Source organism: Patella vulgata, chromosome 9 (assembly GCF_932274485.2).
Source record: "Patella vulgata chromosome 9, xgPatVulg1.2, whole genome shotgun sequence".
NCBI classification, from domain to species: Eukaryota; Metazoa; Mollusca; class Gastropoda; family Patellidae; genus Patella; species Patella vulgata.
In genome coordinates this window covers 5,845,280-5,917,368 of record NC_065887.2, presented here as the reverse complement: position 1 = coordinate 5,917,368, position 72,089 = coordinate 5,845,280, and the positions used below count along the sequence as shown (strand labels likewise).

At 38.7% G+C, this 72,089-nt stretch overlaps 2 protein-coding genes and 2 long non-coding RNA genes across 5 annotated transcripts in view; 2 read left to right on the top strand and 2 right to left on the bottom strand.

The window, feature by feature from the left end:
- The window catches only part of LOC126832060 (uncharacterized), a 7,079-nt gene extending 5,009 nt beyond the window's left edge, over positions 1–2,070 (top strand). Inside the window, exons 3-4 of the long non-coding RNA XR_008789373.1 lie at positions 1,165–1,297; positions 1,987–2,070. This is a non-coding gene — a long non-coding RNA (uncharacterized LOC126832060). The remainder of the gene's footprint in view (positions 1–1,164; positions 1,298–1,986) is intronic.
- Positions 2,071–8,457: 6,387 nt separating this feature from the next.
- Positions 8,458–14,825, top strand: LOC126807970 (uncharacterized). Its single transcript, XR_008789295.1, has 3 exons — positions 8,458–8,526; positions 12,285–12,518; positions 14,356–14,825. It is a non-coding gene; the product is annotated as an uncharacterized LOC126807970 (long non-coding RNA).
- Positions 14,826–21,475: 6,650 nt separating this feature from the next.
- Positions 21,476–49,683, bottom strand: LOC130010447 (sodium- and chloride-dependent glycine transporter 1-like). Its single transcript, XM_056103236.1, has 13 exons — positions 49,595–49,683; positions 35,661–35,769; positions 30,551–30,685; positions 29,085–29,306; positions 28,184–28,229; positions 26,910–27,042; positions 26,128–26,262; positions 25,050–25,153; positions 23,857–23,981; positions 22,802–22,914; positions 22,056–22,193; positions 21,648–21,770; positions 21,476–21,511 (listed from the first exon to the last, which is right to left on the bottom strand). The coding sequence occupies exons 1-13, from the start codon at positions 49,604–49,606 to the stop codon at positions 21,476–21,478; spliced, it is 1,431 nt and encodes a 476-aa protein (XP_055959211.1). The 5' UTR covers positions 49,607–49,683.
- A 2,596-nt stretch (positions 49,684–52,279) lies between these two features.
- On the bottom strand, positions 52,280–67,349 carry LOC126807945 (sodium- and chloride-dependent glycine transporter 1). Of its 2 annotated transcripts, XM_050532880.2 has the most exons (15): positions 67,263–67,349; positions 66,180–66,291; positions 65,622–65,756; positions 64,826–65,038; positions 64,194–64,239; positions 63,416–63,548; positions 62,342–62,476; positions 61,323–61,426; positions 60,519–60,643; positions 59,361–59,473; positions 58,531–58,668; positions 57,158–57,257; positions 55,541–55,641; positions 54,700–54,855; positions 53,383–53,961 (listed from the first exon to the last, which is right to left on the bottom strand). In XM_050532880.2, exons 1-15 carry the CDS (start codon positions 67,272–67,274, stop codon positions 53,812–53,814), a joined length of 1,773 nt encoding a protein of 590 aa, XP_050388837.2. In that variant the 5' UTR covers positions 67,275–67,349; the 3' UTR covers positions 53,383–53,811. The 2 variants fall into 2 exon arrangements, with proteins under 2 accessions (XP_055959077.1, XP_050388837.2); XM_056103102.1 differs by lacking the exons at positions 64,194–64,239; positions 64,826–65,038; positions 65,622–65,756; positions 66,180–66,291; positions 67,263–67,349 and having other exon boundaries at positions 52,280–53,961; positions 63,436–63,548.
- Between the last annotated feature and the right edge of the window lie 4,740 nt (positions 67,350–72,089).

The following is a 72,089-nucleotide window of genomic DNA, read 5'->3' as shown; positions in this document are numbered from 1 at the left end:
AGGGAGGAAACCGGAGGACCCGGAGAAAACCCACACGGCTGGACAGGCGACCCTATTCCTAGTCACATTCAAGTGGGGAATCACATAATAATGGCCTATTTCAAATAAGATATTTGCATATAAAGAAAGTAGGCTTACAGCCTCTTTCAAATGTGATATTTGCATATAAAGAAAGTACAAACTTAAATCGTCAGTGCTGGATAAACTAGCCAAAGGATTTGGCTGAATCAATTGGCGCTAAACTTCACCTAGTTTATCCACTGACATACGCCCGAATCAAACATGTTTGATATATTTGGCCGAATTGTATTTGAGTGGTGTGTCCGCTTCGCCGAAGCATTCGTCTGATTTTAGAATTCATTAGCCAATCACCACTCATTCATATCGAGTGGGTATCGCAAACTAGCAGTCGAACTGTGACACGGGTGCTACAGCCAACAAATTCCAACTACCATACTATCGGCTTAAATGCACGCCAATGGGACCTCAGGTTTTGTGTTCCATTGAAACGACTAGAAATGAAATGAAATGGGGTTTAACGTCCTACTGTTTTGCTCCGAACTGGGCTAATGAAGACAGGCATACACCACACAGTGTGCTATGAGGGAAATTTTGCCCGGACAGCGGCACTGCGGTGTATCGAATTCCAACTGTCAAGGGATCTTTTACGTGCACGCCAACGTGTACACGGGACCTCGTTTTTTCATTTCATCCGAATGACTAGACAGCTGTCCTTGTCAGGCCCTCCGTCCTGCATCACTGACAAGGGGGAACCACGCCGGGAAATCTGGGTGAACTTTCTCGGCCAATGCAGGGATCGAACACCCGACCTCCAGGCTAGCGAGCCAGCGTCTTACCCACTTAGCCACCATGACGACTAGGCATGGAATCCATGCTGAAAAATTCAAATGAGCTTTCTCGGTCAACACTGGGAGCGAACCCGCAACCTCCCGGGTACCAAGCCAGTGCCTTACACACTAAGCCACATGGCTCTCTTTTTATTACTGTGACTCTCCAGTCACATGACAAACAAGGGTTATTAAAACAGATTTTCACGGTTTAGGTAAGATCTGCGGGATTAAAATGGTTTTAGATATCACACAGTTTGTATATGGTAAGGTATCTTAAACAGTTAATTACATGTCACATATTCATATTTTTCAGTTTCCATATTAGATGCCATAGCAAATCAAAGATCATATAATAAAATAAGTCAAAAAACCCAAATATGGGAAAAGAAAGAGCTGAAGAAATGGTGATTTGAGCACCTATGATTTCTCATAGGTGTTTTTGGGGGGTGAGTGTTCAATTCTAATAGAAAAGATTGTTGTTGTGGTATTTTAGAATCTCACCATAATGTGTTTGGCACAATATAGCCCGGTTGGAGCTGATGTGACATAAACCTCGATTTCATTTTAATATTTTGAAATTTAAAATTCAGTTTAGTATAGTAAAACTGTACACGTACATGTATGTGCACAGACAGAATCTTACTTATGTCCAGATACATGTAGATATGACTATCTCATCTGTGGGGACCCATGGTGACCAAGTGGGTTAGACACTGGTTTGCATATTTTAAGGTCGCGGGTTTGCAGTTAGACGATGCAGTACGGGGGGCCTTACAAGGACAGCTGTCTAGTCGTTCAGATTGAACAAAAAAACGTGGTCCCGTGTACACATTGGTGTGCATGTAAAAGAGCCCCTGGCAGTTAGAATTTGATACAAGAGTAGGCCTTAGGGTCACGGTACCCGGCAAAATTTCTCTCGTGGCACACTGTATGGCATATGCCCAACCTCATTAGCCCAGTCGAAGCTGAACAGTAGGACGCCAAACCCTATTTCATTTCATTTTTTTCATTTTGTCTCATCTGTGACAAAGCAAACCAACACATTACAATACAATTTAATTAAATTAAAACTTTCGTCTATTTAAATATTGAATCGATTTAAGTCAACTAAAACATAGTATGTTTTTTTTCTCAGTTAACTACATCAGAAAGATCAAGACAGTTGGAAATGGCTATTCATATTATGGAAACTTTTTCTCACAGAGCTTGATAATCAGGTAAAATGTACTTTGAATGACATTTAGAAGTAGAGGTATAATATTCATAATAACACAACTTTATGGATTTACTACTTCTTGGTTTATTACATGCAACGTTTCAATACTCTTACAGGTATCTTTATCAAGCAATGATCAATAATGAATAACAACTCTACATTTATAGTACATCCATGAGTAAGAACCATTTAACAATAAAAACATAACATTAATTAAGACTATAACAACAAACATTTCCCTTTGAGTATGGCTTTACCATTTTTCTTCAATTTAAGGTGTTAAAAGTGGGGATTGAAGCCACCGCCTAAGCTAAAATGCAATCAAAACCCATTAACCACACCATCAAATATTTAATATGACTAATTTCAATACATTATGCATAATTAGTTAGGTTAAACCCACCCCCTCTTGCTCATACATTTACGATATTATTATATAGAAAATGTTTTAATTATTGTTCCAATAGAACAAATAAATAAGTTATAGTAGCCCTTATAAATAATAGTTCCACTGATAAATAAAATTTTTAATTTCCACTCCACTGATACGAATAATAACTTATAGATCCACTCCACTGATAAAAATTATTTTAATTTTACTTCACTGATAATTGATACTTATGGTATCCTATTGCATAATACTTATAAATAGTTCCAATAATAGATAATAACTTGCTTAACAAAATAATTCATTCCATACATTAGAAATGGCTCTTCCATTGTCTTTATTCATTTTTGGTTTTTGTCTTCGGATTTCTAATGCTTCCCACAAAACTCTTTTCTTCCATACTTTAATATTTTTGGTAAGCACATTGGTGTTGTCCCATTCTATGTTATGGGTAGGATTGTTTATAATATGTTCGGCTACTGCAGATTTGTTTGGTTCCATACGTCTAGTTGCTGCTTTGTGTTCTTTGAGTCTCACTGATAATGGTCGGCATGTTTCGCCTATGTAAATGGATTTGCAATCGCATTGGATCTGGTAAACTATACCCTTTGGGTCCACTGTTGGTATTTTTGTTCTCCCATGGGCGTTGATAAGTGATTTTAATGATATCCCCCCACTAAATGTTACATCTATTTGCAATCTAGTTAGTAATCTTTTAATTTTGTAACTTGTTGGGCCTATAAATGGAATGTTGATATGAATTGGAGCCTTTTCTTTACCTGTCACGTTTGGGGCTTTGTTCAGTTTTTCTGTGGTACTATGAATAACTTTTTTGACAAATTCTAATGGGTAGTTGTTGTTTTTGGTTAGAGATTCAGTAATATGTTCAATTTCTTCTTCAATTTTGTCATCAGTGCAAATATTGTGAGCTCTTCTGGTAAGTATCGAAACTATTCCTGCCTTGGTTGTTGTTGGGTGGGCTGAAGTGAAATTAATGTATTGATCTGTGTGAGTCGGTTTTCTATACACTTTTGTAGTTAATTTATCATCATTTCTATCAATTAGGATGTCCAAAAAGGGTAGTTGTTTATTATTTTCTTCTTCAACTGTAAATTGTATTCGGGGATGGATTGAGTTGAGGTGGTGGAGTAGTAGTTGGTGATCTTCCTCTTCCTTCATAACAACAAACACATCGTCCACTTTCCTAAGCCAAATACTAGGTTGGAATGGGGATACTATCAGGGCATTTTGCTCAAAGGCTGTCATAAATATTTCGGTGATAACTGGACTTATTGGTGATCCCATTGGTAACCCATGGATTTGTTCAAACACTTCATCTTTCCAAGTAAAATATGTAGATGTAATACATAATTGTAATAATTTCATTATACTATCCGGACTTATGCTGGTATTGAGGTTTGTTGTTTGACTTTGGATTTTCGATCTCACACAGTTTAAGGCTTCATCGATTGGTATGCTGGTAAATAGGTCCACTACATCATAACTGATCAGTTTTCCTAGTTGTGATTGTCTCTCTATTTTACCTCGAAGTTCTTTGCTGTCTTTAATGTATGATTCTGCTGACTTTCCTAATTCTGATAGTGCGTTTGACAGGTATCTGGCTGTGTTGTAGAATACAGTTCCTCTAGAGCAAATCAGTAATCTAACTTTGACCGGGTTCTTATGTATTTTGACCTGAGCTTTGGCATATGGTGTTGATGGGTGCGGGATATTGAGCTTTTCATATGTTTCAGGATCGATCTCACCTGATTCTTTAAGTATCTTTAAGGTGGCTTTTAGTTTCCGATCTAGTTTTTGGGTTGGATCTTTAGGTAACTTTTTATAGGTTGTTGTATCTGACAGGGTTTGGGACACCATTATTTCTAATTGATCTGTATCCATAATCACTGTTGCTTTCCCTTTATCTGCTGGTACAATAGATATTTCTTTATTGTCTTTTAATTCTTTGATGGCCTTCATTTCCAACTGTCTTGATCTTTCTGATGTAGTTAACTGAGAAAAAAAACATACTATGTTTTAGTTGACTTAAATCGATTCAATATTTAAATAGACGAAAGTTTTAATTTAATTAAATTGTATTGTAATGTGTTGGTTTGCTTTGTCACAGATGAGACAAAATGAAAAAAATGAAATGAAATGGGGTTTGGCGTCCTACTGTTCAGCTTCGACTGGGCTAATGAGGTTGGGCATATGCCATACAGTGTGCCACGAGAGAAATTTTGCCGGGTACCGTGACCCTAAGGCCTACTCTTGTATCAAATTCTAACTGCCAGGGGCTCTTTTACATGCACACCAATGTGTACACGGGACCACGTTTTTTTGTTCAATCTGAACGACTAGACAGCTGTCCTTGTAAGGCCCCCCGTACTGCATCGTCTAACTGCAAACCCGCGACCTTAAAATATGCAAACCAGTGTCTAACCCACTTGGTCACCATGGGTCCCCACAGATGAGATAGTCATATCTACATGTATCTGGACATAAGTAAGATTCTGTCTGTGCACATACATGTACGTGTACAGTTTTACTATACTAAACTGAATTTTAAATTTCAAAATATTAAAATGAAATCGAGGTTTATGTCACATCAGCTCCAACCGGGCTATATTGTGCCAAACACATTATGGTGAGATTCTAAAATACCACAACAACAATCTTTTCTATTAGAATTGAACACTCACCCCCCAAAAACACCTATGAGAAATCATAGGTGCTCAAATCACCATTTCTTCAGCTCTTTCTTTTCCCATATTTGGGTTTTTTGACTTATTTTATTATATGATCTTTGATTTGCTATGGCATCTAATATGGAAACTGAAAAATATGAATATGTGACATGTAATTAACTGTTTAAGATACCTTACCATATACAAACTGTGTGATATCTAAAACCATTTTAATCCCGCAGATCTTACCTAAACCGTGAAAATCTGTTTTAATAACCCTTGTTTGTCATGTGACTGGAGAGTCACAGTAATAAAAAGAGAGCCATGTGGCTTAGTGTGTAAGGCACTGGCTTGGTACCCGGGAGGTTGCGGGTTCGCTCCCAGTGTTGACCGAGAAAGCTCATTTGAATTTTTCAGCATGGATTCCATGCCTAGTCGTCATGGTGGCTAAGTGGGTAAGACGCTGGCTCGCTAGCCTGGAGGTCGGGTGTTCGATCCCTGCATTGGCCGAGAAAGTTCACCCAGATTTCCCGGCGTGGTTCCCCCTTGTCAGTGATGCAGGACGGAGGGCCTGACAAGGACAGCTGTCTAGTCATTCGGATGAAATGAAAAAACGAGGTCCCGTGTACACGTTGGCGTGCACGTAAAAGATCCCTTGACAGTTGGAATTCGATACACCGCAGTGCCGCTGTCCGGGCAAAATTTCCCTCATAGCACACTGTGTGGTGTATGCCTGTCTTCATTAGCCCAGTTCGGAGCAAAACAGTAGGACGTTAAACCCCATTTCATTTCATTTCTAGTCGTTTCAATGGAACACAAAACCTGAGGTCCCATTGGCGTGCATTTAAGCCGATAGTATGGTAGTTGGAATTTGTTGGCTGTAGCACCCGTGTCACAGTTCGACTGCTAGTTTGCGATACCCACTCGATATGAATGAGTGGTGATTGGCTAATGAATTCTAAAATCAGACGAATGCTTCGGCGAAGCGGACACACCACTCAAATACAATTCGGCCAAATATATCAAACATGTTTGATTCGGGCGTATGTCAGTGGATAAACTAGGTGAAGTTTAGCGCCAATTGATTCAGCCAAATCCTTTGGCTAGTTTATCCAGCACTGACGATTTAAGTTTGTACTTTCTTTATATGCAAATATCACATTTGAAAGAGGCTGTAAGCCTACTTTCTTTATATGCAAATATCTTATTTGAAATAGGCCATTATTATGTGAACCCCCCATTTGAATGTGACTAGGAATAGGGTCGCCTGTCCAGCCGTGTGGGTTTTCTCCGGGTCCTCCGGTTTCCTCCCTTTGCTAAATACCCCTAGGGTGTATTCGAAACAGTGTTCCGGTGCAGAGAACGGACGAAGAATGGGTTCTTGTCGGACTTGAGCAGTCTGGAATGCGTTCACGAACTACCTTCACGAACTACCTCATAGCTGGTGTGAAGGAGAACAAACATGGTCGACGTATCGATAACTGCTGAGAAAACAGCATCATGGGTGCATTTATTAATTTAAAAGTTTAATACCGTTCGAAAATTGGATGTAGTATGTGGCCAGTATAACATCAAGTACTTTCCTAACATCGCAACCACGCAGTGGCCACATGGATCATTAAACATAACTGTCTCATTTTTCTTGCTTTTGTTTAATTTTACCAATTGCGTCATAAACCTTCGATCTACTTGTTGTTAGGTATGGTTTCTTTATTTGTTGCATAACTGGTCCTCCGTGACCATGGACTATCCACTTAGTTAACTCCCTCATCGGCTCATTGTACATTTTAATTGGCGTGTCGCAGGATTTTGATCTTGTTGTTGGCATGTATGTTTTCATTCAAAATTCAAATGCGAAATTCCAAATTCATGTCTTACCAATCAAATAGCAAATTGGCAGGCCCCCTCAATTAAACAAATTAGAATTGAAATAAATTGTAACTTTACACAACTAAATAGTGCTAGATTCGAAATTGCAAATTCCAAATGCGAAATTGCAAATTCGACATAATCACGTGACATCACAATCATCATGGCTGCTGCAGGGAAGATAATACGCCCACGGCAGCTAAATCGTCCGGGCAGTCAACAAGAGTTGTCGCATATTTTTACTTTTTTCGGTAATGAAACATTTATAATACACTAAAATCTGATTAAGAGTAACAACTCATTAAGTAATTATCAGAAAATCATTAGAATTTGTTTGGTTTTTATTAAAGTTCTGCCCTATGCTCACGTTTAGTGTACGAAACATTTAATATGGATTTAGCTGTTCAGTGAAAATCAATATACTTGTTCGATCGTCTCAAGACCTTAAACTCTGTGTATCAATCTGGAGTCAAGCGGATCATACGTTTAGCCTCTAGGTCGAAACAAAATTTTTCTAAGTGATCAAGGACCATAACTTTGGCAGTAATTATTGGAAATGGTTGAAAATCAATAGGCTTATTTGTGTATAAAACTAAAGTCAATCGGATATGTACTTTATCATCCAGAGCGTCCACAAGATTTTCTGAAGTGATCAAGGGCCATAACTCGCTGATAATCAATAGGCTTCCTCGTCTCATGAATTTAAACACTGTATATAAATTTAAAATCAATCGGATATTATCTTTAGCTTCTAGAGAATCCACAAGATATTTTGAAGTGACCAAGGGCCACAACTCTGGCAGTAATTTTCGGAAATCGCTGAAAATCTATAGCCTTCTTCATTTCATGACCTTAAACACTGTGTATAAATTTAAAGTCAATCGGATATTAACTTTAATCTCTAGAGCGTAAAAAAGATTTTTTGAAGTGATCAAGGGCCATAACTCTGGCAGTAATTATCGGAAATAGACTTCTTCGACTTATGACCTTAAACACTGTGTGTAAATTTCAAGTCAATCGGATATTAACTTTAGCCTTTAGAGCGGCCATAAGATTTTTTGAAGTGATCAAGGGCCATAACTATTCGAAATCGCTGAAATTCAATAGGCTTGTTCGCCTCATGACCTTAAACACTGTATATAAATTTAAAGTCAATCATATATTAACTTTAGCCTCTAGAGTGCCCACAAGCAATTGTGGACGCCGGACTGGCGGACGGATGGGGGCGACGACAGTATACGATCGCATTTGGAATTTGGAATTTCGCATTTGGAATTTAGAATGGACCTTCTGGGCTTTTGTAGGCCCAGGCATCAGATAGGTAAACTAGCACTTATTAGTTGTATAAAATTAAAATTTATTTAAATTCGCATTTGTTTAATTGAGGGGGGGGGGGGCTACGATATATCATAATTACTACATGTATGTTACAGTAAAGATCGTTATATCTTTCAGTTAATGAGTTCTCGTACCAGCAGAACACGAGTAATGGAAACGGTTGTAAACGATTTCCAAGTAAGTTATGAAACTATATCACCAATTTTAACCATATGTTAATTTCGTGAAACTGTCGGTTTCGTTTGTTAAGTAATGACAATGCTCATAAATTTAGACGATCGTGTTGATCATACCCCCCCCCCCCCCTCGCCTTTCCAATAAAGCAGGGGACTATAAAAAACGGGTCTGTCTGTCTGTCCGTCACACGTCCCTTCTAATTCAGCTAGAATGTTCAAACTTGGCGTAGGTGTTCATTATGTGAATACCTTGATAGGGTTCGAAGATGAGCATTTTCTACTTAGGGTAAGCAGCGATAAGCAATTTGATTGGTTGATGCTTTGGGACACGATAACTTTGGTTCTGATTAAGTGAGAGTGATTAAACTTCATCAATACCTTGACTAATTTCGACAACGAGCACTTTTTGCTGTGGTTAAGTGGTGCGACAAGCAATTTGATTGGTCTAGAATTGAGGTGGAATGTTCAAACTAAGTTAATTACGTAAATGGCTTGATTGAGGCTAAGCATTAGTTGATGCTTGGGACACGATAAGTTTAGTTTTAATTAAGTGAGAATGATGAAACTTGGTGTATAGTTTCATCACATCAATACCTTGACTAAGTGTGATACTGAGCATATTCGACCCAAGGTAAGCAGAGCGATAAGCTATTAGATTGGTCGAGACGTTGACGCTTGACAACTTTATTTCTAATTGAGTGATAGTTTTATTACATCAATACTTTAACAATTTTCGATGCTGAGCATGTTCTGCTTAGGCATAGAAGAGACCTCAATCTGATTTATCGAGACATTATAACACAATAACTCTCCATGCGCTAAGGCTAAACACAGATAATCCATGTGATTGGTTAAGATTTGTGAACATGATAACTTTGGTTCTAACTGGGTGAGAGAGATGACACTCCGAGTATAGATTCATTATATCAATCACCTTGACTAAGTGCGGTGATGATAATATTCTGTTTTGCCTAAGTAGCGATAAGCAATTGGATTGAAGACTTTGGAACATAACAATTCTGCTTTGATTGAAGACTTTGGAACATAACAACTCTGCTTTTGATTGAGGTATATATGTTCATTAGGCGAGTATTTTGGCATAGTTCAATGGTTAATAATTTCCGCTAAAGGTAAACACAGCTTAGCAATTTTATTCGTCGATGCTTTGGGACAAGATAACTTTGATTCTAACTGGTGGAGAGTGATGAAACCCAGTGTAGAGTTTCGATCACTACCAGGTACTTCAAAACGTGAATGGATTTAGCCGTGAACATTTTATGCTTAGACAAGGCACGGATAATCAGTTTGATTACTCGACACTATCGAAAAAAAATGTGTTTCATCTATTTATTTTGGGATTTCGTCGGGGGGACATCGGCCTTATTGTTTGCTTGTTAACTATCAGTTTTTATCAATCTTAGTGATCCACGCAACACTTCACAAAACAGCTTTCACTATGGGCAACTTTTATTACAGCTCGAGCCGTCTACAAAACATTGCGCCGTAGAGTAGTGATGACACCTACTTAGTCGTAGAAGAATACACATAGTGAATTCCAAACAAAAGACCAATATATAGTCCCATACTAAATACGTCAAATACACTTAAAAAGCGGACGAAAACCCACTTCTTAATTTATTCCATTACAATTAGGTAGACAAGACAAATATAAAGGCAATTGATACATCAAAGATCTGACTGACACTTTAAGAAGCTTCGTACTTTACTCCCCGCCATGCAATACCCAGCCCTACATGAACACATTATGATATAAATATACTGAGCGCCATGGAAAACGCGTCACTTTTTTTCCCAAATATTTTATTACTAGGTGGTTTTGTATGTATAATATTATGCAATACTATGAACTATTGTTTCGCACAATGCTCCCAAACGCAAAAAATATCGGCCCGTGTGCACCAAAAAAAATTGCACGAGATGCACATGAAAAACCCAATATTCACGTGCAGCATTGTGTGTGAGCCCTTTAAAAGCATGTTTTCAACTTAATGTGCATTGCATGAACTGTGAAATGTCAATCTGTCGTACTTTGTTGTTGGACGTGTGAAGGAATCGAGCTAGAGATGCCGAGACTTACTACTGAAAATCAACGGAATGAAGCCATGGGAATGTCTAGGGCTGGCATGTCTACACGTGCTATTGCCAGACACTTCAATTGTCATCAGTCCACTATTGTAAGGTTGGTGGAACGTGTTCGAGTTACTGGATCAACACGTGACCGTCAACGTCCTGGTCCACAACGCGTTACAACCCAGGCTCAAGACCGCTACATCCGGGTCACTCATCTGCGTGACAGATTCCGCCCAGCGACTCGAACAGGTGCAGAAGTCGTCGGAAGACAAGGACCAGTAAGTGCCAACATCGTAAGACGTCGCCTAAGAGAAGTAGGACTCCGTGCACGACGACCTTATGTTGGAGCTATCCTCATGGATCATCACCGTCAGCGGCGTTTGATATGGGCTCAAGGACACCAGACATGGAGAAGAGTAGACTGGCAAATTGTGCTCTTCAGTGATGAGAGTCGCTTTCATCTTTATCACGCTGTTTGCCGTCAACGTGTGGAGACGTCTTGGGGAACGTCTTGCAGACTGTTGCGTCTTCGAAACGAATCGATGGGGTGGGGGAAGTGTAATGGTGTGGGGAGGCTTCACAGCGTTAATGCTGTAGCCTACCATGATGATGTCTTGCAACCAATTGTTGTTCCGATGTTTCGAGCGCACCCACAACTTCAGCACTTCCAACAGTTTTAGTATGGACTACCTGGCTGCTAACAACATCAATGTCTTGGACTGGCCAGCCATGTCTCCGGACATGGCACAGATAGAAAATGTCTGGGATGAGATTGGATTGTAGCGGAGGAAACGGATGCACACCACTGCTGCTTTAGAAGCTGCTCTTGTCCAAGAATGGAACAATTCGCCCCAGGCCTTCTTTCAAACATTGGTAAATTCCATGCGACGTCGCTGCACAGCGTGCCTAAGAGCACATGGAGGACACACGCGCTACTGACATCTGTGTCGTACTTTTAGTTTTGACCCCTCTGACTTTGTACCGTTGATTACAGATTAAACATCCATAAGTGTACAATTGTGTTCTTATTGATGTGTTCCCATTTGAATATCGTTCACAATAAGAAGCAAAATAAATAAGATATGTTTACAGGATCATTTTGTTATACGAAAAACTAAGTGATGCGTTTTCCAATGCACTCAGTATATATTAGTACTAAAGTCCCAAACCGGCGAGCACACACCTCCCTAAAACTATTTAACTCTCCTTGATTCGCCCATTTAACACCTAAAAACCACTGAATTATTTCCGCAACATCAATAAAGGCACGAGAAACAGAATGTTTCCTCTACAAAAACATATTGTTCAATTGCTTACAACATTATGCCTTTGTGTGAAACCAGATCAAACTAAATATACTCAGATAATTAAAGAGGTTCTTACAAATTTAGGAATGTGTATGTATGTATTTAATATAATCAGATAAATAAATAAAGAGGTTCTTACAAATTTAGGAATGAGGAGAATATTATAATCAGATAAATAATTAAAGAGGTTGTTACACATTTGGGAATGAGGACTATGTGTATTATATATGTCGATCCGTCTTACTCCCTGGTTCATAACTGTCACTGTTATCTTATTTAAATACAAAGGTACAAGATATAAAAACACCCTGGTTCTGTCTGATAATGTTTTTATTCAAACTACGAGTGTCGATAATTTCAGATGGACCGAACATTGCCTTGGGTAAACCTACTGAACAAAGCTCAACTGCCCCACATCATGTACCCTTGTCATCATCACTGGCTGTCGACGGGAATAGAAATGGTAATTCATATGAAGGGTTAAGCTGCAGTCATACTAGCTCTGGTGATTATGCTCCATGGTTACAAGTTGATCTTGAATTTACTTTTAACATTACCAGTGTTACCATAGTCAATCGCCACGATTATCGGGACAGTAAGTTAATCTTTAATAAAAAAAAACAATCTAATAATAGTGCACGGACCCTAAAACCGCTATTGAAAGGTGTAAGCCTAAAATCCAGGGGGCCGTCCAGAGTCTGTTTTTTGTACCACTAATTTAAGTGAAAGTTAATCTTAAAAGTGGAGTGACCCCAACCAAATTGCAAAATAAACCAATGTTGCTATTGTGTTTAATCATACATCTATTAAACAGCATCATACTTAAATTCGGCCGAAATCGGCCACTGCGATATGAAGTAATTAACATAAGTCTATATGGCCGCCTCCGGGAAGTTCCTGAGAGTGAGATTACGTAACCAGTGCGTTTCAGTGGTGGCACAATAAATAGATTTTTTAAAAAAAAATTACAAAACAAAGTGGTTATAGAAGCGAAAAAAAAAACGATAGTGACCAAAACAATTTTTTTTTAAAAATGTATGGTTTTTACATGGTACCGGCCATTTCTCTCAAAATGGCTTCCAAACTTGAGAATAAAATGGCATCGTCCCCATGTATTTCCGGGTCACTGATTCGTGTAGGGTTTATGATGTCTCTGAATTTAAAAATGGGTTGCGAAAATCCAACATGGCAGAAACTTAAAATGGCACATTTAATCATCAATTTTACCTGATGGATATGACCTGTAACATTTTTTTCAAATGGTTTTGTTTAGCATTTGGTTGCCATTTTTTCTCAAAAATCATTTCCGAAAGTAAATATGGCATCCAAAGTGAAGACCAAATGGCAGATTTTTAATTATCCGTCAGTGGCTTCTGTTGGACAAAGTTTGTACTTTGTGAAGTAACAGAGTTCAAATCCGACACACAAAAAAGTAATTTTGAATAGCCCAGATGGTGCAAATAAAAATATAACCCACAATGGCGATTGTTCTCTGTGGATATGGCTCGTAAAAAATATCTTATAAGTTTTCAGGATTATTGACTTATATTTTGGGTTCATGTGGTTTCGATATTCCAGTTGTTAAAGGCCAATATTGGTGTCAGTCATTATAAAATATGTGAGAGAGCTCGTTAAATACATCCCAAATATAATTTTAACACAGAGATCATTGCTACGATCGCTGAGAAACAAGCACGTGAAGAAACGGGAAGTGACGTCAAACATGACAAACACGAGTTGTCTTTCTATGTAACAGACAGAATTAACGAGCGGTAACAGACATACGATCTGGTGAAACTGACCAGAGAGAGATAGAATGGGGTTTGACGTCCACTCGACACAAACTAGGTCATTTCGGGACTAACATATGGTTTTAATTTTATTTCAAGAATTCGCTTGCGCATAGGGGTCTTTAGCAGTGGGAGGAGACGGGAGGACCCGGAGAAAACCCACGAGGTTGGACAGGCGACCCTACTCCTTGTAACGTACAACCGGGGATTCGAAACCACGCCAGTAGACTCAATGACAGTGAAACTGACCAGATTGGTTTCTGATGAAATAGCAAGTTGGTCATTAATCTATGTCACATTTGTAGAGGTATGTTACTATGATCAGGGGCCTGTTTCACGAAATTTTAACTAAGATAAAATCCAAATTTTAGTAATTTGATTTGATAATATTAGATTGATTTTAGTGCTTAGCCAATCAAAATTGAAGTATCTACTAAAATGTGGATTGTATAGTTTAGATTCCGAGAAACAGGACCCTGATTGTTTGAATTGAAATGCTCTTGTTTCCAAAAGAGGAGCATAAGGTAAAACGGGGGATATTTAAGGATATTGCATCATATCGATTGGAGATACAAGTAATGCATCGACAGAAGTTTTAAATCAATAAATTAACTGTTTTGTATCTAATATATATTTTTTCAGGGGTTTATGAAAGAATGACAAATGCAAGTATATTGGTTTATGAGTCTGATCCAACTACTACAACAACCACACCCATCATTTGTAAATTTATACCAGGGATTTTCGGTTTGACTTCTCGCACATTTGAATGTGATGACGTCACTATCGGACGTTACGTCAGAATAATCAAAGATTCTGATGAGTTAGATGTGTGTGAATTGGAAGTGACATGCAATTTGATGTAGATAAAGTACTCTTGGTGGGTGTTGCTCGAAGATGGTAAATGAAATTAAATATTCTCCGGTTTAATACACCTTGCTTTTAAGGAAATTGGCATACTTATTCTGTACACCCTAAGGACGGCAAATATTGATTTTGGTGCATGCCCCGACCCATTTTTTTTTTAACATTTTGTCCGCAAATACTCTACAGGTTGCAATAATTGTTAACATATTTTCTTCTAATTCGGCATGATCAATCATTTCAATAACTGGATTAAAACATAACCTTATAATAAGTGTACTGTATTAAAACTTTACTTCTACTAATTGTATTGTATTAAAACCTTACAATAATTGTATTGCATTTAAAAACTATACCTTCTAGTAATTGTATTTGAAAACCATACCTCCTAGTAATTGGACTGTATTTGTAAAGCACAACTTCTAGTTATTGTACTGTATTAAAATCATATCTTATATTACGTTCCATATTTATTTATAGCAAGTGTATTGTCTTGATAACGTACATTATAATTTTTAAGGGGCGGGGGTCTTATAGTTTAACACACAACTGAATTATTGAAATAATATGTTAGTCCTGAAATGACTAGTTTGTGTCGAGTGGACGTTGAGACCCATTTCTCTCTTTCTCCCTTTTTATGCTTCCACATTTACATGTGGACGCAGATTGTCGTCGCTCTTGTCCGTCCGGACATCCGTCTGCATTTTGTTTGTAGACACTCTACAGGTCACAATGTTTCTCCGTTTGTGACGCCACTTGAAAGATATCGGTTCATTACGGAATTGGCATGTATTGGACGGTAACGTCGTGGATTATGGCACCCTATTGTACAAAAATTGCTTTTTGAACTTGTTCTCTGTCCTAGTGCAAAATGAGGACGCATCTTGCATGACAAGCGTTTGTTATATCCAAACTTTAGAAATGGAAGTTGAAACAGTATTGAGTTGTTTCAGAAATATTAGTAAACAAACCAAAGTCATCTTTTGAAACAGGAATTGTGATGTCATCATTGAACCTAATTCAACATTTTATTTTGACATACATCAAAAACAAGGCATGTTATGTCTTGAATATTAGTATCACTACATGTACATTTTGATGACACTGTGCAAGACATTTGGACTAAGACTAGTATTTCCCCTTTTTCATTATGGACGAATGTAGTGCGAGTTGTAAATGGACAATGTTTCCCTTAATTGTTTTCACCACTCTTCCTGTATTTTCGTCGTTGACTTTTTGGTCTAGAATAGGAGAAAAGCAATCAAATTTGCAATTTCATAGAAGTTTTGGGTAATACTGATGATATTACAGTGGAGGGATAGGGGATGTAAAGTGTCTTTCTGCAGAGTAATCATTGTGTCGGATGTGAGATTTTGACCCCAGTCAACATCAAATCCCCGCAGCAAAAAAATGTAAACAGTCAAACCCCTTAAAAATTATGATGAGGAGATTGCCAAATGTGGTCCCCATTGTGCCCATAAATATTGGAACCAATGGAATGTTGGGCCAACAAAAAGCTACAGCCTGTGATGTTACAGCCATTTAACATTGAAGTCAATGGGCAAATAATTGCTAGTCCATATGTACACTGGAGTTGTTGCATGAAGACTAATTGTCGTGCATCGTTCACTGACGAGTGGGATGCCGTTGGGTTGTTTACTAATGTTCCTGGAACAACTCAATACTCTTTCAATTTCCGTTTCTACAGCTTGAGCATTGCAGATTTTAATGTCATTATTGGCTTTCTGTGGCTTCAACTGAACGCACGATCTGTTACATAGCAACAATGGCTTTATCTATGTTTTCAAATGAACGAACGACCAGATACGTAGGAACGCTTTATCTAAATTAGAGGCGGAGGGAAAATGAAGCTAAGTGGTCGATAACGGAGGTATGTACAGCGGATGATTACATATTTACTATTACATGTATGCTACATCAAATTCTCAAGGGGGGGGGGGGTGGATGGCTGAATGGTTAGCGTGCGCGCGCGCGCTGTATCATAAAGTCTGTCATTGAGTCGACTGGCGTGGTTTCGAATCCCCGGTTGTACGTGACAAGAAGTAGGGTCGCCTGTCCAACCTCGTGGGTTTTCTCCGGGTCCTCCGGTTTCCTCCCACTGCTAAAGACCCCTACGCGCAAGCGAATTATTGAAATAAAATTGAACCATACGTTAGTCCCGAAATGACCTAGTTTGTGTCGAGTGGACGTTAAACCCCATTTCACTCTCTCTCTCTCTCTCAAATTCTCAAAGTTTCAATAGCGGTTAAAAGGTCCTACTTTTTGGCGGAAGAGATTCATAACCGTTTCCGGGGACTGCGGGATTTTCCTCTTCAAAAAAGGACTATTTACCCTTCATTTTGACAGATTTGTTTTTGCTTGTTTAAGTATAAGAGAGTGACAGAGATGGGCGCGGGGTGTTTAACGGCCACTCGACACAAACTAGATCATTTTGGGACTAACATATGGTACAGTTTTATTTCAAAAATTCGAGGTTGGACCTGCGATGCTACACCTTGTCACGTACAACCGGAGAATCGAAACCACGCCAGTTGACTTAGTGACAGACCTTATGATACAAGTGTTAACCATTAGGCCATACAACAACCCGTTTAAATTATAACACAAGGGAACGAGAAAGGGGAACGTAAATTATTTGTCGATGGGGAGTGACTCCTTAATCCGACCAAATTCACATGCTTTTGTTGGTAGTTATATAAACAACACAAAAAACTCAAAAGTTCAAATATATATACAGCTTACGGGGGGGGGGGGGGGAAGAGAGAATGGAGACTTTATATTTTGAACCCAAATCAAGGAGGTCTAGTTATTTTAAATAACCACACACGATACGTAAAAATGCATTATGTAAGAGCTAAATCCGCTTATTGCAGGTTTTTATGTCGGATTTAAATGTTATATAAATTGTCATATTGATATTTAGTCACATGATAAGCCTATAATCAACTCTCTAGATCATCGGATGGAGGAGATTTAAACGGATTGAAACACGGTTTCCAATTAATAATTTAATTCAAAAAATGATGAATTGAGGTTTAGTCTCGAATAATATGTATTGTTGTTACGATAACAAACAATCTATGCCACATCTTGTCAAAACAGTGATAACATCTTTTTTTTAGTAAATTGACACACGTAATAAACACAAAAACATAACCTGGAACACAATTATAATTTTAATTAAAGCGACGTTTCGTTGGGAGTTCTCTAAACGTTATCAAACAAATGGTGCTGAAAATAATATACAGTTAGAAGGTTTATATAAAAAAAAACCTCAGCGAAATGTCGCTTTATTTAAGATAGTCTTTTTGTTCCATATTAATTGTTTGTGTTTATTAGTGATAACATCGTTCAGAATAAAGTAATTTAAATGCTATTTTCAGTATATTCATTTTGCATTATCTTTTTTGGAACAATTATAACAAGAACGACCAGCTCTGTATCTGAAAATTACATAATGCATCTTGAAAGGACATTCCATATTTATCAACAGGGCTGGTGCTAAAACTTTGTGGAACAATTATAACAAGAACGGCCAGGTCTGTATCTAAAAATTACATAATGCATCTTTAAAAGACATTCCATAGTTATCAACTGAGCTGGCGCTAAAATTTTGTCAGTTCGTCATTATCTGATTTAAAGGCAAAGTTTGTTTGTGACGTGTAGTGTTCTTGTGTGTAGTCTCCATTTTTGATCTGAATTTTGTCAACATCGTCCAGTTCTTCCTGTTGATAGTTCGGATCACCAAGACGCCTTCTGGCAAACCATTCTGGTGTCGCCTGAAACATTCAATGAAAATTAACAATGAATATTGATTTTTTGTGAGTGTTGATTGTTTTGTGTATGAGAAACAGGATCCCGTGGGCGGGCACCACAACCCAATATTTATATGGTTTCTGTTACCCAGACTATTATTTGCATATATAATCTATACGTAGCGTATCGGAGCCACATTATGTTTGACACTGGTTGACCAATATGACCAGGGGCGTATCCCGGAATTTGATTAGCTGGAAATTAGGTCGGGGAGAAGGTCGGGGAAATTATCCCGCGAATTTGATCAAATCAGAAACTTTGAGACAATATTTCTGCTCGATTAGGTGCATACATGTATAGGATTACATTGGAGTGAGTCAAACCGCAAACCGACTGCATACTCCGTGCGTTTTGTTTTGGTTTATTTTTCAAAGCTATTTCCATGAATGTAGGAGTGAAAAAATATGCCTGTCCGGTGAGGGGGGCGGGGAGAGGGCCGGGCCCCACGGACCTTGGACCTCTGCCCTGGTGACTATGAAGTAATGGATATTGCAATCTGCTAATAGCGTGGAAAACTGATTTGAAACCACGCGAATTTGTACTTTTGAGAGAAGGTGCAAAACATTTACGGGGACTGGGAATCCTCGAGTAGATTTATACCGCCATATTAGATCAAAACGAGGCACAACTCACCTTTAACATACCCTTCCTCCAGGAATAATAAACAAACCATAATGGAATACACACAATCGGTCCCAGAGCAATAAACCAGCCGAGAGATTCTGCCCATTGAGGTTTACCCTGCTGGGTCAACGGTTCGTACTGATAGGCTTTAAATCCTATCACAGCCTGTATTTATGAAAAGGGAAACAACTCTTAATTAAAGGGTGACAATTTTAATTCAAGTGGATGGAATAACTGTTACATAACTACGTAACTGAACCCACTTCGCTCAAATAGATTTTTAACTTCATTTCGTGCAACTCTATTTCCGCCACATACACTAAGAAACCGACCTTTGATCTACGACCGTATCGCGTGATGCCGATGAAATCTTAGACTGGCAGGTCGACCATATCTGCTAGTAAAAATTAAAATTTCAATGAGTGAATATGTTAGTAGGTCTAGATCTGTTTCAAACAGGGTTCAACATCGAATTATGAATTTGAAAAAATTGTTCAGTATGAAATAAATATATATATAGCAAATAGTGTCAGCTATGCGCGTGCGTTATGTGGCAAAAACAAACCCAACATTCCCCGCATGGTTGAATACGTCTGGGAGAAGGATATTATATTGTCTGCCTTAACGACTGGGTGATGCTCGATTGCCAATCTGGAACGTCCCGAATTGATAGTATTGCAATCTGTGTGAACCGAACCGACACGTAACACAACTAACGGTGTTTCAGCTGTCATGGTTGGTTAATTATTTGCGCATGCGTTGTAGCCCTACTTCCTAAATTTCACTCGTCCAATGGAGTATCTCCTTCATCAATGAAGCCTCACCCTGTCTAACTTCCGGGTTATATTTCCTAATCCACGATCACGCTAAAAGACGTACAAAAAAAACACAGGATAAAACTTTCCCATGAAATTAGTACATCATTGGACCAGATCTGATCCACCCTTAAAAAATATTACGTTATTAGACAACATCTCATAAAACTATGAAACAGTTAACCTACATCATTATGGAGTCGAATCGTTGTCATATTAAGAGAAAATATTATGGTTCAAATTGCAAAATTGTCATCGTCAAAATGGTAAAAACGAGAAATGGGTTTTAACGTCCACTCGGGACAAACACGTGGTTCATTTTTAATTCAATAATTCGCTTGCGCGTAAGGGTCTTTAGCAATGGGAGGAAACCGGAGGATCCGGAGAAAACCAACGAGGTTAGACAGGCGATCCTACTCCTTGTCACGTCGACCGGACAATGGAAACCACACTAGTTGACTCGATGATAGACCTTATTATACAGCGCGCAAGTCCCAACCATTCAGCCACCCCCCCCCCCCCCCCCAAGATCTGATCAAACAATGATGTAAAATAGTTTACCACAAGTAAAAGGGGCGTAATTCCAACCCATGTTACGATGAAATATAAATAAGGCTTCCGTCCAACCATGGCTCTTATATCCTCAGAGAAATTCTTGTAACCTGAAAATGATAGACCAATCAGTCAACAAATAAAATTAAATGAAATGGAATTTTATGGCATGTCAGATCCAACCGGGCTATACGGTGCCAAACATGAGTATAGAAATTGGTTATCTACGGGAAGTGGTATCATGTATTCTAAAAACGTATCTGGCTGTTATTGAAAATCAAATGAGGTTGAACGTCCTACTGTTCTGCTCCGACTGGGCTAATGAGGACAGGCATAGTTATCGAATGTGCTATGAGGGAAATTTTTTCCCGGACAGAGACACTACGGTGTCTTTTGACTATACATGTACCGTATATATCGTCTGCAGAGAAGGGGAGGGGAAATGGGGTTTATCGTCCACTCAACTTAAACTAGGTTATTTCGGGACTGACACATGGTTCAATGTGATTTCAATAATTCGCATGCGAATACGGTTTTTTAGCATACCCCTTGTTCTGTACATGCGGAGAATCGAAACCACGCCACTTGGCTTAATGACAGACTTAACGATAAGCAATTTGATTGATCAAGACTGCTTTTAATTAAGGTAGATGTTCATTAGATGAATGTCTTGACGGAGTTTGATGATTGACATTTTCCGCTAAAGTTAAGCTGAGCTAAACCATTTCATTGGTCAATGCTTTGGGACAAGACATCTTTGATTCTAACTTATGGAGGGTGATGAAACTTAGTGTAGAGTTTCACTGTCGGGTACTTCAATAAATAATCAGGTTGATACTTTTCAAAAATATAAATGTGCAGTTATTAATAAATGTGTCATTGAGGCGGGGGCATCAGCCTCACTGTTGGCTTGTTCCTTTTAGAGATTCAACTATCACAATTTTGCAGATTATAAGGGATTTATTCTTTTCAAATGACGAACAGGGGCATGACGAACAGGGGCATTCACGTGGTTAAGTGAGAGATGTGAGGTGTACGCAAAAATAATAATAATAATAATAATATTTTATTCAGTTTTTAAGGTCTCCAGACCATTGTGCATTGTGCTAAAGAAATATATTTACAACTTCAATTTTCAATTAATATTTTAACAACACAAAAAGAATAATCATTATAATTTACAGTGAGGACATAATTCATATAAAAATAGTCACGCTGGGACAATAATATATACAAATTTACATGTAATGAATAATTAAACTCACCGTAAACCCATATAATTGCTACTGTTTCAATCAAACCCATAAATAACGTTGGGAATCCTAGAATATAGGAGTCTATCAGATCTAGCAAATAACTACCACCCTAAAATACAAACAGATTAAACCTATAAATAAGGTTGGGAATCTTAAAATACAAACAGATTAAACCCATGAATAAAGTTGGGAATCCTCAAATACAAACAGATTAAACCTATAAATAAGGTTTGGAACCCTAAAATACAAACAGATTAAACCCATACAAAAGGTTTGGAATCATGAAACCTAATAAACAGTGACTTTTTACCTGTGTCAGCATGGGTAAACCTAATAAACAGTGACTTCTTACCTGTGTCAGCATGGGTAAACCTAATAAACAGTGACATCTTACCTGTGTCAGCATGGGTAAACCTAATAAACAGCCGGAAATACAAACACCAACTCTAAACAGAATTCGGCGTTTTCCGCTGTGTAAGAATCTGGGAAATTCATCAATAATCCCGGTCATAGCCGTCTCTGCTGTAGAAAACTGGAATAAAACGGTTAGAAAGTAAGTTTATCACAGTTACTATGACAACTTTAACGTTTTATCGAGCAGTTGAATTTTGTTAGGCCTAGTTTAGCACATTTAAATATAAAAGAAACATGTTTTTAACGGGCAATATCTACCTTGGTTATCTCTATCGTTATCTCTCACTAGATGGCACACTAAGACCAACAGCCAATCAGCACATTGGCTCGCTAAGCTGGAATTGTATTCCAACGTTCATTGAGAATTTCCGGTGGGATTCCCCTTTTCAGTGGTGTAGGAAAGAGGGTCTGGAAAGGGACATCGTATAGTTGTACGGATGGGACGGAAACCCGTGTTCCGTGTACATATTGGCGTGGACGTAAAATAATCCTTGACAGTTAGAATTCGAAATAAGAGTAGGCCAGAGCGCCGCTGTCCCGGCAAAATGCCCATCATATCACCCTGCATGGAATATGCATGTCTTTATTAGACCAATCGACACAGAATAGTAGGACTTTAAACCTCATATCATTTCATTTCATTTCTGTCACAGTTTGAAATAATTTGTGGGCTATTCATAAATAAATAAATTGTTCTTGTCGTTGTTTAGTAGTTGCCAACGTTACCTGACTACTGAATCCCAACATACACAACATAAGAAAAAAGAGAATCGCCCATAATGGTGATATCGGCATTTTACTCAAAGCTTCAGGATACACGATAAAAGCCAGACCAGCACCTGAATGGATAAATAAATAAAAAATGAAAGGGACGTAACTTCGGGCAAATTGTATTTTAACATTAATCGAACAGAGCGTAAAACGAATACAAGTGAAATTGTAGCTATCATATAGGTCAGCATATAGTTTTAAGGGCGTGTTTGAGATAGATTTGGGGGCTGGGCGGAACGGGCGGGGCGTCGGGGTGATAACATTTGATTTATATATTGTATACCGAATATAACAGCTTTTAGTCGTTGGGATGGGACGAAAAACTGGGGTCCAATGTACGAAGCGGAAATACGCTGTTCGTGCACACTGTATGGCGTATTATCTCGATTGGTGCAGAGGCCGAAAAGTAGGACGTTAAACCCCATTTCATTTCACATCGCAAAAACTAAATATATTTATTATACACGCACCAAATATTATTGCACGATGTTGGGGAACAAAATCGATTCGCGGTTTTTGTATTTAAAGAGGGACAACCCGTATTACAGGATGCAGACCACCATTATATTTCACCATCTCGGTACAAATTGTAGTTCGTCTATTTATAACAATCCTCTGTCTGTCTCTTATCTCCCCTTTTGCATGCCCATTTTTGTTGATTTGTCGGTCTAGAATGGACGAAGACCGTTTGAATTAACATTTTCTGCCAGGTTTTGGTAAATATTCATGATTTTGAGGCGAAAGGATAACGGGGTTATCAGGTTGGCTACGGTGATGTGTACGGCAACTAGTTACATGTTTTTAGTATGCTTCTTCAAGTTTGTGTATCTCAAAAATTTGGTGGTCAACCCCATACAAAATTTAGTGGAAAGACATGACCATTTGTTCCTCTGTCTGTAGTGAAAAGCATTCAGCCCAACGAAAATTTGAAGAAAAGTTGGAGGTGGGCAAAGAGGCCAGTATTAACATTGAAGTCAATGGGGAAATTAATGGTGGTCTGCCTCCATTACCTCCTTGTGTGACGTTAGCAACGGGTAACTGTCGTTCGTGGGCCATGTAGCCCAACACAGAGAAGACGACAAATCCAGCATAGAAACTTGTTAAACAATTTATGACAGGAATCATTATGGCATCCCTGTAGAAAAATAAATCAAATAAAAAAAAACACTATAATATTCCGGAAAACGAAAGTTCGGAATGAAATGTAAATTTTTGTTTTGTCACTATTTTGACCATGTAAATAAACTTGTTATATTTTTTTTTAAATTTAAATTACACAATAGTCCAAATATTATTCAGCTCTATCCATTTTAAATATGTCGGTGTGAACCTCTGATGCTCAGAGATGCGTTGGCCGAGAAAGTTTATTAGTCCAGGTGATTTTCCGGCATTGACAAAAGGCCTGGAAAGTGACAACGTCTAGCCGTTCGGATGGGACGAAAACCAGGTGTGAACGCAAAAGATGCCATGACTGTTGAAATTAAGAGTAGGCGGCAGTGCGGCTGTCAGGGCAAAATTTCCCGAATAGCACACTGCATGGTGCATGTCCGTCTTCATTAGCCCAGTCGAAGCAGAATAGTAAGATAGTAAAGACCATTTCATTTCAATTTATGTGTCTGTCTTTATAAAATTACTAGCAGGATACCCGGCTTCACTCGGGGGTCATAACCCCGAAACCGGAAGTGGTAGACTAACGCCACCTGGCCTATGTTACTCCCCGGTCCGAGCTACCCCTATACCCCAAATTTCAGACTCGGGGCAGACCTAGTGCAGCCGCCAACCCCGAACAGACAGTCAAACGACAGTCACAAATATATATATACTAGCAGGATACCCGGCTTCGCTCGGGGGTCATAACTCCGAAACCGGAAGTGGTAGACTAACGCCACCTGGCCTATGTTACTCCCCGGTCCGAGCTACCCCTATACCCCAAATTTCAGACTCGGGGCAGACCTAGTGTAGCCGCCAACCCCGAACAGACCGGCTTCGCTCGGGGGTCATTACTCCGAAACCGGAAGTGGTAGACTAACGCCACCTGGCCTATGTTACTCCCCGGTCCGATCTACCCCTAAACCCCAAATTTCAGACTCGGGGCAGACCTAATGTAGCCGCCAACCCCGAACAGACAGACAGACAAACGACAGTCACAAAAATATATATAGATAGATAGATAGATAATAATAGATAATATTATGAATCTTACCTAAGGATATTATTGGTAAATTTATTATAACTAGCCATGGCCATGAGACCACCCTGACAAGAACTTAACGAAAAAAATATTTGTACAGCGGCATCACTCCAGACCTATAAAAATACAAAAACATAGAAAATCATATAAATCCAAGTTTTAGTTCCCTAGAGCAGTGGTTCCCTAGAGCCAACATAAAAAAATAGCGGCACACCTGGCTAAATATATATATGAAAAATATTCGAAATAAAAACATGGCAAGTCAAACAAAATACAACCGTAGATAGAGAGTAGTCATAGAAACATAGAATGACTCAAACTAATAAAAGAAAAACACAACTATGAAATTATCAGTAGACACCAGTGAATACTCAAAATTTCGCGGCACACTTAGCGCGACACACTGGCTGAGAATCACTGTCATAGAGAGTTAGAAATGAGGTTTAACGTCCACTCGACACAGACTAGGTCATTTCAGGACTAACGTATGGTTTAATTTTATTTCAAGAATTCACTTGAGCGTAGGGGTCTTCAGCTGTGGGAGGAAACCGGAACCGGAGGACATAGAGAAAACCCACGGGTTTGGACAGGCGACCATACTCCTTGTCACGCACAAGCGGGCAATTTAAACGACAACACTTGACTCAATGACAAAACTTATGATTTCACGCACACGACTTAAACCACTCAATCACCCAAGCACGCCATCTCGATTAGACAGGTTGGTCCAGAATATGTGACCTTAAATATCTGAATTAATTTCCCTGTCCCCTCTGACATTATTTTGTTGTATAGACATCGATATTATTATCATTACAGCATATTTATTGTGCACTCTTTCACATCACGTGTTCAGGGACAGTTTACAAAGATACAATATAATCATAAAAAAAATAATCAAAATTACGGGCATGTTAAAAGTTGTATATACAGAGTCGGTTACAAGCTGGGGTGGGCGTGGTCATAAGGTCTGTCATTGAGTCAACTGGCGTGGTTTTTATTCCCCGGTTTTGATTTATCTTTAGTGTAAATTAGTGTAAATGGGTACATCTCTCTCTCTCTCTCTCTCTCTCTCTCTCTTAACACTTACCGTGGCATCAGTTAGTCTTGACAGATCAGGCGTTATGTAATATTTAATTCCTTCTAAAGCACCCTCCAACATGGCCCCTCGAATCAACAAAATGGTTAATAAAACATAGGGAAATATGGCCGTGACGTATACTACCTGAAATAAAGATGTTTTAAAAAACTGGGGTTTGTGTTACCAAGTTGACGGGAGCCAAGGTGGGTCATAGGGTAAGACGCTGGCTTAAGCTAAAAATGGAGGAGCTACGAACAACCAGAACGGTGGTTGAAATTATAGCACACGTCTTGTCAAACCTTCAAAGGCTAATATCTTCGCTCGCAATAGAGTAATTTGAATGAAATATTCAAATTATTCATTTTACATTATCTATTTGTGAACTATTATAGCAAGAATGGCTAGCTCTTTATCTAAACCTTACATAATGTATCTTTAAGTCAAGGAGTAATAAATAAACATTGGTAAAAACATTAAAAAAAATGTATATCACAGTGTCATTTAAAAATACGGTGCCAACATTCGCTGTCGTGAGGAGAAAGAGCGTGTCATCTTTTCTCTTCGTCGTTATAAAAACAAGTTAAAATAGAAGGAAAACAAATCCGCGATGACTGTCGCCACTAAAACAATGCCCATCACTAATCAACGCAGCGTCATGTAGGCCATTTTTTAAAAAAAAATATCGAATACTATTCAACTGCAGCCTAGTTTCGTTTATCGATATTTCATAAGTATTACCGACTTTGTCTCACACATAGGCTACACACACGGGGAAAAATAACCAGCGTTACCTTTCCGAGAGACTGGATACCCTTACTCAAGACTATAAACACGATTGTCCAGCTCAGCAGGTTACATAAACTCAGGTCCCATTTCAAAATTCCCCAGTCTCCTAACTTCTCTGATTCTGATAAAACAACATCCCTGCAACATAAAATCCCTACAACATGAAATCAAATTCTTCATCCCACTAAATATTATCTAGTGTTAGGTCCGCTTTCCTTGTACGTGTTTCTGACGGTGAAAAACTGGGTCTAATGTAAATATAATCGTTTTCACTCCATGAGCGACTTTTTCACTAGCATGCGGATGTTTACGTTCTGGCGGACAAACAAGGACTCTCTTTCCATAAAGTCAATCAACCGCTCTTGTTTCTGTAATTTCAGCTTGCAAATGGCTGGCGTTATGGATATGTTGTTATTATAAAGGCGGCGAATGAACGTAAACAATTTCAGGCTCCATGCTGTAAAGAGAAATTATACTTTTCTATTTTAATATAGTAATGGTAATAAATGTATTATCAGTTATTTGTTATTTATCGTATTGTTGATTATTGTCTATCATCAACAACAATCTTGGTGGCGTAATCAAATGAGCCGTTAGCAGAGGTTAGTGTGAACTACAAGGGAAGACAACTCTGTTTGGGAGATTTCAGGAAAGGATGTCATAAGGACACAGATCACCAAATATTTCTACGCCGTCACCCAGAATGTAGGGCGAAAGTTCTTTTTAGTCTTTCTCTCCCTTTCCCTTTTGCATGGCGATTTTTGTTGAATTTTTGGTGTAGAATCGAAGAAAAGGGTTTGAAAATACATTTTCTGCCAGGTTTTGGTGAATATTCATGATTTTAAGGTGGAAGGATACAAGAGTTGAGAGGTTGGTTGGTTTGAAATGCAGGGCCGAAAATGGCATGTTTACTTATCTCTACTTCCAGTTTGGGTATCTCAAGTTTTTCATGGTGAACCTCATTCATGCTTTTGGGCAAGAGTTTGCCACATGTTGCTCCATCTATGGCAGAAAGCGTTCTACCCAACGAAAATTTGGGGAAAAGTTAGAGCCGGTCTAAGATACGAGAATTAAAAGTCAATGGGGAAATTTTTAGTGATCTGTGGCCATAAGGAAGGTAAGAACATCAGCAGTAAATGACGTCTCAAGGGAGGTCAGAACATCACCGGGAAATGGAAGCTAATCTCAGAACTTGGAAACTTTTAAGTACAAGCTTTTTGGAGGAATCACCTCGTGGATGATGATGATAATGATGATGATGATGATGATGATGATTTACCTGTAGTATATTTCACTGGCAGATCGAGGTTGTCCTGTAAATAACGCTGAAAGGAAATAAATGAAGGTGTCTTCATATTACATATATTTTGCAAACATTAAGTTAGATCCTGTTAAAGTCTTTAATCGCCAGTTGTAAGTTCCTTTAAATAATGCTATCGCCAATTATGTAAGGAGAGATTCTTTAAATAATGCTGTAATCGCCACTTATTTAATGCTATAATCGTCAATAGTGAGATCCTGTAAATGCTACTATCGCTAATTATTTAATCGCCCTTTTTTCACACAACACGGGTATCGCTTTAAAAGGCGGACAAACTTTAGAGATCCCTTTGTCTGCGATATCACCCTAAATGAAAGCGGATGTTGATCCCCGACTAGTAGTAGTCGTCGTCGTCGTTCACACAACACGGGTATCGCTTTAAAAGGCGGACACATTTTAGAGATCCCTTTGTCTGCGATATCACCCTAAATGAAAGCGGATGTTGATCCCCGATGGAGAAAACAAGCGATTTTTGAATTTGTCGTGATTTGACTACAGACGTTAGATCGGACGTATTCAAAATTCGTCTAACATATCATCACTGAAATATAGACCTTTTAACCGGCAAATAGTGGGGTTGGGTGGCGGAATGGTTTGAGTCAAGTGGCGTGGTTTCGATGTCCCGCTGCTACATACATTCTAACTCTAGCGAATTATTGAAATAAAACCTAGTTTTGTAGAGTGGACGTTAAACCCCATTGATGTGGAATAAACCATAGGTAATTGTTATCCCATAAATGTTGTTTTACATGATTGACCCAATACTACCAAAGACCAATACATTGATGCAAAATAAAGACCCAATACTACCAAAAAACTATGCTATAATTTGTGATTTTATAGAAGTCTTAACACTTACTGCAATTCAATTCTGTACTGTTCAAATAATTGGTGACGTTACTGTTCAAATAATTGGTGACGTTGGCTTGCGAATCATATAGTTGACATGCGCAGTCAGTACAGTCTTCCCAGGGTAGTTTATCCGTCATGGAGGCGAATAAATAATATAAGGCCCAGGCGATGATAATATCGTAATAAATAGATATGATTGCCGATATAAGAATACCTCCCATACCAATTCCTGTAATAACAAAAACAACATCATTTAAACATGCATTATGCAAGAGCTAAATCTGCCTGTTGCAAGTCTTTCTTTAGGCCTGAAATGTTTTCTAAATTATTAATTAGACATTAATTAACTTATCCAGGCCATAATCAACTCTCGATGGCATCGGATTTCTCCGATATTAAATAGATTAGAACAGTTCAGACATATTTTGATTTAAGCTAAAAATGGAGGAGCGAGACTTAGCTTCGAACAACCAGTACGGTGGTTGAAATTATTGCACACGTCTTGCCAAACTTTCAAATATCTTCGCTCGCAATAGAGTAATTTGAATGAAATTTTGAAACTATTCATTTTACATTATTTATTTTCGAACTATTATAGCAAGAATGGCTAGCTCTTTATCTAAATCTTACATAATATATCTTTAATTAAAGATTAGCCATCTCTTTTTTCACCAATAACAGAAGCAATGCTTCGCTGAAACAGCAATGCGCCGGTCCACCCGAGTCCTACTTTGCGCTCCGGTCCACGACGACTATACAAAGGGAACGGCCTCACAATCTCGCATCTAAGATGACAAAGCGGGCCAGACTGAGCACGCACGCCATTCTTTCTTTTCTTTCACCCGAGGCCTCTCCTTTGAATGCAATACACCTTGGGCGCTTCCCTGCAAAGACATTGTGTCTTATCCAAATAAGCTAGATCCAGTCTACTTTGTAGCTTCCACTGGCAGTTTTCTTAGGAAACACGTGTCTTCGATATCACCCTGGGTGGAAGTTAACGTAAAACCCCAGGAACGACGAACGAGCAATCTCATTTAAGCCTGATGAGTTCGAACTGAACGAAACTAGTCGGTTCATAAGAGACATCTGGGACAGCTACTCATAGGCTTTTAGTTTTATTAACATTATTTAAAGTTGGGAATTATCCGTAGCCGTCCGCGGTGGCTCAGTGAGAAAAGACGTTGGCTCACTAAACCTGAGGACAGGTGTTCGATTTCAACTAGCAAGAGTTCTTTTACGTGCTCTCCAATGTGTACACGGGAGATCGGGGTTTCACTAAACCTGAGGACAGGTGTTCGATTTCAACTGGCAAGGGATCTTTTACATGCACTCCAATATGTACACGGGAGATCGGGGTTTCGTCCCATCTCAACGACTATACATTGTTCTTTGCCAGGCCCTCCGGCCTACCCCACTGAGTTTCTTTAATAAAATAAATCTGAAATTAAGAAAAAACACACGATAGATCCTTACCCTTAAAAATAGGATTTGCATTTTTCCAAATTGAAATCGGCCCTTTTCCGCCGAATTGTCCGAATGCTATCTCCAGACCAAATATGGGAATACCCAAAAATACCAAACATATGACATAGGGTATCAGGAAGGCCCCTAAAACGAAAAAAGAGAAAATTAATTCGTTGAACATTTACAAAACGCATATAATATTAAAATTCGTATACGGGTTCAAAATAACAAGAAATATGACCATTTAAACAAACCATGAATATGAATTTTTAAATGAAACATGTGCAACGTTCAAATGATACTTGGAAAAATATGAATTTTTAAATAAAACATCCCAACGTCCTAATGAAACACGAGAACGTTCAAATAAAACATTCAAATGAAAAATATCAACGTTCAAATGAAACAAAGAAACAATCGAATAAAACATAGGAACGTTCAAATGAAACATAAGAACGTTCAAATGAAACACAGAAACATTCGAAGAAAATATAGGAACGTTCAAATGAAACATAAGAACATTCAATTAAAAGATAGGAACGTTCAAATGAAACATAAGAGCGTTCAAATGAAACATAAGAGCGTTCAAATGAAACACAGAAACATTCAAATAAAACATAGGAACGTTCAAATGAAACACAAAAGCATTCAAATAAAACATAGGGGCGTTCAAATGAATCATAGGGGCGTTCAAATGAAACGTTCTGATTAAAATATCTGACACTATTTTGAATAAGATATATTGAAACTCTTGTTTTTATAGTTTGTTAAGATTTATCATACATGTAATATAATATGTATTATGTATAACAGACATATATATCCGGGTGTCATTTTACAAGAACGATTTGACAACACTTAACATTGATATACTGTTAGCTATAAATATGACTATTGCTTTGCTCAAGCGAGTGCCTCGGCCAGGATGTGTGCACTTGTCAAGTTCCTTTGAGTGTTAATCTCATTTTGATTGAGTGCAAATCATCTCAGCAGGATTGTAAGATATACATGTATGTTTTTTTGTGTGTTTTTTTTTACCGTTGTCAGTTATTGTACAATTTGATTTTTCAACGGACAGTTCCAAAGAAGTGATAGGAATTACACCTTCCGTGGAATTATCTTATTCAAAAGACCCGGCGTCCGTCGTTTACAACCGTCTGCCCGTCATACAAAAGACACGGTTTCCACCACTAGCAACGGAGTATTAGTAAGTCATGCAAATAAGCCTAATGCATACTTTTGACCAAATCTAGACCTTAAAACTAAAAATGGGGTTTATCACCCACTCGACACAAACTAGGTCATTTCGGAACTAACATATGGTTCATTTGTATTTCAATAATTCGCTTGACCCGGAGACAATGCACGAGGTTGGACAGGTGACCCTACTCCTTGTCACGTACAAGCCGGTAATCGAAACCACGCTACTTGACTCAATGACGGACCTTGTGATCTAACGCGTTTGAGGTAAATCAATCGCCCAAACAAACTTCCCCCCTTTTTCACCTGTAGCCTGCTTATCAGTGGTCTGATTCCCCGGGCCTTATTCAGGATGTATGGTCATTGATCAAGCGATCCGAGCCTTGTTCAAGCGGTCGCGGTCTCGTTCCAGAGGCCGCGTCCTAATTGTTCCAGTTGTCTATTTCTTGTCCCAGTGGTCTGAGCCTTGTTCAAAGGGTCGCGTCATTGTTCCAGAGGTCGGGTCCTTGCTCTTTTCGGCTCTCTAACCCCGCTTGTACGTGAAAAGGAGTAGGTCCGCCTGTCCGACCTCGTGAGTTTTCTGCGGGTCTTCCGGTTTCCTCCTATATGTTAGTCTCGAAATGACCTAGTTTGTGCCGAGTGAACATCTCCTGATTTAGATAGATGTGAACTACGGGCTTTTTCGCGTTTTATAAACTATAATATGATTTTATGTACTAGAAGTAGATCGACGATAACGCCACTAAATCGTTCTATATATAAACCACTGTTGTTAAAGGGTCTGTCTGTAATAAAATGAGGTGAAGTTTAACGCCCTACTTTCCTACACCAACCGGGATAATGACGACAGACATACGCCATACGCTATGCAGCGTGTTATAGGTTAAATTTTGCTTTGATAAAGGCGTTTCCGCCTACTATTCGTCAATATGTAGGCATACACTGTCGCATGTACAATACCCGTCAATATGTAGGCATACACTGTCGTATGTACAATATCAGTCAATATGTAGGCATGAACAGGTTTAAGATAATAGTATATTTTCCTTTTCGAACATACTCAAACTATTTTCTTTTTGACAGGGATATCACTATTCTGAAGAAATATCTAAACTTGGAAAAGCCTAGCTAACTGTCCCTTTATTTAATCTGATTAAAACACGGATCCTATCTCGTTTGGTTTTTATATAGTTCAAAATTTCGTTTTACTTGTCTTTACTACACTAGGATCTGGAAGCGTTGTTATATAACCCGCGTTCTGGATGATGTGAGGGATTAGCCAATGAAACGGTCTGTTACGTTGAGTGTTTGGCGTGAGTTGCAAGGAACTGTGGGTAACCCGCTAGAAACATCAACGCGGATTGGTTAATCAAATGTCTGACGTCATATCTTCAAACGCCGCTCGTAAAACCTCTGACGCGCCCTCCCACTGCAACTGGTCCGATCTTAGTAGAGGCCACCGAAAGTAAAAAAGAAAACGAAACGAATTATAGAGCTGTATTTTAATAAGATTGTCTCTTTATTTGGTATAGGAGATAACATCTGACCAGAAATAAACCTCAACACAAGTGTTTATTTAGGGAGCCACTGTGGTCCTTTATCAATGGCATCCACACGGTTATCGCCCTCTTTATTGCTAAGCAAACAGTGTGTATCACTGGTAGGCCTCGGTACTACACATCTCGATCATTAAACAAATACACGACATATTTAAGCTCGTTTATAAAACAGCGCATCAATGAATGGCGTGACAGAGTTGCTGAATTGAAATTTGAACTGCTCTGTTCAATCTATTATGAAATGAAATGAAATAGGGTTCAATTTCTTACTCTTCTGCATCGGACATAGGTTAAGTGAGTGAGACCTTGGCTCGCGAACCTGGATGATCCGTGTTCGATCGCTGCGTTGGCCTGGAGAGTTCATCTGGATATTCTGACACAAACTAGGTCATTTCGGGACTAACTTTATTTCAATAATTGGCTTGGGCGTGGGGGTCTTTAGCAGCGGAAGGAAACCGGAGGACCCGGAGTAAACCCAAGAGGTTGGATGGGAGACCCTACTCCTTGTCACTTACAACCGGGGAATCGAAACAACGTCAGTTGACTCAATGACAGACCTTATGATACAACGCGCACGCACTAACCATTAGGACCCCCCCACCCTCAGGGAATGAAATGAAATAGGGATTACCCCTTACGTTTCTACACCAACCGGCAACAGCATACGCATGATGAACTACTTCGACTGTTTAGGTTATCATATCTTGACAGGGTGGTCCTGTAGTGTCACTTAGAGTCAATCTCAACTACAACATCGACGCAACTCCAACATCGACGCATAACCCAGTCGCCCTCCAATATATGATCACGGTGTCTCAGTGAGTAATGAGCTGCTTGCTTAAAGATAGATTATGGGAGATTAGATAAAGAGCTGGTAGTTCACACTATAATAGTTAAAAAATACATAATGTAAAGGGAATTTGCTAAAAATTTCAGTCAAATTGATCCACTCTGAACCCAGTATTTAGCTATTGAATTTTGGGCCCAGTCTGGATCATCATAACTAAAGTCAGTGGGATAAGAAACATAGTCTCGATTATCCATTTTTTGATTTAATCAGAAGCAGCAGACCGGGTTCTAATCCAGTAAATTTCGCAGGCTAGCGTTAACATCAAGAGTTGATTATGATCTGGATAAGTTAATTAATGTCTAATTAATAATTTATATAACATTTCAGGCCTAAAGAGAGACTTGCAATAGGCAGATTTAGCTCTTGCATAATGTATGTTTAACTAACGAGAAGTTCTGGGTTAGATCCCAATGCTGGCCGAGACGGTTTCTCGAGATATTTCACCGTGGTTTCTCTTTGTCAAAAGAACAGCGTCTAGTCGTTCGGATCGGACGGAAACCGTTCACGTAAAAGAAGCCTTGACAGTAGGAATTCTAAGAAAAGTAGGTGGAATCACCTCCGGGCAAAATCTCCCCCCCCCCATAGCACACGCCCGTGCAAAATTTCCCACATAGCAAGCGCCCGGACAAAATCTCCCACATAGCACGCACCCGGGCAATATCTCTCTCATAGCACACGGCAGGGGAAAATCTCACGACCTTTGTCAGGATTGGTCGCATTATTTCTGTTACGTCTTTTTTGTAAATCATTTTTAGTCAAGCCTGTACCATAACAGGCCCGGGACTGTACAGCGCAGTGGACGCTTACGGTTGGCCCCGGGATCCATTCACTTGATTTGATATGTGTTTCTTTTAGGCAATGTCTATTTTCTGTCTTGTCCGCAGGTTTATCTTGTAGATTTTTGTTTTGCGTGTAGTGCGGTCCGCCTGCACTTACTAATGGAACACGCCCTGGCAAAATCTCCCTCATAGCACATGCCCGGGCACAGCACATTCCACGACGTATGCCTGTCTTCAATGGTTCGGTTGGTGTAGTCGGTACAGAAAATTTGGTGGCAAAGGTGTGAAAACATATTCCTGAAGCAATGGCCCAAGAAATCACTCTCAAGCCATTGCTATACTCCGGCCGAAAACTTGGGTTTTGACTTGGTATTTCTATTTTCAAAGTCCAGTCAAATCTCTCGAGTTCAATTTTTATGACTAACCGCTAAACTAACGAAACACTGCGAGTAGTATTATATGGTGTTGAAACCGTGTCCAGGTTTGTGTATTCAATAGTGATGGGTGTTATAATTAGGCACGCTTTTACACTAGTAGTGGCATCGTTTTACAGCCAATTACACACCAGCTAATGACAACTGTATAATTTCTAACCACTTTCTATACATACTGAACATAAGTTTAGAATAATGCTTACATGTATGATTTAATGACAAAAATTGTCATTACTAAAAGGTTCGGGTTCATAAGTCAGTGGTATCAGATTACCAGTGAAAGTAAAGAAGACATACCTCCGCCATTTCTGAAGCACAAGTATGGAAACCTCCAAACATTACCCAGTCCTACAGCATAACCAATCAGTGTAAATATAAACTCGATCTGACGGCCCCATTGAGCTCTCTGAAAATAATCATTGCAATACTTTAAATATATCATAGATCAGAATATGGTTCTAGCGTCGATCCAGAGGTAACTTTTTGCAATGATGGAGTTTTAAAATCGATGGGTTTCCACTGATTTCTAGAAATGCAAAATGTCAATATGGGTTACAATAAGGTCACATCATGATGCATAAAACGTTACAATAACATCACGTATATGCATATAACTTTAATATGGGTTACAATAACATCACGTCATGATGCATATGACGTTTATAATATGGGTTATAATAACATCACGTCATGATGCATATAACGTTTACAATATGGGTTATAATAACGTCACGTTATGATGCATATAACTTTAATATGGATTATAATAACGTCACGTCATGATGCATATAACGTCACTTTAATATGGATTATAATAACGTCACGTCATGATGCATATAACGTCACTTTAATATGGGTTATAATAACATCACGCCATGATGCATATAACGTTTATAATATGGGTTATAATAACGTCACGTTATGATGCATATAACTTTAATATGGATTATAATAACGTCACGTCATGATGCATAAAAAGTATATAATATGGGTTACAATAACATCACATCATGATGCCTAAAACGTTAATATGGGTGACCATAACTGAAATGAAATGAAGTGGGGTTTAACGTCCTACTGTTCTGCTAATGAGGACGTGCATGCGGTGTCTAAGTGGTAAGACGCCGGCTCGACCCTTGTAATGGCCGAGAAAGTTCATCGGTAATGAATGCTAAGAAGACGTTAGCCTTCAAAACACCAAACAAACACAAATAGCTTATCATTAATAATTAATAGAGATTCATTAGAAAATGCATCTGAAGCAGTGTTATTAGCACTTATTGTTGACAAAAATTTAGATTGGAATCTCCAAATTAAAAAATTTCCAAAATCATATCCTCCAAAATCTATCTTTTACAGCTTTATTTTCTATAGTATTTAATTTTCAACGGCTATATATTACCATATTTTGATTACTGTTCCACAGTTAGGGGTAATGCCAAAAACAGCAAACTAGAGGCCCTGTATAGACTTCAAAAGCGTGTAGCAAGGAGCATTTTGGGTGAAGATCCTGATTCACATTCTACACCTTTATTTGAATATCTAAATTGGCTTACAATCTAACATCGCATGTAATACAACCACGGAATGTTCAATTTCAAAATTCGAAGAGACAAATTACCATCATATTTATATAGCATATTATGTGCAAATTCTAAATGACCTAAACTACGATGACATTGAGATCAGAAAGTCAACTTAAATTAGCAATTCCAAAAAGTAAGAAAAAGGCAATGACAAGAATATTTCAATATGCCGCTTCTTTATTCTGGAATTCAATACCTCAAACTGTGAAACATGCCTCTTCATGTTTTATTTTCAAAAAAGAGTTTTAACATGTCACATCTTTCAACCCTCGTTAACTACTGTAGACCTCTTAATGTATGTTTATTTGCCATTTTGTTATTTATAGGTATATATATATATATATTAAGCACTTTGTAAATATGTGTAAATATTGTGACTGTCATATATTGTGTAGCTGCTAGATTTATAGAGTAGGAGGGACATGTTGAAAATTAGAACTCATGTTCTAAATATGTTCCCTCAAAACAAAGTCATTATTATTATTATTATTATTATTATTATAATTAGGAGTAGGCCTTTTATTAACAAGCCAACCCCATCGACAAAATCGCAGGCCCATAAAAAAATAGATATACATTGTCTGTCAATATTACAGCACCCCTGAGAACACTTCCCGCACCCCTTGTTGCTCTGAGCTAGTTACGGCCCTGCAAAATCGCCACGGCTACTTTTTTCTTTGAGTTGAAAATTTCAGGCAGGTCTTTCCAGACGCCGAGCATCTCATTTTCAGCAGTTAGCTGCGGTTCTAATCTATTGTGGCGATCATGTCCATTCACCTATTGTCCGATTACTAATCAACGCGGTGTAAAATATTTTCACAAAAAAATCAAGCTGAATTGCTAAATTGCGATTTCAATGAGTTCATACTACTAGAATCTCAAGAGTATGGCATGCTATGTAAACTCATCTCGCCTGCCACTTTGGGAACGCGTGTCATGGGTTTGCCAACGTTATATTAACATTGAATTGTCTACAACGTTATATTAACGTATTTTAAAACGTCGATTTGTCTATTATGCTAGATGAACTTTGAATTATATAACGTTATATTATCGTATTAATGTCGATTTGTCTAGAACGTTAACTTAACGTCGATGTGTCTATTATGAACATCGAATTATATAACGTTATATTTACTTTGATTTATATAACGTTATATTAAAACCAGTTATATAACGCTATATTAACACCAGTTTGTTTATATTGTTATATTAACTTTGATTTATATAACGTTATATTAACACCAGTTTGTCTATAACGTTATATTGACATGGATTTGTATAATATATTATATTATAACACTCTATAACGTCTATTTGAAGTGATACAACCGGAAACACAAAAGTAAAAACCTACCGCGTATTAATCTCACAATAGCCTAAATAGAATGTCGACGAGGCACTAGACCGTATTTTGTTCTCATAAAATATGTTTATATTGAGCCTGGCATTTCATTTAATTGTTGGCACTTTAATATCATTGTGAATGTCACTGTGTATCTGGTGTGTGCAATATATTTGTATTTATGTTGATGTGAATGGTTTTATGCAATATATTTTTATTTATGTTGATGTGAATGGTTTTATACAATATATTTTTATTTAGTTTGATGTGGATGGCTTTATACAATATAGTTTTATTTAGGTTGATGTGTATGGTTTTATACAATATATTGTGTTCTGTCCGTGTATTTGTCTTATGTATTAGTTTATGTGTGTTACGGTCCTCCTGTACTTGTTATTTTAACTGTCACGGTGACTCGTTTTCTACAGTATATTTTTATTTATGGTTATATCAATAATATTCGAGATAAACAACTCTATAGGATATTGCCTTTGTGCCACCGAATGGTATAAAAATATATATATGATGTTGTTATATACAATCTTGGTTCACGTCATATTGTGATATATTGTGTTGAGAGAGATAGAGAGACAGAGACAGAGAGAGAGATCCTTGACAGTTGGAATTCGATACTAATTTACACTAAAGAAATATTTCCAACACATTTATTTTTTCCTTAATTTACAAAATTATTCCAGAATTTAATTTGCAGTAGACAAAAGTTTAACATTGCTACCTAATGAACTCCCGCCACCCCGCCACACCCGATGTCATCCCTATCAGTGATAGTAGCAGCCAATGGATATTTACTGCTGGTCAGTTTGACCACATGTTCTGAGGGTGATCGCCGATCCAACAGCCAGTAATCTGATAATTCAGTTATCGACAAGCTATCAATATTTTTTTTCTGCGTATATATAGGTTAATAACTAAATCGATCGAATGTGCCTTAAAGATGTGCGAGCTAAATCTGCCTATGTCTTTAAGTTTGGCTTCAAATGTTATATAAATGATTATGCGATATCACCTCGGTGAAAGCGGACGTTAAATAAAGCTATTTCACGCACGCACTATTTAGATTGTTGTGCACATGACAAGACTATAATCAACCCTCTAGAACAACGGATGGCGAGATTTATATGGATTAGAACACCCGCGAGATTTGAAAATTTACCGCTAAACTGGATAATCGAGACATAGCCTCGACTGTCAAGTACCACAATTATACTACATCTTGAAACACTCATAATATTTCTGCATCAACCGGGATAATGAAATGACGGGCATACCCTACATGCTATTGCGTTTTTTTTCCCAATAATGTAATTTTAAACAGGTCTTGTAGTTTTGTCCAAAAAAGGGGGAGTGCCCCGTTCTACAATGTCATTTTAAGTAGGGTTTAGGGGCTGGACCGGGGGTCGAGGGTCCGGTTTCATAATGTTCTCACGGCAGTAGTATATCACACGTCATACTAAACTTAAGCTGTCTGTCTACGACATTAAGCCAGTTCCCCGATATTTAAAGGAGCTAAATCGCTCATATTTGGGACCTATAGAAACTGACACAAATGGGTCGCAACGCATACAGTAATGTAATTTGAATGTATATAAATTGATTTACATTCAATCGTTTCTGTTTTACTGTAATTTCTAATCAGTTAGGTTCGGCGAAATACGCTAGTATTCTCAATCGAATGACAATCTCTAGCGTCTGGTTATTCCAGCCTACGCCGAAGGTATTATTCTGCGCATACTCTCCAGATAAGAATATAGCGTCACCGTTTGACATGACTTGTGGAATATGCCTAGCCTCGTTTTTCAAGTCCCTTATTACAAATAGCGCTGAAATGCGTTATGGTACACGATTCGTGTACCAATTGTAAAATGTGTATTTTGTCTTAAATATTGGATGTCAGAAGGCTATCCTTTCCCGGTAAGATCACAACATGATTTAAGCCGACAAATAATTCATGTTTTCAATGTCGAAGATTTTGAATGATATTGAGTTAGAGACTTAGCTACTTTAAGCCCTAAATCAAAAATTTTAGTCGTAAGCACTAAGTGTATTTCAAGAAATTTGAGAAGTATAAAATAAAATTGAAAAGGTGTGAACCGCATTGCAAAACAGTATACTTATTGTTGGATATGTCGGCCATTTAGGGCAGAGATCCATTCTCAAAGTAGAGTAACACGTTCCATGTGTGCAGAATGGTATAGAGTTTCTGGTATTCAATATCTCCTTAGGACTGTTAAACATGGTTGAAGTAGTAGTATTGTAAATCTCCCAGGTGAACTGTTGTCAAATTATCAATAATATAATATGATAAGAACTGAAGGACTTGAGGTCATGGCTGGATCTAGGTTAGCTGAGCAACCAATAAATGTCATAACATCTTTAACATATCTAGACAGTAAACAGATAGTAAATTAAATGAACGCCTGCCTGGAGAGAGAGAGAGGTCCCGTGTACACATTGGCGTGCACGTAAAAGATCCTTGGCAGTTGGAATTCAATATAGGAGTAGGCTGTACCCATTCACACTAATTTACACTAAAGATATACTTCCAACACCTTTATTTTTTTTCTCAATTTATAAAATTGTTCTAGAACTTCATTTGCATAGACAGAGAGTTAACATTGCGACCTAATGAACTCCCGCCACCCCCGCCGCACCCGATGTCATCCCTATCAGTGATAGTAGCAGCCAACGGATATTTACTGCTGGTCTGCAGTTTGACTTGGCACCTTACTGCTTACCGCATGTTTTGAGAGAGAGGGAGAGAGAGAGAGATGGGGAACGTCCACTCGACACAAACTAGGCCATTTCGGGACTAACATTCGGTTCAATTTAATTTCAATAATTGGTTTGCGCGTTTGGGGCCTTAGTCGTGGGGGAGATCGGGGGAGCCGGTGAAAATACGCGAGGTTGGACAGGCGTCCCTATTTTCTAATCGAAATGTTGCCATACGATCATCCCCCCACCCATCGACCAGGAATTAACCTGTACCAATTTATATGAGCACTTAGACACTTTCATTGATATTAACCTGCATCACTGGAATATCAACTGATATTAATGAAAACATTTTTCATGCATTTAAGAGTACATTTTTTAAAGATCGATTAACTTTTATTTACCGCACATCTTTAGTGTTTTTATCGATGATTGACGTGCGCAGCTGTGTCTATATGAAATACTACTTTGTAAAGCGAACGTGAAAAACAGCGGAATATAATCATAGATCAAGTGTGTGAGTCGAGTGGGGGGGGGGGGGGGTCTAACAAATGAAATGAAATGGGGTTTAACGTCCTACTGTTCTGCTCTTATACAGGGCTAATGAAAACGGGCATACGCCATACAGTGTGCTATGAGGACAATTTTGCCCGGACAGCGGCACTATCGCCTACTCTCATATCGAATTCCAACTGCCAAGGGATCTTTTACGTGCATTCCAATGTATACACGGGACCTCGGTTTTTCGTCTCATCCGAAGGACTAGACAGCTGTCCTTGTCAGGCCCCCCGTCCTGCATCACTGACAAGGGGGAACCACGCCAGAAAATCTTGATGAACCTTCTCGGCCAATGAAGGGATCGAACACCCGACCTCCAGGCAAGCGAGCCAACGTCTTACCCACTTAGCCACGTGATCCCCGGGGGGGGGGGGTCTAACAGGTGCGCTTTAGATTCATAAGGTCTCCAGTTTACGACTATATACGTTGTCCCTTGCCAGACCCTCTGTTCTGTACCACGGACAAGGGACAACCACGCCGGAAAATCCTTTAAACTGTTTCGGCCAACGGAAAAATCGAACACGGGACACCAAGGTTAACGAGCCAACTAGTGGCCACAAATCGAACACTTTTTGTCCTTGTAAAAGGGTTTCTAAACGAATGATTAAACACCGTGTAATATATACTTTGTCTATATTGGTTCAGATAGTTGGGGACAGGTAACGAGTAAATATTACACACAAAATTTGCCTTTATTCTCTTGGGTCATGCTGATATAAGAAATTATCAATGTTATTTTCTAGATTAGAATAGATTATTATCTATTGTAACAAACATATAAAACGTATCCTTCTCGAATAATCTCAGGTGTTTTCATATCTACAATAACTCAAAGATGCATTTATCTAATGCAGATCTTTCGTTTGATCTTAAATGTTATATAAATATTACTTAGATATTTTATTCACATGTCAAACCCATAATCAATTCTCTAGCCCATCGGGTGGTTTTGATTTTTAACGGATCTAAACAGGCTTGCCACTTAATAATTTGATTAAATATGGATAACCGAGACTGTGTTTATTATCGTAACAACGGCAGCAATGACAATAGAGACTACACTGTTCTTCAAACGATCATAACTTCACATAGAATGAAGTAATTTGACTGAAGTTTTCAACATATTCCCATTTCATTATCTATGTTTTTTAACTATTATAGCGAGAATTATCAGCTATTTACCGAAATCTGAAATAAGAATGGTAGTTGACCATGGTAACCAAAAACGGTTGTAAGATATAATCGCTTTACGAATCCATCTTTAAGAACGGGAGCTCTATTTTTAATATGTTTAATATGTATATTTCTATAACAATCTAAAGAGGTTTGATACCGGTATTGCTTATCTTAAGGCGTTTAATATGTGAATTGCTAGAGTCTGGAGACGTTTAATACGTGTATTGCTAGGTTTATGACGTTTAATATGTGTATTGCTAGAGTCTTAACACGTTTAATACGCGTATTGCTAGATTTATGACGTTTAATATGTGCATTGCTAGAGCCTGGAGACGTTTAATACGTGTATTGCTAGGTTTATGACGTTTAATGTGTGTATTGCTAGAGGCTTAACACGTTTAATACGCGTATTGCTAGATTTATGACGTTTAATACCTGTATTGCTAGACCCTGGAGACGTTTTATGCTTGTATTTATGCGTGCATTGCTGGAGTCTTAACACGTTTAATACCCGTATTGTTGGAGGCTAGAGTCTCAAAACGTTTTAATACGAATTTTACTAGAGACCGAAGACGTCTAATACGTGTCTAAAGACGTTTAAATACGTGATTTGCTAGAGTCTAAAGACGTTTTAATACGTGTATTGCTAGAGTCTAAAGACGTTTTAATACGTGTATTGCTAGAGTCTAAAGACGTTTTAATGCGTGGATTTCTATAATAATCTGAAGTCGTTTAATACGTATATTCCTAGAGTCTAACGACGTTTAATACATGTATTGCTGGAGTCTACAGTCGTTTAATTCGTGTTTTGCTAGGGTCTGAAGAGTGTTAATGCGTATATGTATGAAGACATTTAATACGTGTAATACTAAAATAATCGGAAGACGTTCACGGTGTGAATTGCTAGAGTCTGAAAACCCACCACCTAAGGACACATATCCCTTCACAGTATAGAACATATAGACGTGTGCTTGTTTTAAAGAATATTTTATTTAAAAATGAATTAGATTTGAAAATGGTTATAGGCTATATTGTATCTTAACCCCCTTTCTTTGTTCTTAAACCTTACACTCGTGGTTTGTTGGGAAGTAATGAATAATGAATAGTTTACGTTAATATTATGCATAATCATGTTTGACCTATGTTATAAACCGGGGTAGTTAATTAAAATCAAGGTAAACAACAGCTATCATAATTACTTTACACCCCCCCGCGCGCAACATAGTCACAAGTGATAATATGTAAGCGTATTTGATCAATTAGTGGAATATTGAGTCAGTTATTAGGAGACAGTTAAGGAGACAATTACTAGTTTGAGACCTGATATTCAGGCGCTATTACGATTTAAACTTTTTGCACGAATATCATGTGTATGCATGTCGATGGCTTTAGTGGGTTTATTTGTATGGAATTATGTAATTAACCCTCTGTCTGTGATATCGTAGACAATTAAGTTATCTTATTTTAATAATTTATTATGCCGAGCGCACTAGCAGGGGTCTTTCCTTTGAGAGGAAACCGGAGTAAACCCACGAGGTTGATAAGACGCCCATATTTCCAAGCCACATACGCTCACACCAGGAATGGAAACCAAAACCGCAAGCCATAGATGACCGGCTAGTTAGAGGTCGAAGAGTGGCACTCTAGACCACTAAGTCATACTACATACTAGACCCCATACAACGGATTAGCCTGGCCTATGTGTAAATAGTAAACCAGCACCACGTGACGTAATTCACTGGATGTGTCCATGAATATATTACCTAATTACCTATTTATAGGAGTCTACCTGTGTCATTTATTAATATATTCTATAGTCTAGCTGTACCAATTACCTGGGCCATATATTTATATATTCACCTCAGTATGGTAATAAGATCGTACAATGAACTATTTATTCAATTACTCATTACCGGAACTAATTGCTTATTATCGCACAAAAAGGGAAAACCAATGACATACTTAGAGTCGCGCATTACACATGAGGGCGCTTGTGATCGACTGGAATGACATCAAATGAAAATGAAATGAATGGTGTTCATGGACTGGGCTATAGGCAACGCAGGGAAATCTTGCCCGGGTAGCGGCACTATACCTTTATTTCGATTTCCAACTGCCAATGTGTACACGGGCCCTCGATTTTCCGTGCCATCCGAACGACTAGACGGCTGTCTTTGTCAGGCCACCTCCTGCACCACTGACGAGGGAAAACCGCGTCGGAAAATCCCAATGAACTTTCTCGGCAAATGCAGGAATCGAACACGCTACCTGCGAGCGGGCTAGCGGGTTAACATCTTAGGGATGAGAGATAAAGAGAGAAATGGGGTTTAACGTCCACTCGACACAAACTAGGTCATTTAGGGACTAACATATGGTTTAATTTTATTTCAATAATTCGCTTGCGCGTAGGGGTTTTTAGCAGTGGGAGGAAACCGGAGGACCCGGAGAAAACCCACGAGGTTGGACAGGCGACCCTACTCCTTGTCACGTACAACCGAGGATTCGAAACCACGCCAGTCGACTCAATGACAGACTTTATGATACAGCGCGCGCACGCTAACCATTCAGCCATCCAACCCCCCATCTAAGGGATGAATGTCTTGTCACCCAACATGAGAGAAAGAAATGTGGTTTAACGTCCTCTCGACACAAACTATGTCTTTTCTGGACTAACATATGGTTCAATTTTATTTCAATAATTCGCTTGCGTAGGGGGAAACCGGAGTACACAGAGAAAACCCACGAGGTTGGACAGGCAACCCTACTCCTTGTCATGTACAACCGGGGAATCGAAACCACGCCAGTTGACTCAATGACAGACCTTATGATACAACGCCCACGCGCTAACCATTCCCCCCCACTACAATATGTCCGCCACTTTAAGATAAATGTTTGATATAATTTTCATTGATATTGTTCTAGGTACAATGTGCCATAGAGGAATCGGTCCTGGAAATCGCCGTCCCCGTTTACTCTTTATCGATTTCGAACTGTCAATGATTAATTTACGTGAAAGCCAGCGTGTACACCGACACCTTTTCGTTAACAGCCCCTCAGGCACCATCCCTGACGAGTGACTCCGGGTTGGAAAAATCTAAAAGGTTCTTATCGGCCCACGCCCCTATCTGTTCGACTGCTGCAGTCTCCTTACTAAAACACATATCCGCAACTTTCAAATGCATCGATGGATGTCCACATATTTTCTTATCAACCGAATATGGATATAAACCCGTCTATTTAACCTTAATTAAAGGGCGCGTGGTTCTATTTTCTCGAACGTCAAAATAGATGAAATGAATGCATATACAGTGATTTATATTCAATCTGTAACTTCCGCATTGTCTTATAGGATATGGTTTTCTTTGTTTATTACAAATGGCGCCCGAAATCATAGAATACACGAATCGTGTACTGATTATAAAATGTTCATTGTCTCTTTAATACTAGGTATTAACAATATCAATATTTACTGAACTGGACCAATATTGAATTCTAATTCGTGTTTTTAATTTCGAATATTATGGAAAATATTGAGTTAACGGGTTAGCTCCTTTAAATCCATATTTAGGTATTTTTCACCATGGTTAGAGTTCTCTTTAAACGTAGACTTTCACCGGCCAATGTCATTTTTATCTCGATACACAATTCGACCTGTTATTTATATATGTGAGTCAAAAAAATTCAGACATGTATTTGTTGCTTTATTGAGTCACATAGTATAGTTTTAACATGGTTTGAAACTAGAACAGTCTCTTGTCTAGAACACGTAAACATGCTGTTGGGTTTGTAAACACGTGGAGTAGCTAGAGGAAGAGCATTGGGGTGCGACCAATCCCTCTTATACCGGTACTTCTGGTCATGTAGCAGTTTTAAAAGAATTTACACGTATTCTTAAAGATACATTATGGGAGATTCGATAACGAGTTGGCAGTTCTCACTATAATTGTTAAAAACTAGATAATGTAAAGGCAATTTGCTGAAAATTTCATTCAAATTGAATTACTATGAACCGAGATTTTAGCGACTGAAATTTCCGCCTAGCCTCGATCATCATTACTAAAGTCAGTACGATAAACAACATAGTCTCGATTATTCATTTAATCGTTTATTCATGAAGGAAAGTTATGCAGTAAATCGGCTCATAATCCACTAAAGATTGCAGGCTAGCGATGCCATCTAGAGTTGATTATGGTCTGGATAGGTTAATTAAAGTCAAATTAATAATTTAATTTAGATTAAATTTAGATAACATTTCTGGCCTAAAGAAAGACCTTGAAAAGACAGATTTAGCTCTTGCATAATGTACGTTTAATAAATGTACGATTAACTATTATTGTTCTTTCGTTCGAGTGGCGCGTTCAAGCGAAGTCCAGTATAATCCATATTGTTAGCTGACGTAAAACCCCACTGTCAGGGCTACGTTACCGTATGTTGGTCTCAATATAACCCCTGTAAAGTAGAGCAAAGGCATTAACCCCATTCTGTTGCTATGGAATCCATAATTGAACAGTGTCATCCCTTTAAAGATCATGTCCGGCTTAAAGGTCAAATTGCATGTTTCTCACGTCAATGACCGATGTAAATATTGTTGACGAGTTAAAATTCAAGGTTTTAAATGAAATGATGCTATAAACATGGCAAGGTTTGGGAGCGTTATGAAACTCTTGTGGTAAAAATATTTAATGATAATTTATGTCATGGAAGTTTTGCGGTGAAAAAATTTTACACAAACGTCCCCAATTCTTGCCATCAATAAAAGATGAATGATAACGGAGATGACAAGATGCCGGAACAACATTGTTAGACAAATTTACAAGGATCTAAATGAATGTACAATATTCTAGACAAAACGGAAAATGTGCGAGCGCTCTATGAACCAAGAAACCGAGTGTGACGACAAAACATCCATTTTGGAATTGTGACGTAATGTAAAAAAATAGAAAGCCGTCACTCAATGCAGAATTGTTAAAGGAACAACCATGCCAAGGTTTGTGTCGGTCGCACTTCACTTGACGTGGCCGAATAGTCTTTGTCGAAGAGTGTTGCGCCAAAGAAAAATAACAAGAAAATGTGTAGCGCCTGCGACCCAGTTCCTGGTCCAAACAGAGAGAGAGAGAAATGGGATTTAAAGTCAACTCGGCTCAAACTAGGTCATTTCAGGACTAACATATTGTTCGATTTTATTTCATTAATTCGCTTGTGCGTAGGGGGTCTTTAGCAGTGGGAGGGAACCGGGGGACCTGGAGAAATCCACGAGATTGGACAAGCAACTCTGGCGGGGATTCGAAACCACGCCAGTTGACTCAATGACAGACTTTATGATACAGCACGCACGTGCTAACCATTCAGCCATCCACCCCCCCCCCCCCTGGGAATCGAAACCACGCTATTTGACTCAATGACAGACCTTCTGACCCAACGTGCACACGTTAACCATTCGGTCACCCAACCCCCTCTGGTCTAAATACAGTCTTACCAAAAAGCATATTCATCCATTATTTCCTAACGTTAGTTATGGCCAACTAAACACCAGCCATCTCCGTGATCATTCGTCGACCTTTGAACGCACACTCATTGCTATCCACAACCATCGAGGCCAAGATAGTATATAACCCGCGAGTCTGGATTTAATTGTCTAAAGAATACTTTACAGTGGTTATTTGTTTAAGAGTTGTAACATCTAAATAAATATTGGAAATGTTCTGTCCTTCTGTCGCAGTGCCGCTTTCTATAATTTCGGAGCATAACATATTTGTTTTTAAAGAAACGAAACGAAACGAAACGAAAGTACATGCTAAGATTCTGTAACTACATGTATACAAATTATATCCTACTTATGCCAATGAATTGCCGAAATTATATTGAAGTCATTTTGTCAACAACAATATCCGTCATTGGGCACATTATTATCAACTATAGGCCTATCAGAATGTTTATGATGAAATTGTCCATACTTCATTCATGGCCCTCGTTAAAACTGATAATTATTAGAACTACGAAACTATGTAGATAGATAACAGATAATATCAGGGTTGAATTTACTTTGATACGTGCCTGAAAAAAATCAATTTTAATAGCGGATGTGGTTTTTTTTTTGGTTTTTTGTTTGTTTGTTTTTGTTTTTGGTCTATATATCCCAGCAACACAAACACGTCAGTGGGGTAATAAACAGGGTTTAATGGTGGTAGGAAACAGGGTTAAGGTTGGTGCATCAACAACCCCGAAAGGTATCCAATTTCAATTTTAAAGTAGAATGCAGCTTTAACAAAGGCACAAAATACAAAAATATAAAAACATTTTCGGGATGTGGGTCTGGGAAACCCGAATGTATTTATCTTTTTTTTTTAAAAAAAAAACAGACAGAAAAAAACAACTTCAGTGTAGTTAGTGTAAATCGACACGAAAATGACTTAGCATTTTCGACACAGGCTAAGTACATTTTCTGCCTAGTGTGCTAATACCGTTATTGCGTCAACAACAAAGGTAGAGTAGAGACACAAAATAATTGGAAAGAAGGGCATAGTCGCATGTCAAGGCTATCTTTGATTGTCAACATTTTTTTTTGTTTTAAAAATGTATCGTTAAATAATTTGTAAAATTTAAAAAAAATCAAGTAAATATTTCTTCAAGGATTTGATCAACGAATGAATTTAACTAATGAATTCTGATTTCATTTTTTTAATTTTTTTTTGTGTGTGTTTAGTTTTATAAACTTTAAAGGCTAGCGAAAATATGCAGACAAAAATTCCAGGCATCTCAACCATTTAAGAAAATTAATCAATCAAATACACTAAGCTAGAATAAAATGACGAAATTACATGAATAGGACTTACCTCCTCCGCCATGATTGAGATTGTCTGATTCAATTTATCACTCAATATTATTGTGAATTAGTGGACGTTATTACTGCGCATGTTTGACCTTTGACCTGTGTATATTTACATAAGATACAGTAGACCAGGAACAGGCAGGTAAAGGTAAAAATTTAAAGAGAAAACATGTCGAAGTTTAAGGTCAAATGTAAAATTTAATTTGTACAATATTGAATGAAATGGGGTTTAAAGTCCCGATTTTCTGTACGGACGGTATTACAGAAGACGGACATTCACCATGCAGTGAGTTATGATGGCAATTTTGCCGGACAAGGGCGCTAGAATTCCAACTATCGAGAATTCTCTTACTGGATAACCCACGTGCAGACGGGATCTCGATTTTTCGTCCAATTCTAACGACTAGACGGTGCTCGAGACAATACGTCCAACGCCACTGACAAGGGGGGGGGGGTCACACCTGAAAACCCAGAGATACTTTCTAGACCAACATCGGGGTTGAACCCCGGACGTCCTGGTGAGCGAGCCAGTACCTTCCAACGTGGCTCCCTAATGTAAACAACTATAGCGCTATAGGAATCACTTACAAAACACAATATTATGAAAGATGAATTTCTCTTTAGTATTTACAAATATATGTGGAACTGAAATTTCATCGACCCTTGATACAATAAGTCCGCCGCCATTTTGTTGTCCACGACCATTTAAATGAGAGGCCTATTTTTAATCCGATTAAATCCATCCAGGGACATTATCTAGCGTTGGTAATTTGATTTTGTTTGCTTGATTAAATGTTAAATAATCAATCTGAGTACATATTAGCGAGGATTAAGCCTTCAGATATCTGATATGATATTATAGCGAGAAACGCCAATATATCAAATTTATAATGAAGACAGACATAGGTAGGATGACCCGTGCACTTTACAGAAAGTTGGTCTCGACACGGCTAAATGTGCACGCTTCAGTTGCGTGTCTCGAACTGATTTCTGACTACCGCGCACTCGCTTTGAGTCGATAAATAGCCATGGCACGTGCAATTCTCTACAAATATATCAACTATTACAGCCGTAAAAAATCTATTGTTGACGATTTTGAATAGCAGTAAAATTTAGCTTCTTGGTTATTACAGCAGCTTTAGTAATTACGTTTGTTTTATTTTTTAAATTGCTTTATCATTAACTGTACCGTTAAGAGCGGCATCTTTTGGTTTAGTACAAATACTATCTCTGAATCACTTTCTTTAGCAGGAACATGATACTAGCAGTAGTTTCATTTTACTTTTACAAGTTTCTTAAAACAATTGTTGAGTTGTCTAAAGTGCTTATTTCTAAATTCAATTTCTTGTTCTAGCTTTCTGTTGTTTCGTAAAAAAGTAGTCTTGATTATCCCGACCTGTCAATCAGACGTAGAATGGTCGATAGACTGGTTAAGCGAGACTAATTTCAAAACAAGGGCACGTAACCTATCTTTTACTCAAAAGTGTCTGGATGTTATGGACGCAACTTGGAACCAGTTTTCAGTCTATTATTTATAGATGATTAATGGTCATAGCTTATTAAGTACAACATGATCGTTTATTTAGTGACTATAATTGTGTGAAACTGATTTGAGGCTTGGCATATATATAAATATTGTGGCGTAATTGTCGAGATATTTGGAGATATTTATTTATGGTGGGTCACCCTAACATAGGCCATGTAGTGTGATATTAGTAAAATGTTGGCCAGACATCAATTAATTCCAGTTGTCAACATGTACGCGAGATCTCTTTGGTTTCGTCTCCATCCCAGAAGAGTAGACGCTGTTTTTTACCACCATCGAACTGTGTTCAGTGATGACTTCCTCGATTAACCATTCCTACATAATAATGCGATATGTCACCTCTTACTTTCTGGGTTAAAATTTCTGCCCGTGATGTCCGAATATATGTGTCTGAACCAACCGGGATAATGAAGATGGGAATAAGCCATGTAGTGGGCTATGAGGGAAATTTTGCCCCGGCCGCGTCCTCTGCCTAATCTTTATCGAATTCCTACTGTCTCGGAAGGATGTCTGTTTTTGAACCCATTCGAACCGAATAGACGCATTTTCCTTGCAAAATGGAAAACAGGCACGATACTAGATCTTTGTACGACCTGGAAAATATCTTTCCGTGTTTATACCCACAATTCTAACCCTAACCCTTCAGAATAGTTTTACCCACAATCCACCGTTTTTACAGCTTTAAATTGTACGTTTGACATGTAATTTGTAAACCTAACCCTAACCCTAACCCTAGAGAAAGATATTTTCCAGATCGCAAAAAGATCTAGTATTGTGAGGAAAACAGGCCCCAAAATCGTGCGGTACATCGGGATAGAACCCACGAATTCTTGTTGACATGTGTCTTTAAAATAAACGAAATGCTGTTTTAATCGCACGCCAGCATTAGCAGGGCTATATTTCGCCGAACATAATATTATGGAGATATATTCGAGACAGGTTAAATTATATCACAGAAAAATATTATATGCATAAATAAAAACAATATAAAATAAAATCAATCTTTAATGCATATAAATATTTAAAATAGAAAATTTTACCTATATATCTATATATGTACAAAATTGAAATTTATTATAAAAATCTGTATCTTTTTTTTAATTTTTTATTTGATTTTTTGTTTTAAATGGAGCATTTCCTAATGTAACCCAGGTGGGTAAAAGAAGGGATGTATTGAGTGGCATCGGTGACATGTCCCTTTAAGTTGATAGAGATAAAACTATAGTGTAGTAGATAACATGAGGTCTATAAAGGTGAGTATATTACTGTATGTGTGTGTGAGGACTGAGAATTTTACTATTATATTTACACAGTTAAACGTCGACTCATGTATTGACACAACTAATACACGACATATATTATCACCTTACCACAGAAGTCACTCAGTAATACTCGTTACCACGTTACCCGCAAACACTGGCTAAAGTCCTAACTCCATACGGGGGTTGGATGGCCTAATGGTTAACGATGGCGTATTGAATCAAAAGGTCTGTCTTTGAGTCAAGTGGCGTGGTTTCGATTCCACGCTTGTACGTGACAAGGAGTAGGGTCGCCTGTCCAACCTCGTGGGTTTTCTCCGGGTCCTCCGGGTTCCTCCCACTGGGCCACTGCTAAAGACCCCTACGCGCAAGCGAAATATTGAAATAAAATTGAAATGACCTTGTTTGTATCGAGTTAGCGTTGAACTCCATCTCTCCTAACTCCATGTGATGACGTCGTGTCCAGCTGCTAGTGCAGTCGATGCTGTCGTTCACTAAAAGTCGTTAACTGGATAGCGAAAGACAAAATCAAATCAAACATTGGCTCAACAAAAAGAAAATGGACTGTGGGATAACTTCTGGTGGGGTGATGGCGGGGGGGGGGGGCTTTCTACCTACACGGGAACTCGATGTTTCGACCAGTCCGAGCTATTAGACGCTGTACTATGCCAGGTACTCCATACTTTACCACTGGAGACAATTCCGCGTTACTTTCTCTGCCAACACCAGGATTGAACCTGGGACCCCCTGGCTAGTGAACCCCTTATATTTTTAAATCTCTGAGATGTCGTGGTCCCCCTGGGTGTCTGTATAGTGTAACACGTGCCAGGATTGAACCCCATACTGCACGCAGCGACCCATCTACGTCATACTTCCCAGAATGTGACACTGTCCCAATTAGCCGCCATTTAAAACGCCCACGTGACCATTTTGGGGCGGGACTTATCGACTAAACACCGATTTGTTTAGACAACAGAGTAAAAATAAACCACGCACGTGTGTTTTATGTAAACACGCCATGTCGCTGACACTCCCGTAAAAGCGATATATAATATGTGCTATGGGTAATATTGCAATAAATTCTTTACTATTGTAAACTGTCTTTAGAGTTTCAATCTGTTTATCTTTCAAAACAAGGTTAGATACTCCTAAATTTGTTTTCGCAAACAAAACCGACTCTGTAAAATTATGTTTCATGGGCGCCGCCATATTGAATAATTAGAGGACTATTTTGTGATTAGGCTTTGATTAGTTTGACATCAAGAGTTGATTATGGTCTGGATAAGTTAATTAATGCCTAATTAATAATTTACAAAACCTTTCAGGCCTGAAGAAAGACCTGCAATAGACAGATTTAGCTCTTGCATAATGTATGTTTATTAATCAATGGTCCTATATTTCATTTGTACGACATCTTTACAATTCAGAAATATATGGTCTGAATTCAGCATTTTGATTTCCATTTTCTTCATTTATAATCACCGGAGTCTTGACATTATCGTCTGGGGTTTCCGGTCTATAGTCAGGATTACCCAGACTTCGTCTAGCAAACCAATCTGACGTAGGCTGAAAACAAACACAAACGAGCATTCAGATTCTTCTGGAATCAAATATCAAAAGCAATTTCATTACATCCGTGTTCATTGGTAATTTTTTACTATTGTCCGGGGCCAAGTAGTATAACAAGTGTCCTTTAGATCCCAAGTTCAAGGAGTTGAGTGACGTGCTTAACTTAATGGGTTTGCGGGGGATTCCTTAGTTTGCCACCATTTCTATTATTAGTCTTGAGAAATGGGGGGGAACCTGGGGGATGGCCACGTGGTTATTCTACATTCTGCACACAGAGATCCATCTACTTCATACTTCAAGAATAAATCGCTTTTCCGAATGGCCGCCATATCCAAAAATTAGTATATTGTTTTGTAAAGCGGTTCTACTCCGTTTCACATCAGGCATACACACAGACTAAATAAACCTATTGAATTCCATTAAATGAAAGCAAAATTCTCAAAATATACTGAGTGTTTTCGACTAAAATCGTCGACCAAGGACTTAAAATGTCAGTCAACTAACTTATAGTGTCTGTTCTCAAGCGGGGCTAATTGTTAACATTCAGCCTGAGTTTAGTATGGGTTATTCTAATGACCCTATTCTTAGTCACATACTTGAAGCCCAGGATCGAAAACACACCACTGTACTCGACGACAAACTTATGATCTAAAACCAAGTGTTTCACCACTCGACGATCAACCCAACCATTCCCACAGATTTGACATGAAGAATATAGATTTTATCTCTACCCACCTTCATTAGTCCACTCTTCATGACGTAGTAGGCAAACCATAACGGTACAATAGAGATTGTCCCCAGACATATTAACCAGCCCAGAGATTCTGCCCATTGAGGTTGACCTTGGTGTGTCAAGGGCACGTACTGATAGGCTTTAAACCCTATCACAGCCTGTATTTAAGAAAGGGGAAATAACTCTTATATAAGACAGATAACTCTTACATAACGGATGTAACTCGTTATACAATTTACTATGAACACGTGAATTAAGTAGATAATTAAGAACAATTAAACTTTGTGATTCTAATTGATGTAAGCTGTGGAACCTTTTAGTAAATGAAATGAAATGGGGTGTAACGTCCTACTGTTCTGCTCCTATACTGGGCTAATGAAGACGGGCATACGCCATACAGTGTGCTATGAGGGACATTTTGCCCGGGCAGAGGCACTATCGCTTACTCTTATATCCAATTCCAACTGCCAAGGGATCTTTTACGTGCATTCCAATGTATACACGGGACCTCGGTTTTTCGTCTCATCCGAAGGACTCAGAAGCGTAGCCGTGAAATATATATTGGGGGGGGGGGGGGGGGTTCCGCAACCCTAACCCCTAACCCTAACCCATTTTTTAAAACCCCTAAAAAATATAAACAAACACCATGTGGCCATGCTGTCTACCCCCCCCCCCCCCCCCGTGTGACGCCCATGGAGGGACTAGACAGCTGGGACCTTTTAGTAGAAATACACAAAAGCCCTTGATACTGGGGAAGTGTTTCAGCGAACGAGAGAGAAAGACTGTGTTGTATATATATAGCATTAGGCTAAACACCTTTACAAGAGAAACACTAATATTTACCACGATAACAGCAGGAGCAACACCAACCCACGTGACAATAAAATATATCGACGGCTTTTTACCAATCATAGCCTTGATATCTTCAGCAAACACCTTGTAACCTAAAGTCAGACATATTGAGAGAGAGAGAGAGACAGAGACGAAGAAATCGGGTTTAACGTCCACTCGACACAAACTATGTCATTTCGGGACTAACAGATGGTTCAATTTTATTTTAATAATTCAGCTTAGCATAGGGGTCTTTAGCGAAGGGAGAACGTTTGACAGGTGATCCTATCTCCTTGTCGCGCACAAGCGGGGAAACTTGACTCAATAACAGACCTTATGATGCAAAGGTACGCGTTAACCATTCGCCCCCCCCCCTCCGATATAATGAGACGGCAGTTAAAGTGTAGATGAGCTAATGAGGACGGGTATACGACATGTAGTGTTCTATGTGGGAAATTTTGACCGGACAGCGGCGCTATGGCCTACTCTTATATCGTATTCCATGCACACCAATGTGTACACGGGATCTCGGTTTTCCGTCCTTTCCGAACGACTAGCGATAAAACACCCAACCATAAGTGTCGATTTCACTGGATGTTATACATGCTGATTCATGTTGGGCCATTGGTATCTGTCTTCGTTCAAAATCCTACGTCCACAGATGAAGCCAATGTTCAGATATGATCGAATGTATGATCGTGTATTGACACATCCTTGTTATCCACAGTGGCACCATTCCGTTCTTCTCCCCTAACCCCTGGGTCCGTCCAGTTTACATACCAGCTTTGGCATCATGGTTTACGTTCACCAAAATACAGCAGCTTGCACGTTCAATTATGATAAACAGTTTGCAAGAGATTTTAATATAAAAGAAGTGATATGCACACAAGAAATGTCCTAAATATTTTGACAAAGCTTACAACAACGATTCGGCGATCTCAGTTGCAAAAAAAACCGTTCACTTCCCTTAGACCACTTTCTTTCTATTTAATTAATTTTGTGATTGATCGATACAAATATCACAATTATCAGGGGCGGATAATTTGACTATGTGTCAAATGGGAATGTGACCCACGGGTTAGGGGAGAAGAACGGAACGAAACCATTGGGGATACCGAGGATGTTATTGACACAGTAAGTCAAGTGTTAAGTATTAGTAAAGACGTGCGCTTAATTTTTAAAAAACAAAAATTGAATTGTATGGAGATTTGTCGACAAAGTAACTCAGACGTAATAAAACAAGCTCACCATACACCCAGCAGATAACGACAAGCTTTTGCAAATTTAAAATCAGGGTGGGATAATCAAGATTGTAATGGAAATTATCTGGACATACACCCAACAGAAAACGATAAGGGTGGGGTAACCCAGAATGTAATTAAATAAACTTACCATACACCCGACATATATAATAACGACAAGCTCTAGTAACCTAAATTCAGGGTAGGGTAACCCAGAATGTAATGAAATAAAATCACCGTAGTACAGTTAAATTCCAGTGGTGTAACCAGATATGTAATACAATAAACTCACCAACATATAACGACAAGCTTTAGTAACCTAAATCCAGGGTGGGGTCCAGATAAGCTTAATTCCAATTGGGATAATATAGTATGTTATGAAACTTACCATACACCCAACAGATAACGACAAGCTCTAGTAAAGCTAGGATCAAGGTGGGGTAGCCCAGAATGTATGAGTCCACCAGGTTTAACAAATGGGTGCCGCCCTGAAGGTGTAAAATAAGTTAAATTAGCGATATTTTAATAAATTTATAAATGTATAAAAACCAACAACGTCCAGCCATTTCACGGAGTTAAACATCAACGTCCAGTCATTGCACGGGGTTAAAAATTTATAAAAACCAGCAACGTCTAGTGACGTAATAAAAAAACCAACAACCATGTCTAGCTATTGCATGGAGTTAAAACATGCTATATTATAACGGGTCTTTACAACCTGGTGCTACTTCTAAACTAACAAATTATAGGATAGAGAAAATATTTTATTTTTAATTTCCAGCTCCGGATATCTGATCGGAATCTGAGACGTTTTAACATGCAAACGCAAACGTTTCAGCCAGTTTTGGGCTGGTAATCTCAAATATTTGAGCTCAAGGCGATATTTTAGCTGGCAGTCGGACATGTATGAGCTAAAGACATTATTCTAAAGTTATTTTTAACTTGCAATCCCAAATGTTTGAGCAAAAGACAATATTTTTAGCTTTCAATCCCAAATGTTTGAACAAAAGACGAGATATTTAGCTAGCAATGTCAAATGTTTATTGTGAAGACGTTATTGTTAACTTGCAATCCCATATTTTTTAAATTGGAACTAAAATGTAATGAAATGAGGCTTAATCTCCTATTTTTCCGCCCCGACTGGGCTAATGAGAGATAGAGAAATGGAGTTTAACGTCCACTCGACACAAACTAGGTCATTTCGGGACTAACATATTGTTTAATTTTATTTCAATGATTCGCTTGCGCGTAAGGGTCTTTAGCAGTGGGAGGAAACCGGAGGACCCGGAGAAAACCCACGAGGTTGGACAGGCGACCCTAATCCTTGTCACGTACAGCCGGGAATTCGACTGGGCTAATGAAGGCGTTTAACCATAAATATTGAAACAAAAGATGATATCTTAACTTACTGAGCAAGATGTTTGCTCGCTAACCTGGACGTAAAACGTTCAATTCCGGTGTTGGCAGAGAAAGTTCATTGGGATTATCTAGGTGTGGTTCCCTCTTGTCAGTGCTGCTGGGCGGTGGAGGGGGGGGGGGCTTGGCAATGAAAGACCGACGCCCTTGTACACATTAATGTGCATGTAAACGAACCTTTGGCAGTTGGAATTCGATAAAAGAGTAGCCCGTAGCGCCGCTGTCGGGGCTAAATGTACCTCATAGCACACTGTATGGCGTATGTCCGCCGTCGTTAGCCCAGTCCGAGCAGAATAGTAGGACGTTAAACCCCATTTCATTTTATTTCGTTACAAATACCCTTACCTGTGTCAACATGGGCAAACCTAATAAAAAACCCGCGATACAAATCAGAGCCCGGAAAATAATTCTACGTCTGCCAGTGGATAACTGATGAGGGAATTCATCTATTAATCCAGTCATTGCTGTTTCAGCAATAGAGAACTGAAAATAAATAAATATAGATATTGTCGTAAATATATCTATCATAGTCTCGGACATACCATACTCCTCGCAGTCTTTCGGTTGATTAGACCTATCAAACTCAGACACGGCTCTAATAACCGAAAATTTCTGTTCCAAAATATGACTGGTCAACAGTCGGATCAACAACCAATGCATTATAGCGTAACAAAACCTTCGGGTTTAAACAGAGCTCCACATATGTTTGTGTCATTACTCACAACATGTATGATGCTCCACTAACCAGTGCAAAGCAGAATATTGCAGAAAAACTAAATGTGTGACAAACGAGGCTATCGAAAACGCGTACAATGTAAACAATGGGTAATGACCAATATGAACAAACACGTGGAGACGAACAACATATTCACCGTTTTTAATACCTTAAATCACTGTCCGAAGTTTTAGGACGACGCCAGACCAAAGAGAAGGCTGTCATGTTGCTACACTTAGGAGAGATTTTATTGAACGCGAAAAATAGACATACTACGTCAAAAACTCAAGTTTTCGGTCTGGATACAGCAATGGCCAAAGGGGAATTCCCGAAATAAATCCCACAATTCAAGCATTATGATGAACATGCATGAATCGTAACGACGAATTATGATTAATAAAATCCTTAGATAAGTTGGGTTTTTTTTCTTGGTTTACGACGATGTAGAAATAGACGTTACCTGACTGCTGAATCCCAGCATACACAACATAAGAAAGAAGAGAATCGCCCATAATGGTGATATCGGCATTTTACTCACTGCTTCAGGATAGACAATGAAAGCTAAACCCGGACCTATAGGAAGACAAATGAAATGAAATGTGGTTTAACGTCCTACTGTTATGTTCCAACTGGGCTAATGAAGACGGTCATATGCTATAAAGTGCGGTATGAGGGAAATGTTGCTCAGACAGCGGCGCTGTGGCCTACTGTTATATCGAATTCCAACTGCCAAGGGTTCTTGTACGTGCACACCAATGTGTACACGGGACCTGAACGACTATACACTGTCCCTTGCCAGGCCCTCCGAGCTGCACCACTGACAAGGGGGAACCAGGCTGGAAAATCCCGACGGACTTTCTCGATCAACACCGGTATCAAACACGGGACCTCCAGAGTAGCCAGCAAACGTCTTACTCACTGGGCCAACCTGGTTCCCTATATTAAGCATAGTAAAGCACTTTGTCTCGCAGTAAACGCCCAATTAACACATGTATAATAAATAGGCGATCAATAGGTCATACCACTAAAGGGGGGTAACTGATTATCTACAGTCGCCTAGGGTGATATCGCAGACAGGTGTTTCCATGGTAACTTACAATAGGTGCCAAAAAAGAGGCTTGTTTCGCACAGGTGTATATACATAACATGCATCCGTTTTAAGCAACATTTTTTGCATTCTGTTTATTTATTGACAAATTAATTAAAGATACAATATGGGAGATTAGATAAAGAGTTGGCGGTTCTCACTATAATAGTTAAAAACTAGATAATGTTAAGGCAATTTGCTGAAAATTTCAGTCAAATTGATCCACTATGAACCGAGATTTTAGCGATTGAATATTGGGGCTAACCTCGATCATCATTACTAAAGTCGGTAGGGTAAAAAAAAATAATCTCGATTATCCAATTTTTTATTTAATTATAAATGGAAGTCGAACAGCAAATCGGAACGTAATCCAATAAACATCACAGGCTAGCGATGCCATCGAAAGTTGATTATGGTCTGGATAAGTTAATTAATGTCTAATTAATAATTTAGATAACATTTCAGGCCTAAAGAAAGACCTGCAATAGACAGATTTAGCTCTTGCATAATGTTTGTTTAATTAGTTATTACCTCCTTCTGTTACGTTAGCTATTGGTATTCCCTGCACGTGAGACATATAGCCTAGTACCGAGAAGACCACAAATCCAGCATAGAAACTTGTCGCACAATTTATAATCGGTACCAGAATGGCATCTCTATAAATGAAAAACAAATTTAGTTCATAAAATACAAATAATAAACAATTTAAATTCCGATTTTAATATGTTGGTTTGTTTGGGATCATTGGTATTCTGGAACTGTTTCTAAAAAAAATATTCTCAGTTTTTGTATCTTTGGAATCCTTGAAATTTGAAATTGTTTCTGAAACACCTTCGGATCATTGCAATTCTGAAACTGTTCCTGAAAAACCTTTGAAATTCTTGATATTTAAAATTGTTTCTGAGACACCAATTCCCAAATCTGTGTGTCTTTTTGGATGGTTAGAATTTTGAAGCGGTGTGTAGAACACCTTTTATCAAATCTTCGTGATCATAATTTTTTTAGACTCTTTCTGGAAAACCTGTTACCAAATTTTCGTGTGTTTGCCAAGTGCACATAGCTGATGACCTTAGACCCCAGGGTTATCTTTTACCCAGTAGCCTTCTGCTTTAACTGTGGGGGAAACTCGAGAACCTAGCGAAAACCCACGAGGCTCGACCCTACTCCTTGTAACGTACAAGCGGAGAAACGAAACCACGTCACTTGACTTAATGAAAACCACGTGATCAAATGCGCAAGCTTTAAACCATTCGGCGTTGGTATACATACCTAATGACGTTATTAGAGAACTTATAAACATACCTAATGACGTTATTAGAGAACTTATAAACATACCTAATGACGTTATTTGAGAACTTATTGTAGCTGGACATAGCAATCAAACTACCAGATGATATTCCCAGGGTGTATAGTATCTGAACAGCTGCATCACCCCAAACCTAGAAAATACAAAAAGAAAACTAAATTATTCACAAAAAATACAATTATTACAAAAAATCATCAAAAATATAAATAGTCACAAAAATATAATTTGTCACAAAAAAATAGAATTAGTCACAAAAAAATAGAATTACTCACAAAAAATAGAATTAGTCACAAAATCATACATAAAATTACTCTAATTATTCACAAAATTATTCTAATTATTCTAAGAAATTATTCTAAGAAATTAACAAAAAATTCACAAAAAAAAAATTCACAAAAAAAAAAAAATTTGGGTATTTCTGACACTTGCCTAGCTAACGAGATTCGAGCTATTTCTGACACATTGAATAGGAGCTGTTGCTAACGAGATTTTAGAGTATTCTGCATAACTACCGAAAGCGGATGTTATAAATCAACTTATTTTAAAAAAATAAGTTTGACGTTGCATTGGCCGAGATCGTTCAATTTTCTGGCGTGCACCCCCCCCCCCCCCATCGTCAGTGCTGCAGGAAAGATGGCCTGCGAAGGTACAGGTAGGCCATATTAATTTAGTTGGAAATCGAGGGCCCGTGTACACATGAGCGTCCACGTAAAAGATCTCCTGGCAGTTGGAATTCGATACAATAGTAGGCCATAGCGCCGCTGTCCGGGCACAATTTTCAACTATGAGAGAGAGAGATAGAAATGGGGTCTAACTTCCATTGACTAACATATGATTGAATTTTATTTCAATAATTGACTCAGGCGTCGGGGTCTTTAGCAGTGGGAGGGAATCGGAGGACTCGGAGAAAACCAACGAGGTTGGATAAACAGGTCATGCTTTTTATCAAGAAGGTTCAATTAACCCTGGTGCTGTTTCTTTCAAACTCCCGGTGTCAGATTCGGCCTATAACCATAGCAACTTTATTTTTTTGATTTATTGCTTATACCTTAGCATCTGTTAATCTGGACACATCTGGAGTAAGATAAAACTTGATTCCTTCAAGAGCACCGTCCAACATAACACCACGGATCAACAGTATGGTCAGTAAAATGTAGGGTAACGTCGACATTACATATACAACCTAAAAAAACAATTATCAAAATTTAAATAACATGGGTTGATCGTCCTACTTTTCTGTAGCATCCGTCCACCGGGCTAACTGTATGAATGAAATGACTAGGGGTTTAACATCCTACTGTTCTGCTTCGACTGTGCTAATGAAGATGGGCATACGCCATATAGTGTGCTATGAGGGAAAGTTTGTGCGGGTAGCGGCACTATGACCTACTGCTATATCGAATTCCAACTGCCAGGGGCTCTTTAATGTGCACGATTATGCCCTTGTGTGTACATTTTAACACAAAAATAGACCAGTTATATACAGGTGTGCGCCAAGAAGCACTGGGTTGTTTGGAAGTTAGTTAGAGAGAGAGAGAGAAATTGGGTTTAACGTCCACTCGACACAAACTAGGTCATTTCGGGATTAACATATGGTTTAATTTTATTTCAATACCTCGCTAGAGCGTAGGGGTCTTTAGCAGTGGGAGGAAACCGGAGGACCCGGAGAAAACCCACGAGGTTGGACATGCGACCGGGGATTCGAAACCACGCTAGTTAACTCAATGACAGGCCTTCTGATACAGCGCGAACGTGCTAACCATTGGGCCACCCAACCCCCCTGGAAGTTATTTAGAATTACAGGATATCTGGCAAATATATCCAATTACCTTAATCATTGAGAATAGAAAAGCAATATCTTTTTCTTTAACGCTTACCGCAGATGGCGTGATGATGACGATGATGATGATGATGATGATGGTGTTAATGATGATGTTGATGACGATGATGACGATGATGATGGCGATGATGATGTTGATGATGATGAGATTATTTGAATACGAACGGTCTGTAGCAAACAATATAAGAACATCACCGGGAATACAATGCAAGTCAAGGAGCGAATCAGATGTCGATCACGATGATAATGATGATGATGATGTCCACGATGATGATGCCCCACCTTTCCCAGAGACTTGATACCTCTGTTTAAAACTATAAACACCAGTAACCAGCCGAGCAGGTTACACAAACTCAGATCCCATTTTAATCTTCCCCAATCTCCAAGTTCCTTCGACTGCGATAAAACCACGTCTCTAGATAAAATAAATGAAATGAAATGGAATTAAATGGGATTTAACTTCCTATTGTTCTCCTCGGATCGGAGTAATGAAGACGGACATACGCCATACAGTGTGTTTAACGGAAATTGCTTTCTTTTGACCCACAATGCGAGGAATAATACGTGACATGGCGAGGTGAAAGCGAAAGTAGCACATTAAGTTATTAGTATATGTGTGTCCATTTTGTTTCCAATCAGGGCCAATATCCTCAGCCGCGCCTACACGCAGAAATATTACAGCAAACAACTATATTAGATTTGCATTGCTTGGGCAACACTGGCGTGCTAGAGTTTGTATGCCCACAAGACTCAAGCATTATTAGATTAAATTGATATGGTCAATGTCGTTCTATCGTCTAACTTCAATTCTTGAATTTCTTAATTAAAATACTGGATGATCTAAAGTATTATTCAATGGTGGGTTAATCTACATTACCCGTAGTATATTCCACTGGATGATCTAAATTAATTATTTAACGACAGGGTTAGTTTACATTACCTGAAGTATATTTCACTGGATGATCTAAGTTAGTTATTTGACGGTGGGGGTTAATCTACATTACCTGTAGTATATTCCACTGGATGATCTAAATTATCTAGTTGTAGGGTTAAGTCATACCTGTAGTATATTTCACTGGATGATCGAACATCTCCCGTAAATGATGCTGAAGAGAAAATGAAATGAAATGGGGTTTAACGTCCTACTGTTCTGCTCCGATTGGGCTAATGAAGACGGGCATACGCCATACAGTGTGTTATGAGAGAAATTTTGCCAGGACAGTGGCGCTACGGCCTACTCTTATATCGAATTCCAACTGTCAAGGGATCTTTTACGTGCACTCCAATGTGTACACGGGACCACGGTTTTTCGTCCTATCCGAACGATTACACAGCTATCCTTATCAGGCCCTCCGTCCAGCACGACTGACAAGGGAAACCACGCCGTAAAATCTCGATAAACTTTCTCCGCCAAAACCGGGGGCGAACCCGCGTCCTCCAGGTTAGCGAGCCAGCGTCTTACCCACTTAACCACCGTGAAAAGACAGGACAAACCGACATAAAACTATGAACGTTGGTCGCACCTACAAAGAGTTATCACAATCAGGAAACATAAAAAAAAACGAAATGAGCACAAATATAAATGCGGCCATCGGGTTAGCGAGCGAACGTCTTACTCACTGAGCCACCGCGACCCCCTATTTGACAGAAACGGAAGACCCTAAAAGTTACTAATCATAATAATAAACTTACAGCAATTTAGTTTGGAACTGTTGTTCAGGGTCTGGTTTAGAAAGTTCGTGGCATTCGAATCGAGGTCGTATAGTTGACATGCGCAGCTATTACAATCTTCCCATGGTAGTTTGTTAGTGAGGGAGGCAAAGAGGTAATACAGAGCCCAGGCTATCACCACGTTGTAATATACTGACAATATCAAGGTACTCAAAATCAGGGCAATACCAATTCCTAGATTAAAAATATAAAATATAGCCTAATAATTGATATGCAGGTGAACCTCAGGTAGAATTTGGAAACAGTAAGCATACCTTTATCATGCATGTGGCTAGTGCTTAGCTATACGGCTATATCGATTGCTAATGATGACAGACACAATGACGTGTGTTTTAGTTGGCACCCTCTGATGGAGGTCTTATACTGCCTTAGAGCTGGTTGACTGATGTCACTTCACGAAATACTACAGGTTGACTGATGCCACTGCATGAAATACTACTGGTTGACTGATGTCACTTCACGAAATAGTACTGGTTGACTGATGCCACTGCATGAAATAGCAACCAATCAAAACATTTGTTTTGAATGTGACAGTGAGTATATATGTTACCTAGATTGTAGAGTTGTTTTAAAATCCCCATTCTATTGAAGTTGGGATAATTCTTAGTCTGGGCATTATTCCATATTTTAGTCGAGCCCAATCTCTCAGTAGTTATTTTTTCTGACATAATCGGAAGAGCACAAATCCCATTTCCTGTAGACTTTCTTCCCAAGTTTATAGAATAGTGCGAGCAAATGCCAGAAGGTAACATCTTACCTTTAAACGCCGGATTAGCGTTATCCCATATTGTAATCGGCCCCTTTCCTCCATACTGCCCGAAGGCTATCTCCAAACAGAATATCGGAATACCCAGTAGAAACAAACATATAAAGTAGGGAACCAGGAACGCTCCTGGAACACAAATATAGGATAGGGAACTAGAAATGTTCTTAAGCAAACATATAAAATAGAGAACCTGAACGTTCCTGGATCAAACATATAAAATTGGGAACCAGAAACGCTCCTGGAACAAACTTATAAAATAGGGAACCAGAAGTGTTCCTGAAGCAAACATATAAAATAGGGCACCAGAAACGCCCCTGAAAGAAACATAAAAATAGGGAGCCAGAAACAAAGAGAGAACCTTGATGTGTTTCGTTTTTTATCTGCCTGAATCCAAACCGGGATTATCTTTCTTTGATATTTAAATTTTATTTGTTCAATTAATAGTTATCTAATCAATGTCGATATATTTTATCCTGAACTAAGCCGTGAAAAGTTAGATATTGCTCAGATATATGCAAATTACGGTCAACGACTTTATGTAACCCTTACCTCCGCCATTACGGAAACATAGAAAGGGAAACCTCCACACACTGCCTAATCCGACGGCGTAACCAATCAATGTAAATAGAAATTCCAACTGTCGTCCCCACTGAGCTCGCTTCTAAAACACAAATGTAATCCTCTTCAATTAATGCATTATGTAAAATTTAAATAAAAAAATGGCCGTTCTTGAAATAATAGTTAAAAAATTGATAATTCAAAATCAATATATCGAAAGCAAAATTATCACTGTTTGAAGTTTTGACAAGATGTGGCATAACTTGTTTATTATCGTATCTAATGTATCACAACTTCGGCAAGGAAACCCGGGACATTCTAGTTGTGAGAGCCGCTAGAACTACACCACCACAGCGACAATGAAACCCGAGACATTCTAGTTGTGGGAGCCGCTAGAACCACCCCACCACAGCGACAATGAAACCCGAGACATTCTAGTTGTGGGAGCCGCTAGAACCACCCCACCACAGCGACAATGAAACCCGAGACATTTTAGTTGTGGGAGCCGCTAAAACCACACCACCACAGCGGCAAGGAAAACCGTAATACTCTTGTTGTGAGAGTTTCTTTGAACCACGCAACCACAGCGACAATGACACCCGGTACATTCTGGCTGTGTGAGATTCTAGAACCACGCCACCACAGCGACAATGAAAACCGTGGCATTCTGGTTGTGAGAGATTCTAGAACTGCACAACCACAGCAACAATGAAACCCGAGAAATTCTGGCTGTATGAGATTCTAGAACCATGCCACCACAGCGACAATGAAACCCGGGGCATTCTGGTTGTGAGAGATTCTAGAACTGCACAACCACAGCAACAATGAAACCCGGGAAATTCTGGTTGTGAGAGATTCTAGAACCACGCCACCACAGCGACACACTAGTGTCACACTACCACAGCGACAACGAAACCCGGTATGTACTGGCTGTAAGAGATTTGAGAACCACTCCACCACAGCGACAATGAAACCCGGTATGTTCTGGCTGTAAGAGATTTGAGAACAACTCCACCACAGCGACAATGAATCGTGACCAAACAAATTATAAAAAAAACAGTTACGGAAACTTACCGAAGCGGCCATATTACTGTTTTATTTCGGATAATAAAATACCTTAATGACGGGAAATAAAGGTATATATGATTAGACACATTTCAGACTTGGTTATGATAATAAATTAAAGAGTACATGCACATATATTTGAATTAATTAATTTGTGTTTAAAGATACCACCCAAAGACAGAAAGTTGAATGGACACGATGTTACAACGTCTTATGATCATTTTCTCTTGGCGTGGGGCCTGACAAGGGACAGGGATTAATTACACGTACACGTAGGCGTGCTCGTAAAAGTACCCTTGACAGTTGGAATTGAAAGTAATTGTCCAGACACAATTTTACTTATAGTCTACTGCATGTCGTATGTACGGCCAGCTTTATTGTCCCTCATGTCAGTACCTATAGCCCACTATGTCGTGTGTACATTCATCGTTATTGTCCCCCCGGGAGAAACGTAGTGCGGCGGAATAATGTCATTACAAAGTTCTTACTTCCAAATGATCTGGAAAAACCTATCAACAGTGTTGGTGTGTAAACGCTTCAAAAGTTTTAAAGATTAATAAAAGGGTGCGGGGTGAACTTATAAAAACTTCGACGCTTTTGTTTATCTTGCCCGGTGGTGGGACGGGGGTAGGGGTGTCAAGCCCAGGTGTGGGGTATGTGCACCTTTTGTAACAGGACAAACTCATGCGCATGCGCTGAATATACTAAAATATGACAGCTTGTCTGGGATATCACCTTCGGTGGAAGCGAAGTTAAACATCATTAATTAATGTACATCTGAGTGTAGTTGGAGTCTCAGTAAATTGAACGTCAAGGGCACCGAGAGTGTGGTTTTAACAGTGTTTTCGTAAAACGTCAAACAACGCGCGCTTACAAATAGTGTAGCATAATGCGGGGGAAACGTGGGATGAATCTTCATTTTTCTCATGGGATTTAGTTCATTTAAATATTGCTATTAAAGACGCATTATGTAAGATTTAGAAAAAGAGCTGACAGTTCTCGCTTTAATAGTTGGAACATAGACAATGAAATGGGAATATGTTGTAAATTACATTCAAATTAATTGGTTCTGGGCGAAATAATGGCCGTTCGAACATAAATGTAGTCTCGATTACTAAGATTGTTAACATGGTCTCAATTATCGAATTTTTTTTTTTTTTAAAAATTAAATTATTATCTGGCAAATTTGTTTAAATCCATGGAAAATAAAAATCATCCGATGTTCTAGACTTGGCATGTGAATAAATTAATGTGTAATTAATGATTTATATAACATTTGAGGCCAAACGAAAGATCTGCATTAAGCAGATTTAGCTCTAACACGATACAGCTTTAATTGAGAGTTTAAACTGAGGTGAAAAAAAAAAAAAAAACCAAAAAAACCCGCAACAATTTATTCATACCCACTTACAACTTTGTTTATCACTACGACAGAGCCTATAAATCTCATAAGAATAAATATAAAATATCTGACAAGAGAGAGAGAGAGAGAGAGAGAGAGAGAGAGAGAGAGGGGGGTTTAACGTCCACTCGACAAGAACTAGGTCATTTCGGGACTAACATATGGTTTAATTTTTATTTCAATAATTAAGCAGTGGGAGGAAACCGGAGGACCCGGAGAAAACCCACGAGGATGGACAGGCGACCCTGTCGACTCAATGACAGACTTTATGATACAGCGCGCGCACGTTAACCATTCAGCCATCCAACCCTCCAATATCTGACAAAGAAAGTTCTTATTCTAAAACATTAGATGCCGTAAAGCCTTAGAGTAACGATGGGCCATTTGCGTTTTTCACATTTCTCACGGCCTAATCCACCGTAATATGTACCCAGATTAAGTAAGAAAACAAAATCAAATGAAATGAAATGAAATGGGGTTTAACGTCCTACTGTTCTGCTCCGAACTGGGCTAATGAAGACGGGCATACGCCGTACAGTGTGCTATGAGGGAAATTTTGCCCGGGCAGCGGAGCTACGGCCTACTCTTATATCGAAATCCAGCTGCCAAGGGATATTTTATGTGCACGCCAATGTGTACACGGAACCTCGGATTTTCGTCCCATCCGAATGACTAGACTGCTGTCCTTGTCAGGCCATCCGTCCTGCATCACGCCGGAAAATCTGGATGAACTTTCTCGGCCAATGCAGGGATCGAACACCCGACCTCCAGGCTAGCGAGCCAGCGTCTTACCCACTTAGCCATCGTGATCCCCCTAAACAAAATCAAAGTAGTAACATAATGTCCCAGCTTGGATTCAGTCAAGATTTAAAAATAAAAACACCCAATAAATATTCGCGGATATCAAAATAGTGGCAGACTTATTGCATATCGAAGCAGCATAGATGGGTGGAATTTTATTTCGACATATTTTTTGTAATATTGAACGGAATTGAAACATTTGTGGACTGACATTCCTACTAGAGGCTCATCGTTACAATATTGAAGTTTTCAAGTGATCCCTTTATCGATAAGATTACATTTATCAATATGTAGGTTAGGCTGAAGACACGTACTGTACTTTAATAATGAAAGTAGGCTACATGTGAATATTATGACTAGCACTTTAATAAGATGACATTAAATCGCGTGTCAGATGTATCTAAATAAACGGGTCTTACAATATACATATATTTAAATGAACCGGTCGTGACGCCAGATATATTTTGATGAACGAGTCGTAGCACATGTATTTAAAGGAGCCATAGTGTCAGATATATTTAAAGGAACCGGTCATAGAGTATATATATTTAAATGAATCAGTTGTAGCACATGCATTAATAAGAGCTAGCGTACCTCATATATTCAAAGGAACCGATCTTACCTCATATATTTAAAGGAACCGATTGTAACGCATGTATATTTAAAGCAAACGGTCAAGCCAGATTATTTAAAGGAACCGGTCGTACCAGATATATTTAAAGGAACCGGTCGTACCAGATATATTGAAAGGAACCGGTCGTACCAGATATATTGAAAGGAACCGGTCGTACCAGATATATTTAAAGGATCCGGTCGTACCAGATATATTTAAAGGAACCGGCTGGACCACATATAATATATAAAGGAACCAGTCGGACCACATATATTTGAAAGATCCAGAGTATCATATTAAAAATGGACCGGTCGTACATATATAAATAAACCGGTCGTATCAGTTCTATTTAAATGGGCTGATGTTACATACATAAATGCATAAGGGCGCTACTGCACCTTCGTTCAACTGGTAGTTCCCGTGGTCGTTGAGATTTGATATTTTGCACGGACTGTTAAGGCGACTAGGGCACGAGGTGAATAGGAAATGAAATGAAATGGGGTTTAACGTCCTACTGTTCTGCCCCTATCCTGGGCTAATGAAGACGGGCATACGCCATACAGTGTGCTATGAGGGAAATTTTGCCCGTGCAGCGGCACTATCGCCTACTCTTATATCGAATTCCAACTGCCAAGGGATCTTTTACGTGCATTCCAATGTATACACGGAACCTCGGTTTTTCGTCTCATTAGAAGGACTAGACAGCTGTCCTTGTCAGGGAGGCGAATAGGGCATTAGGTCAATGGGGCATTAGCCAAATAGATCATTAGCGCCAAACCATTTAAGAAACCTATTTAGACTAGGATGTCAATTGTACACCCCTCGCGCGTCTGATAAAGTTCGTCTAAAACTTAAAACGGGTAATACTCTGACGTATTTGTACAGGAGCATATTTCACAAAAAACATAAACAGGCATAATGCCAGAGCTAAATCGGCCTATTACAGGTCTTTCGTTATGCATTAAATGTTATTTAAATTAGCGTTTAAACATTTATTAACTGATGCTATCTGATGCGCGAAATTTGCAACGGATTTAGACACGATTAGCGGTTAATAATTTGATTAAAAAATGAATAATCGAGACTTTGTTTACTATAGTAACAAAGATAGCTATAACAATCGAGACCCCACTATTCTCTAAACAGCCCTAACGCCGATCAGAATTTATTATTGTTATTATTAAAGCATATTGATGGTGCGCCCTTTCAAATCACATGTTCATGGGCTATTTACAAAGTGACAATGTAGTCATAAAACTTTCAAAATATTCCCTTTAACGTCTACTCGAGAGAAACTAGGTCATGTTGGAAGAAACGCACGAGGTTGGACAGGTGACCCTATTACTTGTCACGTACAACCGGGGAATCGAAACCACGCCAGTGGCAGGCCTTATAATGCAGCTCGCACGTGCTAACCATTCGTTCATTCAACCCCAGGTCTAATAGTGATGTTACATCGTAGAATTTATAGCGATGATTATATAAACATGATTTATGTGATATTGTAAAATGGTAAAGTATCTGTTAACGGCTTGGTGAAAGGAGTACACTATAAATATGTTATAAATAATATAAAGTCGAAGAGGGGGTGTAGATGTCCTAGTGATCTAGAGTGTCTCGCTTCGAGCTCTAGGTAGCCGCTCATCTCTGACTTTCGGTCGTGGTTTTGATCCCTGGTGTGGACGTGTGTGTGGCTTAGAGATAGGGTGCCTTCTCAACCTGGTGGGTTTACTCCTGGACTCGATTCCCCCCACCCAATCCCCACAGGAAACTTCCCTGTCTGTGTGCAAAGATAATTAAAAAAAAATGAAAATAAGACTTGTGTGTGATATCAGCCCCCGGTGGAAGCGGACGTTAAACACTAAGAACAACAACAACGTAGAGTAAAAACGGAAATGATATACATGTATTGTAGACCTAGTAATTGCGTCAAGCCCGCGTGCAGCGCTTTTCTAAGCAAATGTCCATATAAATCGATTATAGTCAAATAAATTGTATGAAATGAGGTTTAACGTCCTAC

Excerpts from the sequence above, each read along its gene's own strand:
- LOC130010447 (XM_056103236.1), bottom strand. Across the intron at positions 26,263-26,909 it reads GTATCCAGTCTCTCGGAAAG|GTAGTATACGTCACGGCCAT; the intron begins GTAACGCTGGTT and ends TCTTTATTTCAG. Across the intron at positions 25,154-26,127 it reads CAAGACTAACTGATGCCACG|GTCTGGAGTGATGCCGCTGT; the intron begins GTAAGTGTTAAG and ends GTATTTTTATAG.
- LOC126807945 (XM_050532880.2), bottom strand. Across the intron at positions 64,240-64,825 it reads CAGTTCCAAACTAAATTGCT|CATCATTTACGGGAGATGTT; the intron begins GTAAGTTTATTA and ends TTTTCTCTTCAG. Across the intron at positions 63,549-64,193 it reads TCCAGTGAAATATACTACAG|AGACGTGGTTTTATCGCAGT; the intron begins GTATGACTTAAC and ends TATTTTATCTAG.